This window comes from Bos grunniens, chromosome 19 (genome assembly GCF_055505025.1).
Source record: "Bos grunniens cultivar Pamir isolate PY7600 chromosome 19, Bosgru_T2T1.0, whole genome shotgun sequence".
NCBI classification, from domain to species: domain Eukaryota; kingdom Metazoa; phylum Chordata; class Mammalia; order Artiodactyla; family Bovidae; genus Bos; species Bos grunniens.
The window spans coordinates 19,610,509-19,680,645 of record NC_141183.1 but is presented as its reverse complement, the minus strand read 5'-3'; the positions used below and the strand labels follow the sequence as shown (position 1 = coordinate 19,680,645).

General features: G+C 48.8%; 2 protein-coding genes and 1 long non-coding RNA gene across 44 annotated transcripts; 2 read left to right on the top strand and 1 right to left on the bottom strand.

Moving 5' to 3' along the window:
• Positions 1–7,696: 7,696 nt before the first annotated feature.
• On the top strand, positions 7,697–19,502 carry CD300LG (CD300 molecule like family member g). Of its 39 annotated transcripts, none has more exons than XM_086357490.1 (7): positions 7,697–7,807; positions 8,674–9,000; positions 10,111–10,192; positions 11,039–11,151; positions 13,196–13,248; positions 16,419–16,538; positions 17,019–19,502. In XM_086357490.1, the coding sequence occupies exons 1-6, from the start codon at positions 7,765–7,767 to the stop codon at positions 16,494–16,496; spliced, it is 696 nt and encodes a 231-aa protein (XP_086213616.1). In that variant the 5' UTR covers positions 7,697–7,764; the 3' UTR covers positions 16,497–16,538; positions 17,019–19,502. The 39 variants fall into 39 exon arrangements, 35 of the variants coding, with proteins under 35 accessions (XP_086213616.1, XP_086213608.1, XP_086213612.1 ...); XM_086357482.1 differs by having other exon boundaries at positions 11,017–11,151; XM_086357486.1 differs by having other exon boundaries at positions 10,075–10,192.
• Positions 19,503–21,574: 2,072 nt separating this feature from the next.
• On the top strand, positions 21,575–26,052 carry LOC147351490 (uncharacterized). Its single transcript, XR_015147553.1, has 2 exons — positions 21,575–21,707; positions 22,206–26,052. It is a non-coding gene; the product is annotated as an uncharacterized LOC147351490 (long non-coding RNA).
• Positions 26,053–36,898: 10,846 nt separating this feature from the next.
• MPP2 (MAGUK p55 scaffold protein 2) lies at positions 36,899–68,317 on the bottom strand. Of its 4 annotated transcripts, XM_086357461.1 has the most exons (14): positions 68,283–68,317; positions 66,184–66,285; positions 63,314–63,364; positions 58,525–58,643; positions 44,514–44,666; positions 44,251–44,400; positions 43,706–43,933; positions 42,807–42,938; positions 42,608–42,713; positions 42,458–42,526; positions 42,076–42,237; positions 41,222–41,424; positions 40,749–40,877; positions 36,899–39,428 (listed from the first exon to the last, which is right to left on the bottom strand). In XM_086357461.1, the coding sequence occupies exons 3-14, from the start codon at positions 63,342–63,344 to the stop codon at positions 39,252–39,254; spliced, it is 1,659 nt and encodes a 552-aa protein (XP_086213587.1). In that variant the 5' UTR covers positions 63,345–63,364; positions 66,184–66,285; positions 68,283–68,317; the 3' UTR covers positions 36,899–39,251. The 4 variants fall into 4 exon arrangements, with proteins under 4 accessions (XP_086213587.1, XP_086213586.1, XP_086213585.1 ...); XM_086357460.1 differs by lacking the exon at positions 68,283–68,317 and having other exon boundaries at positions 66,184–66,780; XM_086357459.1 differs by lacking the exons at positions 66,184–66,285; positions 68,283–68,317 and adding an exon at positions 65,821–66,138.
• Between the last annotated feature and the right edge of the window lie 1,820 nt (positions 68,318–70,137).

Here is a 70,137-nt window from a genome sequence, read left to right as displayed (position 1 = left end):
GATGATGCTGTTAAAGTGCTGCACTCAATATGTCAGCAAATTTGGAAAACTCAGCAGTGGCCACAGGACTGGAAAAGATCTGTTTTCATTTCAATCCCAAAGAAGGGAAATGTCAAAGAATGTTCTAACTACCATACAGTTGAGCTCATTTCGCATGCTAGCAAGATTATGCTCAAAATCCTTCAAGCTAGTCTTCTGCAGAACCTGAACCGGGACCTTCTATATATACAAGTTCAGTTTAGAAAAGGCAGAGAAAGCAGAGATAAAATAGCCAACATTCGTCGGATCATAGAAAAAGCAAGGGAATTCCAGAAAAACATCTACTTCTCCTTCATTGACTACACTAAAGCTTTTGACTGCGTGGATCACAACAAACTATGGAAAATTTTTAAAGAGATGGGAATACCAGTCCACCTTACCTGTCTCCTGAGAAACCTGTATGCAGGTCAAGAAGCAACAGTTAGAACAGGACATGGAACAACAGACTGGTTCAAAATTGGGAAAGAAATACATCAAGGCTGTATACAGTCACCTTGCTTATTTAACTTATATGTAGAGTACATCATTTGAAATGCTGGGCTGGATGAATCACAAGCTGGAATCAAAATTACCAGCAGAAATAGCAACAACCTTAGATATGCATATACCACTCTAAGGGCAGGAAGTGAAGAGGAACTAAAGAGCATCTTGATGCAAGTGAAAGAGGAGAGTGAAAAAACTGGCTTAAAACTCAACATTCAAAAAACAAAGATCATGTGGTCTCATCACTTCATGGCAAGCAGAAGGGGAAAAAGTGAAAACAGTGACAGATTTTCTTTTCTTGGGCTTCAAAGTCACTGCAGATGGTGACTACAGCTATGAAACTAAAAAACGCTTGCTTCTTGGAAGGAAAGCTATGACAAACCTAGACAGCATATTAAAAAGCAGCGACATCACTTTGCCGACAAAGGTCCATATAGTCAAAGCTATGATTTTTCCAGGAGTCATGTGTGGATGTGAGAGTTGGACCATAAAGAAGGCTGAGTGCTGAAAAATTGATGTTTTCAAATTGTGGTGCTGAAGAAGACTCTTGAGAGTCCTTTGGACAGCAAGGAGATTAAACCAATTAATCCTAAAGGAAATCAACCTTGAATATTCATTGGAAGAACTGAAGCTGAAGCTTCAATACTTTGGCCACCTGATTGGGAAGAGCCAACTCATTGGAAAAGACCCTGATGCTGGGAAAGATTGAAGGCAAGAGAAGGGAGCAGCAGAGGATGAGATGGTTAGATAGCATCACCGACTCAATGGACACGAATTAAGCAAATTCCAGGAGATAGTGAAGGACAGATAAGCCTGGTGTGCTGCAGTCCATGGGGTTGCAAAGAGTTGAACACAACTTAGAGACTGAACAATAACAAATTCTGACTAGTGAGAGGTGGTAGCTCATTATTTTGATTTGCATTTCTCTGATAACTAGTGGGGATTTCCCTGGTGACTCAGCAGTAGAGAATCCGCCTGCCAATGCAAGAGATGTGAGTTAGATCCCTGGGTTGGGAAGATTCCCTGGAGAAGAAAATGGCAACCCACTCCAGTATTCTTGCCTAGGAATTCCCATGAACAAAGGAGCCTAGTGAGCTACAGTCTATGAGATCACAAAAGAGTTGGATAGGACTTAGTGCCTAAAACTACAACAAGAACAATAATTAGTGATGTTGAGCACCTTTTCATGTGCCTACTGGCCATGTATGTCTTCTATGGAGAAATGTCTGTTAAGGTCTTCTGCCCACTTTTTGATTAGGTTATTTGTTTTTTTCATCGTTGAGTTGTAGGAGCTGTTCGCATATTTTGGAGATTAAGCCCTTGTTAGACCAGGACCATTTAAAATTCAAGTTCAAAGCCTGAAGTTTCCTAGGACACCCAAAAGACAGGAAGCTGAGTGAAGTCCATGGTGGCTTGGTTTATTTGCAATTCATCCTTCTCCCAAAGTGCAACTCTTTGAGTGATAGAAATACACACATAACAAATTCCTCACCTTTAAAGGGCCCTACACTCTTAGCTCACTTCTAGATCAGTAAATGCTCCCAGAGACAAAGGCACCTTGCCTGCATAGCTCATCTTTCTGGGTTTTCTACTTGCAGACCTCAGCTTGGTAATCCCTCATGCTCTTGTTAGCTCTTCACTGCCTGCCTTTTTTTTTTTTTTAACAAATAAACTTCACACTGGGGAATGATTTTAGATTTCAAAAACTTTGCAAAGTTAGTACAGATAATCCCTGAATACCAGTCACTCTGTTTCCCTTAATGTGTGTTTCCCTATCTTACATAACCATGTACATTGGTCACATCTAAGAAATTAACATTGATCTATTTCTATTAATTAAATTCCAGACTTTAATAGTATTTCACTAGCTTTTCTAATGTTTCCCTGGTGGCTCAGTGGTAAAGAATCCACCTGCCAATCCAAGAGACGAGGGTTCAATCCCTGGGTTGGGAAGATCCCCTGGAGAAGGAAATGGCAACCCACTCCAGTACTCTTGCTTGGGAAATCCCATGGACAGAGGAGCCTGGCAGGCTACCAACGATGGGGTCTTAAAAGAGTTGGACACAACTCAGCAACTAAACAACAAGCTTTTCTAATATTCTTTCTCTGTTCTGGGATCCAATCCAAGATACCACATTGCAGTTAGCCTTCAGTGTTTTTGAGAATATTTAAAAATATGTCTGTTGCATCCAGCTTCTGAGAGAGGATGGTCCTAATTACTTCCATCTTACATTGCTGCTCTCCCCCATCATTTCACTGGCATTCCTAGAAATGAAAAAGAAAATCCTTTAAACAGTCAACATAAGCAGTTTTCAGATTTGTACAGTGGAGGAAGTTGAACAATTGAGTTTGCCACTGGCTGGGGACAAGGGAGCAGTAAGTGGAATAGAGGATGAAACGTATGTGAGAAAACAAAAAACTTTGTGTTGGCTTAAGCTACACCCCAAAGGCTTCCCTGGTGGCTCAGATGGTGAAGAATCTGCCTGCAATCCAGGAGACTAGGATTCAATCCCTGGGTTTGGGAAGAACCCCTAGAGAAGGGAATGGCTACTCACTCCAGTATTCTTGCCTGGAGAATTCAGCGGACATGGGAGTCTTTCGGGCTACAGTCCATGGGGTCACAAAGAGTTGGACACGACTGAACCACTAACACTTTGACACTTCACACACTCTAGAAACAAACAAACTACAACTTCTTTAACCATGTAATGTGTGGCTAAACACATTAAAGTCTATCTTTTGCTCACACCAAGTCTGCTGCTGGCTTGGAAGAGCATCAGCTCTCTTCCAAGTGGTGACTCAGGGATCCAGGCTCTCTCTAGCCTCTGGCTTAGTCATCTTTGTTGGGTATAACACCTTCGATCTCTCTCCACACCTTCACTTATTTGACTGGTGAATTGGAAGGAGGAACAAGGCATGTGTCAGCCAGCCCTCTTTCCTTTACTTTTTCCTTAGAGCTGGCTTGCCTGCAGAGAGTGTGTTCTGGGCTGCCTGTGACTCTTGTTTAGTCCCTTTTCGTGTCCAACTCTTGCGACCCCATAGACTGTAGGCCTGACAGCCTCTGTCCATGGGACTTCCCAAGCAAGAATACTGGAGTGGGTTGCCATTTCCATCTCTTTCTTCTGCCTGTGACTACAGTCTTCTAACTCTGAGGTTCAGGATTAGAAAGCTCACTCTCCTACATCTAAAACCTGGTTACTGCACCTGTGTAAACACACTTCAGCTCTTTTTTTTTTTTCTCAAAGATTCATGCATCATCTAAGACAGTGGTTCTCAACCCAGAGTAATTTTGCCTCCCAGAGAGACATTTGAGAATGTCTAGAGAGTTTTTGATTGCCTATACTTGGGGGACAGGGAGGAGACTGACAGCATCTAGTGAGTAGTGGCCAGAGATGCTGCTACACGCAGGTTACCGACCCCCCACAACAAAGAATTATCTGCCCCCAAGTGCCAATCGCGCTGATCTTGAAAGCCCTGATCCAAGGGGAACAAATGACCAACAGAAGTGACTTAGTCCAAAGAGAGTCCAAACCAGAGGGAATGGATGGAGGTGACAAAGTGGCACGTGTCAAGCCAGGCCCTTCTGGGGCCAGATTTTGCCTGCCCTGCCAACAGGCTTTTTCTAAATCCTGCCCGGCAACTGGGACTTCCATTTCAGTCTGGGTTTTCTCAGATGACTCAGGGTAAATTCAGTCTCTTTATTGTTTTCTCTGCTCCTTCCTTCCCCTTGTGTGTGTGTGTGTGCTGAGTTGATTCAGTCACGTCAGACTCTTTGCAACGCTAAGGACTGCAGCCCGCCAGGCTCCTCTGTCCATGGGATTCTTCAGACAAGAATACTGGAGTGTTTTGCCATGCCCTCCTCCAGGGGATCTTCCCAATCCAGGGATCAAACCTGGGTCTGTTACTCTCTACCACATTGGCCAGTGGATTCTTTACCACTAGCACCACCTGGGAAGGGACTCTAAACCTGGAGGTCTTTACTTACCATCAGGGCCTAGAGCACTAGAAGACAGCCTTCCTCACTGTCTGCCCAGTGCTAGCATCCACTGGGCTCCCCAGTTTCTGATGGGCTGCACTGCGGCTGTTTCCTCCTCCCCATGGCAGCTGCCCCATCCCCTCACCCCAGCCATGGCACCAGCAGGCATGACCAAACCATCTTTGGGCTTATGGATGTCGTGAGGAGGTACTGAGGCTGCCACAGGCCATTGGTCCAGGAACCCTTTTGCCCCCTGCTCTCCTATCCTGGGACAGGAGGGCACCTCCAAGTGCTCCAGGAAGGAAAGCAGGACACAAGTATCCTCTCCTCTCAGATCTCCAAACCTATTGTGTATGGGGGGTTCGTATCTGTTGTCCACCCCCATACTCCATGGGGCAGGATCAGGTGTAGGACCCAGACCAGTGCCTCACTCCAGCGTCTTCTCCCTAGGATCTTTTTCTTTTTTGAAAGTAATTTATTTCTTTATTTTTGGCTGCACTGGGTCTTCGTTGCTTCGTGCAGGCTTTCTCTAGTTACAGCAGTGGGGGCTGCTCTCTAGTTGCCGTGCTCAGGCTTCTCATGGTGGTGGCTTCTCTTGTTGAAGAGCACGGGCTCTAGGGTGTACGGGATTCAGTGGTTGCAGCAGGCAGGCTCAGTTCTTGCACCCTGCAGGCTCTAGACCCCGGGCTCAGTAGTTGTGGTACACGGGCTTAGTTGCTCCATGGCATGTGGAATCTCCCCAGACCATGGATCGAACCCACGTGCCCTGCATTGGCAGGCAGATTCTTAACCACTGGGCCACCAGGGAAGTCCTGCAGGATCTATTTCTAACGGAGTTGTCAGACCTCCCTCTCTCCTGGCTAAGTGTGGAGATGGTGGGGTGGAGGGGAAGGACATCATAATACACATGAAGGGAATAAGGGGGCGCACAGTAGACGCCATTCCCTTTCCCTAAAATAAAAATTTTGCCACACTGTCTTTACTCTCCCAAAATATCATAAATAACATGCTTTCTCACACACCTAATTTTAAAAAATGACAGTATAATGCCTGGGCTGCAGTAGAAGTGGGAAAAAAAATCAAAGGAAAACAATTTGTAACCAAGTAACACATATTTCAAAGTGCTGAGTTCCCTGGTGGCTCCGATGGTAAAGCGTCTGTCTATAATGCAGGAGACCTGGGTTCAATCCCTGGGTCAGGAAGATCTCCTGGAGAATGAAATGGCAACCTACTCCAGTATTCTTGCCTGGAAAATCCATTGGACAGAGGACTTTGGTAGGCTACAATCCAAGGGGTCGCAAAGAGATGGACATGAATGAATGACTTCACTTCACCTTTTTCAAAGTGTTGATGCTGAGGCCCCATGACACTGGAATAACACAGTCAAGTGTCAGATGCTTGCCCCTGCTTATAACAAATAAGTTAGGATTTAAGGAAAACAAGATCAGAAATTATTCTGTATAAGGACCACCCCCCAAAAAGAGCTGATACACTATTAACCACTAGAATTAAAATTATTTTGATCTGTGTTTTTAAAACTGTGATTACCTTTCGTAGTCTGAGACCATAACAGAATTCTTACCCTTTTGAACTCCTGTCCCTGCCCATTAAATGCCAGCAGCTCCCCCCACAATGCTGTGAAATTAAAACATATCTCCTATTTGACACAACGCTGTTATTCAACTATTTTGTTGTTGCTTAGTCGATAAGTTGTGGTCCAACTCTTTTGAGAGCCCATTGACTATAGCCCACCAGGTTCCTCTGTCCATAGGATTTCCCAGGCAAGGGTACTGGAATGAGTTGCCATTTCCTTATTCAGGGGATCTTCCCAAACCCAAGAACCCATTGGCAGGCAGATTCTTTACCACTGAGCCACCAGGGAAGACCCCAAATCAACTATACTTCAATGAAAAATAAAAGAAAATAAAATGTAACTCCCACATCACCAGAATCACACACACACACAATCTCCCTTCCCAGAACCACTGAGTTAATTGATGCTTCAAATATTAGCCCAGCAAGTGGGTAAAAGTTCCACCTGTACATATGGAAATACATATGCCAAAACATTAACAGTGGTTTTCTAAGAAAAGAGGGGAATAACAAACACTCCCATTCTTCTCTCTCTTTCTTTTTAAACATTTCTGCATTATGTAAAATTTTGCTTACAACATGTATGACTTTGGAGTCAGAAAAAACAACCGACAGAGCTATTTTGGGAAAACGATATGCCAGGACTCCCTCCAGCGTGCATGTTTGTTTTGTTCCCTTTCAAGGATTTGGTTCCACCGTGGGAAACCTCTAGCTCACTTTTTAAAAGGCCAAGAGAACTCAGAGCGCCTGGGGAGCCCAGCCTTTCTGCGTGGCCTGCAGGTGGCTCCAAGTACCCGGCTCAGCCCAGCCGGACAGCTTCCCTCACCTCCGTCTGCACCGCCGCCTAGTGGCCCTAGGGCGATACTGCGCCCTTCGGGAAGCGATGGGGACAAGGGGCAGTTGGCACTGCCTCTGAGCCCCCTACCCTCTGTACCATGGACCATTGTTGAAGCTTATGCACCACGTCTGAGAATAATGGTCTTTTAAACGTATAAAACAAAATATACGTTTAGAAGAAAACCAATAATATTGAAGAGGTTATTAAAATATTTATAATTATGTAACGCTATAATAAATGTGCTTTTTCATTAGCACTTTAAATAACTTACTGTCGTGGCAGATCTAATACCTAAGTGGGGGGTGCACACACAGTATTTCACGCTATCGGTGACAAGTTGAAGTGCTAGTGTCATGATTTTTAATTGGTGACAGTCACAGAATCCCCGTGGACAGAGGAGCCTGGCGGGCTAGAGTCCATGGGGTCACAAAGAGTTGGACACGATTGAGTGACTAAGCACAGCACAGCACGGCAAACACGACTCCTAAGGAAAAGATAAATGTTACTTCAAGTTTAGTGAAAGTAAAGATGCACCATTTTCCCACCCGGATTCACGGTCTCCCTGAATTCTACACACAGGTCCTCTGGAGTTAAGATCTCCTGCGGGAGTTTGGGAGAAGCGCTCCGTGGGCTTTCAGGGGTGGGGTCGGCGCGTGCTGAGGGGCAGTAGAGGGAACAGCGGAGGCGCCTCCTGCGTCCCCAGGACCCGCACGGCTCCTCCCCTCCCTTCCTGGTCTCCATCTGCCTCTAGAGGAAGTTAAAGCCCCGTGTAGCCAAGAGAGGAGCTCCCAGTTGCCCAGCCGTGCGTGCGCTCCCGAGCGGCCCGGCGCTCACCATGCGGCCCCTCCTCATGCTATGGGGCTGCCTCGTGCTCCCAGGTGAGATGGGGGCGAGGGTGGAGGGATGCGGGGCTCATCCACAAGCTCGCCCCCTGGGTCTGCTAGAGGGACCTCCTTCGCTGTGGCTGTGACGCAGCCCCGCCGCCTGATCCTTCCAGGCTTCGCCCCACCCTACTCCTCGTCCTCCACCCTCAGAGGGGCCACTTGCTGTTCCTGGAACCCAGAGCCCGGTCTTCGCCCAGACCTGAGGGTCCTGGACCCCTCATGGCTGAGTGGCTGTGAGCGTAGCTTTGCCTCTTTTGTCTTGATTTCCTGACTCGGTGCCAACCAGGGAGCTGAGAAGACACCCATTATACTAAACTCAGTAAATATTTCTTGAACTTCTGCTGTAGCGCTCACAACAACCCTGAGAGATGAAGAATTATTCCATTTCATCAATTCACAAGCCTGCTTTTCTTTTTCTTTTTTTAAATTTTTTAACATAAAATTTAGGATGTATCTTATAACTGATGTCAGTTCCACTGACTTTTTTTTAATGTTATATGAAATCATGGTAGCTCTTACGTATGAAAACATCTTAATTCAGTGACATAGGACATATTTTCTATAGGTGAGAAAACTTAGAGAGGTCAAGCAGTTTTCCCGGAATCACACAGCTACTAAGCAGCTGTGCTGGGATTCAAACTCTTGGCTGTCTGAATCTAGAGTTTCCCCATCACCAGCCTTCAATACATCAGGTTTAAGGAAACAGTAACGGCCCTGCCCCAAGGTCCCTCAGTGGTAGAGTGGAGTACCAGCTCTTACCAGGGTTGCCCCAAGAAGGGAGTAACCGTGGAAAACCTTCTGGTCTTGACCTTGGGACTTAAATCAGGAAATTCCAGCCTTCACATGTGCTGTGGTTTCAGGTTACGGATCGGTGGTGAACCCGAAGGAGATCAGTGGCTTCGAAGGTGACACCGTGTCCCTGCAATGCACCTACGAGGAGGAGCTAAAGAAGCACCAGAAGTACTGGTGCCGAGAGGCCGGGCTCTTCATCTCCCGCTGCACCGGGACTGTCTTCTCTGGAGAATACGGCCAGGAAGGAAGGGTGTCGGTCCACGACAACCCGTGGGAGAACAGGTTCACGGTCATCCTGAGGAACCTCACCCTGAAGGACAGGGGGAAGTACTTGTGTGGGGTCAAAAGACTGGGCTTCGATAAGACTATGTCAGTCTCTCTGCTTGTCTTTCCAGGTAACAGACATCCCTCCTTCCCTGGGAGGGATTCAGGGTCATGGAGGTGGGGGCAGGGGAATTGCACCTCCCCACGATAGAGGACAGACTGCAACACAAAAGTGGGGTGTTCCTGAGGTGTGACCTGCTTGTTCAATACAGTTTCTTTCTTTCTTTTTTTTTTTTTGGCTGTGCTGGGTCTTTAGTGACATGCCCAGGCTTTCTCTAGTTGCAGTGAGCAAGGGCTACATTTTGTTGCAGTGCACGGGCTTCTGACTACACTTATTGCGGTGGTTTCCCTTGCTGTGGAGCACAGGCGTGTGGGCCCAGTAGTTGTGGCTCAAGGGCTTAGCTGCTCCGAGGCATGTGAGATCTTTCCAGACCAGGGATCGAACCCATGTTCCCTGCACTGACAGGCAGATTCTTAACCACTGGACCACCAGGGAAGTCCTCAAAACAATTTCATTGAGACCTCTGTTTGGGGTGCCCTGTAGCTGGGGAGGTTCTGAGAAATTAGTCCTAGGGAGACTAGGGCTCAGGGGTCAAGGGTCAGAGGTCTGAGGATGCTGGGACTCAAGGATCAGGGAAGGTGCCGAGGCACTGCTTTTGGACTTGTACCTTCTCCTGGTCTCCTCCTGACAGTCACCACAGCCAAGCTGGGGAAGACAGAGGCTGAGGCCTCTCCGTTCACAGGGACCTCCCTGTCCAAGCACACAGCAGCCTCTCCGTACGCAGGGACCTCTCTTCACCCAGCAACCTCTCCATTTGCAAGGATCTCTCCTCACCCAGCAACCTCTCCGTATGCAGGGACCTCTCTCCACTCAGCAGCTTCTCCACTTGCAAGGATCTCTCCTCACCCAGCAACCTCTCCGTATGCAGGGACCTCTCTCCACCCAGCAGTTTCTCCATTTGCAAGGATCTCTCCTCACCCAGCAACCTCTCCGTATGCAGGGACCTCTCTCCACTCAGCAACCTCTCCATTTGCAAGGATCTCTCCTCACCCAGCAACCTCTCCGTATGCAGGGACCTCTCTCCACCCAGCAGTTTCTCCATTTGCAAGGATCTCTCCTCACCCAGCAACCTCTCCGTACGCAGGGACCTCTCTTCACCCAGCAACCTCTCCTCCTGCAGGGATCTCCCAGCCAGCCACACAATTGGACTCCACCTCAACAGAGGACACCAGTTTTGTCCCCAGCAGCAGCTCCAAGTCCAGGTGAGCCCTAGGTGACCAAAGCCAGCTTTCAGGTCAGCACTAAACTATAAGGTGCCTCTGATCCAATAAGAACCCAGTACTCCTTCCTCTGGGTTACAGCTGCTCACGAAGGGCAGATTCTGCACCATCCCACCCCCTACCCAGCACTACAGGGGCCAGCAGCCCTGTTGCCTTGGACATGCAGGCCCCCATAGCCGCCAGTCCCCACCTCACTCCCTGCCCAGTTTTAGGGAAAGCCACCCTAGTCCAGCAGCTTTTGCCTGAACACTTTGCACTGGGCCCTATGCCAAGCATGAAAACATGGAACCAAACAAAATGACTTTTTCTTACCCAGCTGGATTCCCAGGTGGAAGGACTGGCTCTTGGGGGGTTGTATACAAACTACGCTTCTCAAGTGGCGTTAGTGGTAAAGAACCTGCCTGCCAATGCAGGAGACATAAGAGATGTGGGTTCAATCCCTGGGTCGGGAAGTTCCCCTGGAGGAGGGCATGGCAACCCACTCCAGTGTTCTTGCCTGGAGAATCCCATGGACAGAGGATCCTCACAGGCTACAGTCCATGGGGTCACAGAGAGTTGGACACAACTGAGTGACTGATCACGCATGCATACTCCATTACTGGTAGCCAGGCAACTGCTCACGGGTTCAGATCTTGCTGAAAGTGTCTCCTGGGGTTGGCGATGGGGTCTGAGGCCCCTTCCATTGGGACTAACCGGATGTTCGGGTCCCTAGTGCTCTCTGATCTCCTTGGGAGAGATGAGGGATGTGACCAGAACTCAGAATAAGAATGCCCAGTGTTTCACTGACATCTGGTGACAGCCACCAGGCTCCTTCCATCTCACCCACAGGGTGTCCATCCCACTGATCCGGATCTTGGCCCCAGTCCTGGTGCTGCTAGCCCTTCTGCTGGCCACAGGCCTGGCCGCCCTCGGCAACTACATGTTTCAACGGAGAGAAAAAGGTGAGCCATGTGGACGGGAGGGGTGAAGGGCTCTCAGCCAGGGGTCTCCCTGAGACCCACAATCCCCCCATGACCCCAGAGAGACCTTGTGGGGCTCAGTGTGTGCATCTCAGACATGGGTGTCAGGAGTCCTGCTCCTCTTTTCTGAGGGACCCATGGGGCAGTCCACAAGCAATTCAAATGGGGAAGCAAGACACTGGGGGGCTCTCATCTTGCTTTGATCTGTCCGGTCAAGCTCATCAGCCACGTCGCTCCCTGTTGATCCCATGAACCCATCCGTATCCAGTCTCTGCAGGTTCTGACCTTGTGTGAGGACTGACTACAGGGTGGAGTGCGGGCCGGAGCACTTGAACAGGATGTACCTTGAGGCCCTATACCTGCTGCTGCATTTCTAGAGATGCTCAGCCTCTTTCAAGGCTTGGTTTCAAATTCCCAGCTCTGCCATTTTTTAGCTGTGTGGCCTTGGGCAAGTCACCTAACTTCCTTGAGCCTCAGCTTCCCCAGATATATGGCCTACAGAAATAGAATACAAGCCACATGTATGATTTAAAATTCCCTGACTGAGTAGCATGGAAACATATACACTACCATATGTAAAATAGATAGGCAGTGGGAATTCACTGTATGACTTGGGGAATTCAAACCAGGGCTCTGTGACAACCTAGAGGAGTGGGATGGAGTGGGAGGTGGGAGCAAGGTTCAAGAGGGAGGGGACATATGTGTACCTGATTCATGATGATGTATGGCAGAAACCAACACAATATTGTATAGCAATTATCCTACAATTAGAAATAAATAAATTGTTTAAAGATTTCCCTAATAGTCACACACAATAAAGAAGAAACTAGTGACGTTAATTCTAATAATAAACTTTATTTAACATGATACATCTAAAACTTTATCATTTCAACATGGAATCAATATAAAATACTAATTATATATATTCTACATTCAGTTTTTCATATAGAGTCTTTGAAACCCAGTATAATTCAAAGTAATCACATTTCCAGTGCTCAGTGGCCATGTGTAGCTCCTGAGGTGGATGGGACAGATAAAGAAGGTTTAACTAAAATAACAGTACTGGGAGACGCCTTGTGCCAGGCACTGTGGTGTGGCTTATGTTGTTTTTAATCTCCTTTAATTTCAATACTGTGGAGTTCGGAACTACTTATTGCAAAACCTGGGCTTCCCTGGTGGCTCAGCGGTAAAGAATCCACTTGCAAGGCAGGACTGCAGAAGACAAGAGTTTGATCCCTGGGTCGAGAATATCGCCTGGAGGAGGGCTTGGCAACCCACTCTAATATTCTTGCCTGTAGAATCCCATGGACAGAGGAGCCCGGTAGGCTACAGTCCATAGGGTAGCAAAGAGTCAAGATATGACTGAAGCAACTTAGCATGCACGCATGCATTACAATACCTACAAATACCCCATTTTATAGGGCAAGAAACTGAGGCACAGAGTGGTTAAGCAGTTTGCCCTTGGTATAGCTGGGAAGCAGTACAGCCAGGAAGCCAAATTTGCCAACTGGCAATGTTGTGCCAGTGCAAGTGGCCGTGGTGGGAAACGATGGGCCTGCCACCCACCTCCTCTTTGTGTGGCCCCCAGGCAGAAATGTCAACTCTGCCCATGTCCCTAGATCCCCTCAGAGGAGTTGGGAGGATCCCACGGGGTGAAAACATTCCAATCACAACCTGAGAGCCTCATAGCCCCTTGCCTCTCAAATTGCAGTCCCCACCTGGCAGCAGCAACATCCCTGGGTAGCCTGTTAGAAATTCAGACTGTAGGGCCCCAACCTCAACCTACTGAATTAGAATCTGCATTTTAATAGTTTCCTATACACACATTGAGGTTTAAGAAACAATGACCTGAGCACACAGAATCACTTCCCTAGCTAGTTTCTGGCGCACACACTGGGATTTCCATGTAATGATTTCAAAAGTCAGGGTCACTGCCAAGGGGTTGGGCTTCTCTGCCAAATCTTCTTAGCCTGCTCTCTGTGGGAGCAGCTCCCAGCTTCAAGGTGTTCCTTCCTGTCTCTTTCAGCTCAACTGGCCTCGGAGACACAGAAGAAGGACAAGGTCCATCTCTCCCACTTGGTAAGGAAGGAGGCAGGCCCAAGCTCAGATGCCCCTGAGGCCAGAAGTCAAGACTCACCCTGACTTCCCATCAGGTGCCAGCAGGTCTCTGCTTCTGGCCTAGGGCCCCATTCTCATTCCTGTCCTTGTAGCATCAGAGAACATTGGAGCTGGATCCACAGCGGGTCTTTGCGATCATCTAACCCAGCCTTTCTCTAAGTTTGGTACAAACTCCCTTTCAAAACACCTGGGGGTGGGGGCCTATTAGAAACATTCTCTTCTACACCAGTCCCAACCAAACCCTCTAGGGGTGGGGCTGCTGCTGCTAAGTTGCTTCAGTCGTGTCCGACTCTGTGCGACTCCATAGACGGCAGCCCACCAGGCTCCCCCGTCCCTGGGATTCTCCAGGCAAGAACACTGGAGTGGGTTGCCATTTCCTTCTCCAATTCATGAAAGTGAAAAGTGAAAGTGAAGTCACTCAGTCATGTCCAACTCTTCGAGACCCCATGGACTGCAGCCTACCAGGGTCCTCCGTTCATGGGATTTTCCAGGCAAGAGTACTGGAGTGGGGTGCCATTGCCTTCTCCGAGGGGTGGGGCTAGGAACCTGAATTTTAAACAAAGCCTTGGGGGATTCCGACAGCACGCTGGAATATGACTACCAATAGATGCTAATCTGCTTTTGCAGAAGAGAGCACTGAGGCCCAGAGAGGGAAAACGTCTTGCAGGCAGTGGGTGGCTCTAGAGGTCTTGACCTCCATTTCTCCTCTTTCCAGAGCACCCTTCTCTGAGCTTTCCTTGGTTCTGAGACCAAGGCGGTATGCTACCCTGACGTTCAGACTGAGGGGGCAGGGGGCAGGAAGAATGGGGGGTGGTGGTCCCTGTGCCCATTTTCCTGGAGAGAGGCTACCTGCTGCCAGGCCCCTCTCTCACCCCTGCAAGGAGAGACCCCCGTTTCCATATCAGGACCCTACAGAGAAGGCCACCCCTTAGAAGATAGCAGCCCCACGTGCCTCCCCCCACCCACCCCACCTGATCTTTCCTTCCTCAGCTGTTTACTGAGATGCCTCCACTCTGATTCCCTTAAACACTAGAGCAGGAAAGGGGGACTGCCATTGCCTTCTTTCCTGGCGCCAGCAAGGACAAAAGACTCAGGCCGGATCCCCCCAGGGAGAGCCTGCGGTGGGATGGGGTACTGGGCCGTCCTTCGCTTAGGAAGCAGCTGTTGTTGTCTCAGGAAGCTCAACGAGACCAACGGGGTGGATGGGAGTGAGGGAGAGGTCATGGAGACAGATGCAGGGGCTGACATGGCCACCGCCAGGACCCTCCTCCTGGCTCTACATCCTGGGGCTCGCCCTCCGCAACTCAGAAAGAGAGGCTGGGCTGGAGGGAGAATCTCCATGCTGCCTCACTACCTGTTTTTCTAGAAGCTTCCCAAGTGGCGCTAGTGGGAAAGAATCTGCCTGCCAATATAGGAGACATAAGAGATGTGAGTTCAATCCCTGGATCAGGAAGATCCCCTGGAGGAGGACACAGCAACCCACTCCAGTATTCTTGCCTGGAGAATTCCATGGACAGAGGAGACTGACAGGCTATAATCCATAGGGTTGCATAGAGTTGGACACAACTGAAGCGACTTAGCACACATGCAGAAATAGAGGCTCATATAGATCTTGTATAATACAATCCAGAAAATGCCTCCACGCTTGCTGGAGCAGCCCAGGGTCCACCGCGTGGGCAGAGGGACGATTGAGAGATGCAGATGCTCCTGGGGCAGAGGGCAGTGGTCCTGGCCACAGCCCAAATATGTGGTTTGGTCTCTGACCCCCTGAAGCTGTTTCCTCAAATTCAGTCACCCCTGAGTAGGTGACATTTCTGCAGCTGTTGATGGCCAGTGGTCAGCAGTGGCTGGGTTTTGACCAAATCCCAAAGCTGTTGGTATGGGATTCATGGGAAATGGAAGTGAGCTCGGGAGCTCTCTGGTCCAGCCCAGCCCTGCCATGTCCTTGCCGCAGGCAGGGCTGGGGTGGACAATGGCCACGAGTGGCAGCATTTGTGACATCTCTCCCCTCCCCCACGCCTTCAGGCCCTCATCCCCCAGTCACATCTCACCTGAGAAACTCTGTTCTGACTCTTACCTTGTCCCCATCAGCCTGCAGGTGTCACTAGAGGTGGCTCACACGTCCACCCCTCCCCACCCCCCACAGCTAGGGTATTGCTCAAAGCCGGGGCCAGTTAGTAGACAAGAGACACTGTCACTAAGAGAAGTGTGCATGAGGCCCTGCCAGGACGGCAGCATAGCATAGGCAAGAGCTTGGATCTGAGGTCAGATAGTCACAGGTTCAAGGCCCGGCTCAGCCACTCGCCTGCTGTGTGACGTCTGGCAAGTGACATCACCTCTCTGAGCCTCGGTTTTCCCATCTCTCGGGACTGTGGTTAGAACAAGTGAGATGAGCCATCTCGTAGTTATCCAGGAAGTGGGAGCTTCTTTCCTTGGCTTCAGTGCCCATCAGACTGTGGGATCTGCTGGGCAGCTGTACCCTTAGGATAAGTGGCTGGGGGCCTCTGCCAGCTCCAGCCTCTGCTCTGCCCAGCTGCTGGGCAAGAGAGTGAGAGGTAGAGGGGCCCAGCACTCAGACCTGAGGACCCATGGGAGCAGCTGAGTGTCAGGAGATGGGCTGCCTCACTTGTTCTAGACTACCTATCTTTCCTCCCTGGGCCTCGGTTTTCTCATCTGATCAAGGACGGGTTGCTCAGATGGACGATTCCTAAGGAATCTTTCCTGTGCTGTTTGTTATTCGGTGAGTCTTTGACGTGTCCAACTTTGTTGTCTCCGGCCTATGACAAAAAGCCTGCAGCCTGCACAGTCTTCCTGCTTCAAGGAGATAAATAACAATCATGGAAACAAATTAATCACTCCAGGAGTTCCCAGTTGCTGAGTGTGATAAAACATTATCAGAAATGTTTATTATTTTCCTAAGGGGAATATTTCACTCCCCGTTTTACAGCTTGGGAAATTGGGCCCCAGAGAAGTTAGGTGGCTCACCCAAGGTCACACTGAGACGTAGTAAATTGACCGTAAGGATTCTGACTCCACAGCCCACCCGCTGCCTGTCCCTCCTGCTTCTCCGGCTTGCAGCCCATCCCTGTGGCCGCCGAGAACAGGCTGTTCTGACTGAATCTGTGTTTCAGGCGCTGGGGAACAGCTGGGTCCCGGAGTCCACTGTGATCAAGCTTGCAGAGCCCACTGGGCCTCCTGCCAGCCCCTAGCCCTCCGCCAGCTCCAACACGGAGATCTGGTGCCTGAGCCAGGTGTGGACAGAGGGCTCTGGGGGCCTGGAGCTGCCTAGCTTGGCTCCACTCTAACAATGCAGGGAAGTGGGGGACGGCCCTGCTCTCAGCGTCCACCAACCGCCCCCACCATAACCAGAGTCTTGGCCATTTCACTTGGGAAGCCAGGGCTCCTGACTTCACATCCTCTTTTTTTCCTGACCCAGAAAAATTCTTGAGTAGCATGGTGGGAGTGACAACTTAAGAGTTCTGGGCTGGCAGGATTCCCATGTCTGCAGTCAGAACTGGGCCTGAGGCCATAAGGATGCTCCCCCAGGGAATGGGGAAATGGGGGTTGTGAAACAAAGCCTCGGGGGTCCTGGAGAGAAGGAGTGGTTAGTCCTACGTCTCTTAGATGGACAGAGGCCCAGAGCTTGTGAGAAAGGCCAGAGTGGACCCGGTAGCTGCCTGGAGATTCCCCAGCTGGGCTCTGATTTTTACCCCATACTGTTGTCTTTACAGACTTCAGAGGATGACGAAGCCTCTTGGCAGGACCCTAAGGGAGACATGACCCCAGCCTCTACCCTCCCCATGTCGGGGGACGAGCCGGGCTTTTCAAAGTTCAGCTCAGTCTAGCCACCACACGCCCTCCTTGAATCTCTGGAAGGGCTGAACTTGCACTAACTTGGACAAGCTTTCTGCTATGACTTCGAATCCTCCTGCCAGAGTCCAGGTCTCTCCCCGACCCTTCCCAAGCTTTCCTCCTGCCCATCTCAGCTGACCCTGAAGGCTTCGTCAGCCCTGGAGCCTGATGCGGTGGCCTCACAGTTCCAGCTGGAAACTGGGACCTCTACAAGATGGTCACATCCTTGGGCAAAGCATACAGCCGCTGGACCTTCGAGGGGTCAGGCAGGGCTCAGAGGGTCTGGTCGAAATTTGTATCTGCTATGGGGGGGTCCCCTGGGCCTGGGTGCCCAGTCACAGGTCCCTCCTAATTTCCCTTCCAGACGCCACTTTCTCCTCCCTTCCTTCCATCCTCAGACTCAGGGCTAAGTTCTCCCGCATAAGCTGGTGAGGAGGAGGGAGCCTGTGGGGTTAGCCTGGATCCTGATTTCTCAAAGCCAATTGTGAACCACCTGCATCCCAGTCCTTCAGGAAGCTGGTTAAAAAGATGATTCTGGGGCCCCATCAAGAGCTGCCCAAACCAGGATTTCACTGGTGGTCAAGTAATTAGGACTCCATGCTTCTACTGCAAGGGGCACTGACATAGTACTGCTGAAAAAAAGAAGAAAATAAACTACCAAAACCATCTCTGAGGCTGGGCCTGGGACTATGCATTTCTTCCAAGTGCACCAGTGGCTCTAACGCTGGTGTTTGAGCACCAGTGGGCTGGTTGAGCTCTCAGGTCCCTCCAGCTTAGAGAGTCGACATTTGGTGTGTGGAGTCTCCCCCTTCCCCCTATAGGGCCTGCTCTGCCCACCACACCATGGCCCAGCTGGAGGCTTTCCTGGACCTGCCTGAGTCCAGGCTCAGGTCCAGTGCACATCGGAAAGGCCAAGCCCAAGACTGGCTAGGAGTGGTTGTCTATCCGATCTTGAGGTAGGAGAAAGATGGGCTCCAGGCTAGGCATTTACAACTGGCTTCTTCCTATTTGGATTTCTTGGGGACGAGAAAAAGATGGGCTTCAGGCTGGATACTTTCAACTAGCTTCCTGTTTGCATTTCCTGAGACAGGCGAGAGGTGAGCTCCAGGTTAGGCATTTATAGTCAGACTCCTGTTTGCGCTCTGAAATGGAAGTAACAACAGAAACAGGGTAAATAGCCAGGATTTGTCTCATGTGGACACTTTAAGATAGCAGTCTTGGCAAGAACAAAGAGGGACTAAACCTTGGAGCAAAAAATCAAGCGATCCCATATTCCCCCTCCTTTAACCTCAGATACGCAGATAACACCACCCTTATGACAGAAAGCTAAGAACTAAAGAGCCTCTTGATGAAAGTGAAAGAGGAGAGTGAAAAAGTTGGCTTAAAACTCAACATTCAGAAAATGAAGATCATGGCATCTGGTCCCATCACTTCATGGAAAAGAGATGGGAAACAATGGAAACAGTGACAGACTTTATTTTGGGGGGCTCCAAAATCACTGCAGATGGTATCTGCAGCCATGAAATTAAAAGACGCTTACTCCTTGGAATAAAAGCTATGACCAACCTAGACAGCATATTAAAAAGCAGAGACATTACTTTGCCAACAAAGGTCTGTCTAGTCAAAGCTATCATTTTTCCAACAGTCACGTATGGATGTGAGAGTTGGACTATAAAGAAAGCTGAGCACCGAAGAATTGATGTTTTTGAACTGTGGTGTTGGAGAAGACTCTTGAGAGTCCCTTGGACTGCAAGGAAATCCAACCAGTCCATCCTAAAGGAAATCAGTCCTGAATATTCATTGGAAGGACTGATGCTGAAGCTGAAACTCCAATACTTTGGCCACCTGATGCAAAGAACTAACGCATTGGAAAAGACCCTGATTCTGGGCAAGATTGAAGGCAGGAGGAGAAGGGGACAGACAGAGGATGAGATGGTTGGATGGCGTCACCGACTTGATGGACATGAGTTTGAGCAAGCTCTGGGAGTTGGTGATGGACAGGGAAGCCTGGCGTGCTATGATCCATGGGGTCTCGAAGAGTCGCTCACAACTGAGCGACTGAACTGAATCTGAATCTGAATGGGGCAAGGGAGGCAAAAGGAAGGGAGGTCACTCCATAGGCCTCTGGGCTGGAATCCATCTTGGCTGAGGGGTGTGTGCTCACCTAGGGGAGGGTCCTGAGACAAATTAGCCAGGGGGACAAACAAGACAGTTGGCCAGAGGGAAGAAAAAGACCTGGATAACTGCCTCTTTATAAAGGATTTAAACTTCCCAAAGGCACAGCTCTTAAGACTCTCGGAGTTCGCCCATGCTTCCTTCTGCATGTACTCTGCTTTTCCAATAAACGTTTACTTTTCTCTTTACCTTCTGCCTCCTCTTCAGATTTCTTTCTTGTCAAGGCAGGCAAGGACTGGGGATTTAGGGCCAGTAGTCTAGCAGTTAGGACTCCTGGTCAGGGAACTAAGCCAGCTGCTGCTGGCTGCTGCTTACTGCAAGCTACTGTTCACTGTTGCATGAGTCCAGAATCAGTCTTCCTACTCAGCGTGCATTCCAGGCTTTGGAAGGAGGATGGAAAAAATCTTGACTCCTTCCTTGTCAAGAAAGGATTGATTGCCTGTGGGTTCTGGCAGCTGGGAAGTGGGTAGGAAGACACAGATGGAGGTGGATATCTAACAGGGAGGAGGGGGACTTCCCTGGTGGCCCAGTGACTAAGGGTCTGTGCTCCCAATGCTCGGGGCCCGGGTTCGATCCCCAGTCAGGGAACTAGATACCAAATGTCCCAACTAAGATCCAGCGCAGCCTAATTAATTAATTAAAATATCTAAAATAAATAAGTAAATAAAAGCAAGGGAGGGGATAGGACAGGACCCTAAGGGGAACATGAAAGTGACCCTGAATTTGGTCCCCTGGAATGAGGGAAGGGGAGGTAAAGTAACAGAGCTACTATTTTTTTTTCCTTTTTCTATTTTCTCTGAAAAATGAACCAGGAGCTGCTCAGTATACAAAACCTAGAAATATGGAGGGATAAAAAGGAAAAAACATATCACTCATTGTCTCATGGCTACCCAGAGACCATCGTTACTGCATTTTGTTGTTTCTTTCCAGTTTTTTTTCTCCACATCACTTGCCGATGTGTTTTTACAAATTATTTTGTCATACAATTTTATATCCTATTTTTCACACTTAATTATTATATCATTAAGCATTCATGTTTTGCATAAGGTTTTTACAAACATTTTCTAAATTAAAGTTTATCAGCTGCATAATATTTCATGTCAATTTATTTTAATTCTCTCTCACTAGATACTTGTTTCTATTTTTGCTATTATACATAACATCGTGGTGAATCTTTGCACACTGCTTTGTCTGCATTTGGAGATTTCTTTCAGAAGGATTTGCTTATATAGACGTGCCAGGTCAGAGGGCATAAATATTTTTTAAATTACTGATACTCATCGCTGAACAGCTTTCAGAAATAGTAGAACCCGTTTCAATCCCACCAGGGCCTGTCAGTCAGCATTTCTCAAAGTCCTCAACAGCCTCCACCCCTGCCCCTGTGGCTGTAGGAGGAAAAACCACTTATAATGCCCCAGAAGTGAGGGCCTAGGGGGCTGGGCAAGGTGGAGCCGATCTTATGATGCTCAGAAAACTCACCAGAAAGTGGCAGCTAGTGCAGGGTGGGAGTGGTGGGTGTCACATGGGGAGCACATCTTACCTTTTCCAAGTGGAAAGGGACCCCCAGGTCTGAGTTCTGGGGACTCTGCCCAGGATCCTGGCACAGTGTGTGCCCAAATACTGGGGGAGATAGGAAGCAGTAAGTTACAGATGGTCTCAGAGAGACCTCAAAATTTCCTCCAAAGCAGGCTCCCCCCATGATCAATCAGCTAGTGGCTGGTGAGAACGGGGGCTTCTCAGGAGGGAAAGAACCTTCCTGTCCTCTCAACCTGTCACGTACAGCAGCCAGAGCTTTGGTGGGGACTCAGCCAAGTCATCCCAGGCCCACCCCTTGCCCATTTTCAGGCAATGTTTCCCCTAAAGAGATTTTATGTCTTTTAAAAAATATATTTATTTATTTATTTGGCTGCACTGGGTTTTAGTTGTGGCAGCAAACTCTCAGTTGAGGCATGTGGGATCTAGTTCCCCGACCAAGAATCAAACCTGGGCTTCCCGCATTAGGAGCTCAGAGTCTTAGCCACTGGACTGCCAGGGAAGTCCCAGACTTTATGTCTTTCAGAGGTAAAACTCTCTCCAAGGTAGCCTAGGATTGACATCCTCAAGATGCCAAGTTTCTATGGATTTATTAGAAACTTGAGCATCCTTCACAGACCCCGCCACACTGACCTAGCTCCCAGCACTGGCACAGAGCCAGCCTGGGCAGGGGAGGAAGTCCAGCTCCTCGCCAGCTGTCACTCTGCAGTCCCTCATCTTGATATACCTTGGTTTTATATTTGTACACCCAAATCTTCAGCTCTGTGAGCTACAAGAGGCCCTTGAACAAAAGAATTGCAACCAGCCACTGTTCACCCATCCTGAGAGGAAGAGTTTCCAGCCTGGGAACCTGCTGAGAGGTAAAAATTAGGGGAACATCAACATGGCTCATGTTCTGTTTTGTCAAATCGGGACATTAACTATAATAATAAACTATCCTTTATCATCTCATTTGATCCTTTCAGAGAAATATTTTAATACCAAAAAGAGTATTGATGGTGAAAATAAATGATTTAAGATTTAGGTCCTTCCCTAAACTACCCTCTACAAAGATTTAGATGCTGTGATCCTAATCCATTGAAGCCTACTGAAGAGATTTTCTATAATCTTTCTGTTACAAAAGGGGAAGAATGAGGAGAGATAAATTAGGAATTTGGGATTAACAGATACACACTACTATATAGAAAAGAGATAACAGGGAACTATGCAGCATTCAATATCTTGTAATAATCTAGAATGGAAAAGAATCTGAAAAGAACACATATAATATATATGCTTTTCATAGAGGCCCTTTATTGGATTGAAAAAATTCCCTTCTAGCCCTAGCTTACTGAGGTTTTTTCTTTTTTTTTAATCAGAAATTGATGTTATGCAGGAAATCCAAACACTTTCTTCCAACAACATAAGAGAAGACTCTACACACAGACATCACCAGATGGTTGACACCGAAATCAGACTGATTATATTCTTTAATACAGTCAGCAAAAACAAGGCCAGGAGCTGACTGTGGCTTGGATCATGACCTCCTTATTGCCAAATTCAGACTGAAACTGAAGAAAGTGGAGAAAACCACTAGACCATTCAGGTATGACCTAAATCAAATCCCTTATGACTGCACAGTGGAAGTGAGAAATAGATTTAAGGGACTAGATTTGGTAGACAGAGTGCCTGATGAATTATGATTGGAGGTTCATGACATTGTACAGGAGACAGGAATCAAGACCATCCCCAAGAAAAACAAATGCAAAAAGCAAAATGGCTGTCTGAGGAGGCCTTACAAATAGCTGTGAAAAGAAGAGATGTGAAAAGCAAAGGAGAAAAGGAAAGATATACCCATTTGAATGCAGAGTTCCAAAGAATAGCAAGAAGAGATAAAGCCTTCCTCAGCAATCAATGCAAAGAAATAGAGGAAAACAACAGAATGGGAAAGACTAGAGATCTCTTCAAGAAAATTAGAGATACCAAGGGAACATTTCATGCAAAGATGGGCTCGATAAAGGACAGAAATGGTATGGACCTAACAGAAACAGCAGATATTAAGGAGAGGTGGCAAGAATACACAGAAGAACTGTACAAAAAAGATCTTCAAGACCAAGATAATCACGATGGTGTGATCACTCACCTAGAGCCAGACATCTTGGCATGTGAAGTCAAGTGGGCCTTAGAAAGCTTCACTATGAACAAAGCTAGTGGAGGTGATGGAATTTCAGTTGAGCTATTTCAAATCCTGAAAGATGATGCTGTGAAAGTGCTGCACTCAATATGCCAGCAAATTTGGAAAACTCAGCAGTGGCCACAGGACTGGAAAAGGTCAGTTTTCATTCCAATCCCAAAGAAAGGCAATGCCAAAGAATGCTCAAACTACCGCACAATTGCACTCATCTCACACACTAGTAAAGTAAAGCTTAAAATTCTCCAAGCCAGGCTTCAGCAATACGTGACCCATGAATTTCCAGATGTTCAAGCTGGTTTTAGAAAAGGCAGAGGAACCAGAGATCAAATTGCCAATATCCGCTGGGTCATCGAAAAAGCAAGAGAGTTCCAGAAAAACATCTATTTCTGCTTTATTGACTATGCCAAAGCCTTTGACTGTGTGGATCACAATAAACTGTGGAAAATTCTGAAAGAGATGGGAATACCAGACCACCTGACCTGCCTCTCGAGAAACCTGTATGCAGGTCAGGAAGCAACAGTTAGAACTGGACATGGAACAACAGACTGGTTCCAAATAGGAAAAGGTGTACGTCAAGGCTGTATATTGTCACCCTGCTTATTTAACTTATATGCAGAGTACATAATGAGAAATGCTGGGCTGGAAGAAGCACAAGCTGGAATCAAGATTTCCGGGAGAAATATCAATAACCTCAGATATGCAGATGACACCACCCTTATGGCAGAAAGTGAAGAAGAACTAAAGAGCCTCTTAATGAAAATTAAAGAGGAGAGTAAAAAAGTTGGCTTAAAGCTCAGTATTCGGAAAACTAAGATCATGGCATCCAGTCCCATCACTTCATGGCAAATAGATGGGGAAATAGTGGAAACAATGGCTGACTTGATTTTTCTGGGCTCCAAAATCACTACAGATGGTGATTGCAGCCATGAAATTAAAAGACGCTTACTCCTTGGAAGGAAAGTTATCACCAACCTAGATAGCGTATTAAAAAGCAGAGACATTACTTTGCCAACAAAGGTTCGTCTAGTCAAGGCTATGGTTTTTCCAGTGGTCATGTACGGATGGCAGAGTTGGACTATAAAGAAGGCTGAGCGCCAAAGAATTGATGCTTTTGAACTGTGGTGTTGGAGAAGACTCTTGAGAGTCCCTTGGACTGCAAGGAGATCCAACCAGTCCATCCTAAAGGAAATCAGTCCTCGATGTTCATTGGTAGGGCTGATGTTGAAGCTGAAACCCCAGTACTTTGGCTACCTGATGCGAAGAGCTGACTCATTTGAAAAGACCCTGATGCTGTGAAAGATTGAGGGCAGGAGGAGAAGGGGACAGACAGAGGATGAGATGGTTGGATGGCATCACTGACTCGATGGACATGGGTTTGGGTGGGCTCTGGGAGTTGGTGATGGACAGGGAGGCCTGGCATGGTGCAGTTCACGGGGTCACAAAGAGTCAGACACAACTGAGTGATTGAACTGAACTGATGCTGAGAAGTGGTCCCTCATCTTCAATTTTCTGGAAGAGTTTATGTATAATTGGTAAATGTTTTATATGTTTGGCAGAAATCAGCCATGAAGACATCTGGGCCTAGAATTTTCTTTGTGGGAAGGTACAGACTAGACATTACTGCTCAGTGCTATTTTACACAGACAACATTAACTTGGATTCTTACATATTAGCTTTTCTCTTTAAAACATCATGTAAATGGTAAAGTCTGTCAGTTTTTATCTGAAAAACTCTACTTTATGAAAATTGTTGGAAGGATTTTGTTGGGTGTACAATCCTAGGTTTACAGCCATTTTCTCTCGGCATTCTGGAAATACTATTGTTCTGTTTTCTAGCTGTAAGTGTTGCTGGTGTCAGACTGAGTAATGTGATGTTTTTTTTTCTCAGATTGCTTTTCTATTTCTTTTGGTGTCCTGATGTTTTACTCCTGGCTGCAAACTTCAAATTTTAAAAATATGTATATTTACGTATTTATTTGGCTGAGCTGGGTCTTAGTTGCAGCACCTGGGATCTTTCTTGTGGTATGCGGGATCTTTTTAGTTGTGGCATGTGGGATCTAGTTCCCTGACCAGGGATTGAACCCAGGCCCCCTGCATTGGGAGCTCAGAGCCTTAGCCAGGGACCTCCAGGGAAGTCCCCAAATTTTTCTTGTTTGGTACAAATCCTTATATCTGTGGGTTCATATATTTCATCTGTTCTGGAAAAATATTTATCTTCAAATTTTTTTGTACTTCATTCTTTTTAAAAATGTCTCCATTGATCAGGATAAAAAATATTTAGACCTTACCTTTATACCTGCTTTTACCTTCTCATATTTCCCTTCTTACCTCTCTGTTATTCATTCTGTCTTATTTTTTCAGCTCTATCTTCTAGTTTAGTACTTCGTAAACTTGAAAATGCCTATTAATTACCAAGGAATCTTGTTAAACTACAAAATCCTTAAAAAATATATATTTGTTTGGCTACACCGGGTCTCAGCTGCAGCACTCAGGACCTTCGACCTTCATTGGGGCACACAGAATTTTAAGTTGCAGCATGTGAACTCTTACCTGTGGCACGTGGAATCTGGTTCCCTGACCAGGGATCGAATCCGGGACCCCTGCATTGAGAGTGTGGAGTCTTAGCTACTGGACCACTAGGGAAGACCCTAAAATTCAAATTTGACTCGGTAGTTCTGGATAGGGCCTGAGAGTCTGCATTTCTAACAAGTTCCCAGGGTGATGCTGCTGCTAATCCAAGGACCATACTTAAGGGAGCAGCTTTTTTACTCATTCATCTCTCTTCAGTTGTGTTTGATTTGCTGTTAGCTCCCTCCAATTAGCTTTTGTTTTAATCATTGTATTTTCTTTTATTTCTATAAGTTCTGGATGGTTCTCCTTCAAAACTGACCATTCTAGGGTCTTGTTGCTTGTTAATTTTTATAATGCCATCTTTTATTTCATTAAACATTTACACACATGTGGTTAGTTTACATTTTGTGGCTAATATCAGAAGTCCTTGGACCTATAAATATATTGTTTATGTTGACTGTTGCTCGTGGTGGTCTGTTTCTCTGTGTTTTGTGATCTCACGTTGTGAGCTTGTGTTTGGATGAATCTATGGAAAATCTGGAGGCTGAAATTGAGGATACTTTCTTCCAGAAACAATTTGCATTTGCTTCTGTCCAGAGGGGTCCAGAATAGGATAGCAACTTGGGACCAGGTCCCTAATATACCAGAATCTTAGGTTGCCTTACCTTGACCCTGGGTTAATATCTAACTTACCAAATGTGATGCTAATATTGGCATTTGCCTTTAGCACAACTCCACCTTTCCTGTCCATTTGCCATGCCTAAGAGGACTGTGTTGTTTTGTGGCCTCTTTGAGATTTCCCTTCCCACAAATCCCAGCAATGCAATAAAAATTGTTTCATATTGGATCTCATTGTTTAAAAGTACAAGGTTCCCCTGAGTTTTGATGTCATAGTGATTTAGTGCATAGAAGCTTAATTCATATTTTGAATCAGATCCCTAAAACCTTGTCTGCATTTTCAAAACAACTGAGGATTTGTAGATATGAAGATACATGCATGAGTGTACATGATCAGTCGTGTCTGACTCTTTGTGACCCCTTGGACTGTAGCCTGCCAGGCTCTTCTGTCAATGGGATTTCCCAGGCAAGAATACTGGAATGAGTTGCCATTTCTTCCTCCAGGGGATCTTCCCAACCCAGAAGTCAAACCTGCCTCTTCTGCATTGCCGGCAGGTTCTTGACCACTGAGCCACTGGGAAAGCCTGTGAAGATACATAGGGACCAGTCTGTAGCAGCAAGTACAAAGGGAAAGAAGAGCAGCTGGAGAGTGAGAGAAGGTTGTTTTTTGTTTGCTGTGCTGGGTCTTCACTGTAGCATGTGGGCTTAGTTGCCCCTAGGCATGTGGGATCTTAGTTCTTAGTTCCCGTACCGGGGATTGAACCCATGTCCAGTGCATTAAAAGGGGGGATTCTGGACCACTGGACCACCAGGGAAGTCCCAGGGGAATTCGTTTTGCACATAACATCTAACAGATGCTTGTGAACATGCCTTAGCCATGTCCTGTAAGTGTCAAAATAAAGAGCATTCTAAAATTTAAAAAATTAAATAAATAAATAAAAGCCCTAGGTACCTTGTTCACTCCACCTGAACTAAAACCCTGACTCTCATTTTCTGGGCACCACGTAAGGTCCTTTAATTTTTGTGCAACTCTAGGAAAGTGAAGAAACTCTCCAAAATAGGGTTGAGATCTCATTTCTTTCCACTCTGATGAGCAGGGGTTCAGGGAAAGATTTTATTCAGGTTAGAAAAATAATGAGGTGTTTCTTAACATCAGTGTGTGATGAAATAAAATTCATAATCACCACATCACAGTAAAGGATTGTCGGGAGCCGCGTTAGGCATTACTGACAAAATGGTGGCATGGCCCTAAACCCCCTCCCTTTGTTCCAGAATGAAGGAGTTAGGCTTTGTAATTCTGACTTGTTTTTTCCTTTCCTCGGCTGAGTTGACTGAAAAGAATATTAAGGTGCTTGTTGTTTTTGAGAGGAGCATGAGAAGGCACAAAGCCTTCTGCAGCTGTGCTCAGAGAATAATTCATAAAGTTAATCACTGACATTTGTTCAAGGACTTTTGCAAAAGACTGTTCCAGGGTGAGCACGCAGGCTGCAGCTTGAGGCCATGGGAGGGATTGCTATCTGAAGCCCATTTGTGAGAAAAGTGTTTATGGCAAAGGAGTTTGCTGAATTTAGGGCTTAGGAATAATTAAAATAGTTAGAAGCTAAAGATTTAAGGATTGCTGTAATGTTAGCATATTCTACTGTAGCTTATAGAAATTAGGGACTTTAGAGATATTATTAGCTAGAAGCCCTTTCTAAGAAATAGTGAGCTTAGGATACTAGGGGCAAACAGGACTTAGAAAGATAAGAATTAAACTGAGGAATGTGGTATGCAGCCCAGACATTAGCATGAGTTACAGTGTATTCACAAGGACACATGAGAAAAAGTAGATAAGAGAATCGCTGACGAAGGAACTCCTTTTGAGGAGCAACAATGATTTCTGGAGAAAAAAAAATCTGGGTCAATGGGAACTAAAAATGTCAAACCTCTGCCCTAATGCTTTTGTAAAAGTATAAAAGAGAATCATAAGCTTGAAATAAACAGGCAGTCCAAGAAAACTGAGAGGCTGCCTCAGTTTCTCACCAACATCGCTCACCCCTTCGGGTTGAATCCCTGGCTGCTGGAGCTGGACTCTGGCAAAGGATAATCCTTAAAAGTAGATATATTCAGCTTAGTGATAAACTTTCTTTTTGTTCTTAATTTTCTCATCTTGCTGCCAGTGAAATGGTCCACAGACCAACACTTGAGTACTAACACTACACAGCATGAGGGCAGGTTTATGGGAAACAGCAGAGAGAAAGGAAGATCTCTTTCTGGAAGGGAAACCAAGCCCTGATAAAAATAAAAAGGGGTGGGAGCAGGCTGAAACACTCAGATTATTTGTGAAATTGTCAGGCACTGTGCCAAGACTTGCACGCATGAAATAACAGAGGAGACAAATATAAACACCCAGACACTGCCTACTCCTTGGTTGGGGACGGCGGTCAGAGGTGTACACTCATGCCTCACATCTGGCATATTTGGTTCCCACAGTGCACTGCGGCTCCAGGATGGCATTTTTCGAGGACATTCCGCTGCTCCCGCGAGTGGACTCCTGCCAACTGAAAGATGTCCTTGGTTAAGTGGGTTCAATGAACCCTCTTAATCATCAGCTCCATCTTTAGGCAACTGTCCATACACTTTCCCTCAGGGCTCACATCCTGATAGCTTTTCTGCTTGATTCCTTAGCCTAGAATAATTTTTCTAGTTTACTCATGGCTGAAGTCCTGAAAATGGCTATTGTTATTCATAACTATTACAGTCATTATTGAAATGAACAAGTAGATTGAAACATCTGTCTAGTGGACTGGACCCCTCCCAGGTGTGGGGATGTAGCTGGGAGTGTTTCTATGTGCCTTTAAAGTTTACCTGATTGGGGCCAAATTTACCTTTATCCTTTTGTGTTGTCCCAGAAAGGTCATACTTCAAGGTGTTTCTAAGTCCTTCTTCATGAATTTATGCTGAAGTTTTATTAAGTTATATGGTAATAAAAAGAATGAAGCCTCTGTTCCTAAGAAGTTTCAGAATTCAGAACTTACACACCCCAGGTCTACTTCCTCCCTGTAAAAGAGAGACATCGCACTGCATGTTATGAAACCCTTTCCTGTTCAAAAGGACAGAGATCATTGCCCAACTCATGAATATTTAAGGGAAGAAAATGTTTACAGATGTCAGCCGATTGTTTTTATTTGTTCAAAGAAGTAGTTTTCGCTTGATTATAATTGTATATACTAAGGCTTTGTGCCAAAGGACAAGAAAGCTTGGCCTCTGCCCTCTAGGAACTCTTAGTTATGGGGAGGCCAGGAACCGTATAAACAATGACCACAGAGTCCAGATGGAGTTGATAGGGTTCTTGGAGGGTCACAGAGAAAGTGAACCTCAGGCACTTGAAACTGTGGCTTTGGGTTTTGGAAATTTTCTAAGGGACTTAGCAATTCTAAAGTTCTTCTAGGGACTTTCCTAGAGGTCCGGTGGTCAAGACTCCACACTCTCAATGCAGGGGGCATGAGTACAATCCCTGATCGGGGAAGTAAGATCCCACATGCCACGCGACACAGCTGACAAAAAAAAAAAGAAGTTCATGTACATGGAGATATGTCTCATGAGCAGTTGCAGATAGGGTTTGGGAGTCTTAAAGTATAACTGAAGAACGCAAGCTAACTGAGGCTGTGGATCCACTGGCCCAGGAGCCAGTACAGCAGAAAAGAAAAGAGAGCTGAAGGCAGTGTAACATTTCAGAGGTTGGCTTATGGGTAGTCTCATTTCTTCCCACTGTGTCTCTCTTAGAAGAACAAAGCTTTATCTTCTGCATTAAGTAAGTATATGGAGACACACCTTAACCCCAACAGGCAGTAAGAGGGGCAGTATCTTAATCCAGGAAGTCTGGGTGTCTTAAGTCTGGCCCCAAACCAGGGCGGGCTGACAAACTGAGGGGAGGGACACTCCCTAACAGGGACATTTGTGACTGCAAGGTAGAGGGGAATCAGTGACCTGTGCCTTAAGCAAAAACTCCATGACCACCACCCTCCCCTCACATATGTGCATACACACTCGGAGCCAGGATTCTGGAGTAGAAGAAATTCAATATCAATACCAAAATACTTATCCTTTTCCAGGATACAACAAGCATTCATTCATTCATTCACTTAGTAAACATCCCCATATGTTTAAGAGTTCACTCCAGCATCAGCACCTCTTGGGAATGCTTTCTGATGCCCCCATGGGTTAATTGAGTAGCCATTTCTGGGTACTCCCATAACAGCTTCTCATTACAGAGTGCTAATCAGGACCTTCTTCCTATCTATTGCCTTGGACTCTGGGCCTCTGGATGTAGGGACCCTGCCTTGATCAATGGTGCTCAGTAGATGGTTGCTGAATGAGTACATCCACCCCAACCTTATCCATGGTTTTGATCACCTGTGGTTAACCGTGGTCCAAAAATATTAAATGGGAAGCTCCAGAAATAAACAATCTTCAAGTTTTCAATTGCATGCCATTTTGAGAAGAGTGATGATGCCTGTCCCAGAGTATCTTAGCTGATAGTTACTAAGTAGCCTTCTAAATTAGATTGACTGCCTTGCTACCACATTGCTTGTGTTTATTTTTCTCAAAATCACGCCAAAACACCAAGAAGTGATGCTGGTTATTCAGGCTTGCCACAGAGAAGCTGTAAAACATTAATACTTCCTTTAAGTGAAAAGGTGAATGTGCTCAACTTTAAAAGGAAAGAAAAAAATCAAACACTGTGGTTGCTAAGACCTACAGTAAGAATGAACCTTCTATCCCAGAGATGGTGAAGATGGAAAAAGAAATTTGTTCCAGCTTTGCTCTCGCGCCTCAAAGTGCAAAAGTTATGGCCACACTGCGTGATAAGTGCTCAGTTAAGATGGAAAAGGCATTAAATTCATACAATAAGATATTTTGTGTATATGAGAGATCACATTCACATAACTTTTATTACAGTTGTTATTGTTTAGTCACTAAGTTGTATCCGACTCTTTTGCAACTCCATGGACTATAGCCCTCTGTCCATGGGATTTCCCAGGCAAGAATACTGGAGTGGGCTGCCATTTCCTTCTCTGGGGGCTCCTCCCAAACCAGGAATCAAATCTGTGTCTCTGGCATTGGCAGGCAGGTTCTTTACCGCTGAGCCAACTGGGAGGCCCATTAGGATGAGTACTTAAAACCACCTCCAAAGTGGTTTTTAACATGCAACTGAGTTTGAGCCCTCTGCTTTGAACACTTGCTAATTCACATGTGTTCCATGAAGAACAGCACACGGGCATGACCAGGAACTGTTTAGATATGCAAAATCTCTGGTCCCACCCAAGATCTACAGAATCAGAATGGACATTTATTATAGTACACTGTTAAAATCATTTTACTTTATTATTGTTGTTGTTGATCTCTTACTGTGCCTAATTTATAACTTGAACTTTACCATGGGTAAGTATATATAGGAAAAAACAGTATATATAGGGTTCAATACTATCATAGTTGCAGGCATCCACTGGGGGTCTTGGAACGTATCCCCCACAGATAATGGGTGACCACTGGACTTAAAGTTCATGCTATAATTTTTAAGGAAATGGATAATTTATTAGAAGATATGATGGGGGGGGGAGGAAATCTTGCACAATAGCAACTCCAGCGCAAAATACTCAACAAAACGCAGGACACCTATATAACTAAACCTAGAAAGGGATCCAATCCAAACTTTGAGATTTCACAGATCAGCAAAACTTCCAAAATATACGTTCTCAACTTAAGCATTCAGAAATAAGAAAATAATTCTAGGGACTTTCCTGGTGGACGAACTTCTAAAAAAAAATTCTAATGTCAGAGCCCTTTTATAAAAGGAAGACCATTTTAATCCCAAAGAGTAGGGAAAGGAGAGAGAATCTTGGGACAAAGGATAGTTGTTGTTGTTTCTTTGGACACACAGTGAGGCTGGTAGGATCTTAATTCTCCCACCAGTGGTTGAGCTCAGACCCTTGGCAGTGAGTCCACCGAGTCCTAATCACTCGACAACCAGTGAAGTGTTACTCGCTCAGTCATGCTCGACTCTTTGCGACCCCACGAACTGCAGCCCACCAGGCTCCTCTGTCCATGGGATTTTCCAGGCAAAGATACTAGGATGGGTTGCCATTTCCTTCTCCAGGGGATCTTCGCAACCCAGGGATTGAACCTGGGTCTCCTGCACTGCCGGCAGATTCTCCGGACAACCAGAGAATTCCCAAAATGGCAGTTCTTTGAGAGGAATGAATTTTCTTTAATGAGAAAGTCACTGTGTTGTCCTTTTTATCACATTGCCACTGCCTGGAAATATGCCAATCTAAACAGCATTGCCTAGCAGACAGGCCGCTGGGGACCCTGGGCTAGAGGGGGGCCTGAATATGTGGAGAGGCAGAACACAGTCCTGGATGGCAAGACTAAAGAGCCCTAATTCCTCCTAGATTGTTGCTCAGTCACTAAATTATGTCTGGCTCTTTGAGACCCTGTGGGCTGCAGCACGCCAGGTCCCTCTGTCCTCTACCATCTCCTGGAGTTTGCTCAAATTCATGTCCATTGAGTCAGTGATGCTATCTAACCATCTCTTCCTTTGCCACCCCCTTCTTTTGCCTTCCATCTTTCCCAGCACCAAGGTCTTTTCCAATGAATCGGCTCTTCACATCAGGTGGCCAAAGTATTGAAGCTTCAGCTTCAGCACCAGTCCTTCCAATGAGTATTCAGAGTTGATTTCTTTAGGATTGATGGGTTTGATCTCCTTGTTGTCCAAGGGACCCTCAAGAGTCTTCTCCAGCACCACAATTTGAAAGCATCAATTCTTTGGCACTCAGCCTTCTTTATGGTCCACCTCTCACATCCGTACATGACTATTGGAAAAACCATAGCTTTGACTATACGGGCTTTTGTCAGTAAAGTCACATCTCTGGCTTTTTAATACGCTATCTAGATTTGTCATTGTGGATTGTTTTAATGCAATTCCAGTTAAGATCCCACTTGGAAGAGGGAATACTCTGACAAAATGAACCTGGAGCTCCTCCTTCTAGAATAAACAAACAAGACTAAGAAAAAAAAAATAAGAGAGTAACTTGAAACGTTCCTTACTATTGCTACTGCTGCTAAGTCACTTCAGTCGTGTCCGACTCTGTGCGACCCCACAGACGGCAGCCCACCAGGCTCCCCCGTCCCTGGGATTCTCCAGGCAAGAACACTGGAGTGGGTTGCCACTTCCTTCTCCAATGCATGAAAGTGAAAAGTGAAAGTGAAGTTGCTCAGTCGTGTCCGACTCTTAGCGACCCCATGGACTGCAGCCCACCAGGCTCCTCCGTCTATGGGATTTTCCAGGCAAGAGTACTGGAGTGGGGTGCCATTGCCTTCTCCAACTTTAGGTTGGTGCAAAAATAATTGTGGATTTGCATTGCTGAACTTTGCTGTTTGATATTGAAATGCATTCTTGAATAAATGTGGTTATGTTATACATCATTTTAATGTGCATTTCTCATTTTATGGGTCTTTTTTTTTTTTTGCTAATGACATTACTTGCTATTTATTTTACATTTGTTTTAGGCTAGGGGAATGATGTTAGACAAAAAACAAATTCAGGAAATTTTCTTATTTGAGGTCAAACTGGGTCATAAAGCCTCAGAGACAACATGCAACATCAACAAAGCACTTGAGCCAGGAACTGCTAATGGATGTACAGTGCAGTGATGGTTCAAGAAGTTTAGCAAAGGAGACAAGAGCCTTGAAGATGAAAATCACAGTGCCCAGTCATCAGAAGTTGACAACAACCAATTGAGAAGATCATCGAAGCTGATCCTCTTACAACTACACGAGAAGTTGTCAAAGAATTCAATGTCGACTGTTCTATGGTCGTTTGGCATTTGAAGCAAATTGAAAAGGTGAAAAAGCTCCATAAGTGGATGCCTCATGAGGTGACTAAAAATCAAAAAAAGGGTCATTTTGAAGCGTCGTCTTCTCTTATTCTTTGCAACAAACCATTTCTCAATTGGATTGTGACGTGTAATGAAAAGTGGATTTTATATGATAACTAATGACGACCAGCTCAGTGGCTGGACTGAGAAGAAGCTCCAAAGCACTTCCCAAAGCCAAACTTGCACCAAAAAAAGTCATGGGCACCGTTTCGTGGTCTGCTGCCTATCTGATCCACTACAGCTTCTGAATCTCGGTGAAACCATTACATTTGGGAAGTATGCTCAGCAAATCAATGAGATGCACTGAAAACTTCAACGCCTGCAGCTGGCCTTGGTCAACAGAATGGGCCCAATTCTCCACACCTCCACCTGACCACACATTGCATAACCAACACTTCAAGAGTTGAACTAACTGGGCTACGAAGTTTTGTCTCATTCGCCATACTCACCTGACTTCTCGCCAACCAACTACCACTTCTTCAAGCATTTTGACAACTTTCTGCAGGGAAAACATTTCCACAACGAGCAGAAGGCAGAAAATACTTTCCAAGAGTTCACTGAATCCTGAAGCAGGGAGTTTTATGCAACAGGAATAAATACACTTATTTCTCATTGGCAAAAATGTGTTGGATGTAATGGTTCCTATTTTGATTAATGAAGATGTGTTTGAGCCTAGTTATAATGATTATGAATTTCCCAGGTGGTGCTGGTGGTAAAGAATCCACCTGCCAATGCAGGAGACACAAGAGATACCGGTTCAATCCCTGGGTCAGGAAGATCCCCTGTAGTAGGCAATGGCAACCCACTCCAGTATCTTTGCCTGGAAAACCCCATGGAGAGAGGAGCCTGGAAGGTTACAGTCTGTGGGGTTGCAAAGAGTTGAACACCTGAACAACTGAGCATAGCACATGATATGATAAGAATCCTTTCTGCCCGTCAAAGCACAGGCTACTGTGCCAAGAGGGGAAAAGGATTTAAAAAACAAAACAAAACAAAACTGCAGCAGAATTCCCTTTAGAAATTCAATTGTCAGGCTTCCCTTGTGGTTCAGCTGGTAAAGAATCCGCCTGCAGTGTGGGAGACCTGGGTTCGATCTCTGGGTTGGGAAGTTCCCCTGGAGAAGGAAAAGGCTGCCCACTCCAGTATTCTGGCCTAGAGAATTCCATGGACTATACAGTCCATGGGGTTGCAAAGAGTCGACATGACTGAGCAACTTAAAAAAAAGAAAGAAAGAAATTCAACTGTCTTTATTAGGAAAATACTTAGGTGCCAATTTGGAGCTAAAAGGAAATTCCCTCCACCTGAAGGGTATGGGCAAAATAGACGGGCAGTGGCTGGCAGATTTGGCTACACATTAGAATCACTATATGGCAACCCACTCTAGTATTCTTGCCTGGAAAATCCCATGGACAGAGAGGAGCCTGATGGACTACAATCCATGGGGTTGCAAAGAGTTGGACACATCTGGGCAGCTAACACTTTCACTTAGAATCACTTGGGGCACTTTAAAACATACTGCATCCCAGGTTCCACTCTCAGCCTCAGAGAGGCTGGTTAGACCCTGTTTCCTCTTCCGGAGCACTGAGAAAGACTACATTTCCCAGCTTCCCTTGTAATAACCCAGGAGAGTAGATCCCTGAATCATCGTTAGGAGTGCCACCCCATCTCCATCAGATGTGATGTGAACAAGAAATGAATAATAAAGTTGTTAAACTATTAAGCTGTGATGTTCTGATTGTTAGTTACAGCTGATAGACTTTCTTGAATTTCTGATTTAATTGCTCTGAACTGGCATCCAAACAATTGTTGTTTGTTTATTTAATTCTCCAGGCAATTTTAATGGGTAGCCAGTGTTGAGAACCACTGAGGTGGACAGAAATACAAGTGCAGAGTTGCTGGTATAGTAAAGAAAGACTGAGTCTCCAGGGGTGCCCCCAGGAGATGGGAAGAAGTTTGTCCACAATGAGAGAAAGAAGCAGGAGAGGGACCAGTGACATGAAGGGAGGACCCAAGGAGGAAAAGTTGGCTAAGAAAACACTCCCTGAGCTGGGAATGGTCAAGGGACATTTTGGAATTGGAGTGTTTACTATTCAGTTCTCAATTCTTGTCAGAGCTCTTAGGCAGGTGAAATGAGGCCCCATGGCTGCCTCCAAATCACCAGTCAAGCTGTCCCCACACTAGTCCCTGTGTGAGTGGATGCTTTGGAGAAATCAAAGGAAGGGAGCCAGTTCAACATTTGGTTGTCATAGAAGGGAACAGCCAAAGCCCTTCTTGAGAATGTTCAGTGAGCATCCTGGGATCCCCTGAGGAACTCAGGTGGGAAGGAAGCTGACCCCTCAACCACACACCCATGGAGACATCGGGGTGATATTTCAACCACTCTCTATGGCCCCTGCTGCTGAGCACCTAGAACCAATCCTAGCATTACCCCGGGAGAAGCCATGACACCTTACAGAGGATGAACCTGAGGTCCAGAGAAGGAGAAGAACCTGCCTAAGACCACACAGCAAGTTCTGGGTAAAGTTGAGTGGATTAGCTATGGGTTCCCTGAGTTCCCTGGCCCTCATGGATGCTCATAGACTCCTGGATACAAGCCTTTAACAAGAGCATCTTCTGGGTCTGGGGAGTGTGGAACAGTGGGACATCACAGAACACAAGACATGTCACTCCAGCTTCCATTCCAGAATCATCTATGCTGTGCTGCCCCCACTCTAAACCTTTCCCGAAGCCATCCACTCGATCCCAACAAAAGACAAACGGAGCCTAGAACCTTTGCTTTCACATTTAATCAAAGGAAAGAAAACCAGTCAGAGAGAAAGCTTGGGGATTAGATGGCTGAGGGATGGGACGGGGGAAAGACAGCTGGGCTGGGACTGGGTGTGGACAGGGTCCTCATTATCCCGAGGTTCCTCAATACAAGCGTCCACAGTGGGAGGGGGGGAGGATGAGCACACACACCTGTTCCAACCCAGCCCTGGTCCCTTGAGCAGGGCTGAGGTAGGGGAGGAAGGAAGCTGTTCAGAGAGGGAGGGAGACAGGAAAGAAGGGGCCCAGCCCTGACCCTCAGGCATCACCAGAAGTGAAGATGGAGATTCACCCTGAAGAACCAGGTACCAACTCCTCAGCATGATGTCCAGCGCCCATTCCCATCCAAGAGGATGGTCTTCTAATCAGGGCGCTCTGGAGCATTACCAAAAGGAAGGGGGTGGCTGCCTCTATTCCCAAGTCTTCTGGGTGAGGTGGGGATGGATGGACAAAGGGCGCCATGGCCCCGGGCCAGCAGGAGAACACCCATTTTCCTCCCACTCCCAGTCTCCTTGGGCTAAGGGTGAGGGGGAAGCAAGGGAGAGCTGAATGAAGGGTAAATTAAAAGAACGCTGACTAAAGGGAAAAGAGGAAAGCAGAGGTGCATAGTGGATGCAGAGCTATGCAAATGAGATGGGAGCAGGCTTGACCGTCACATCTCACTTGTATACCTAGGCAAATGCAAATGAGATCCCTAATATAATAAATATATTTCTAACTTTGTAATAAATATTCTGTTTCTTCTCCCTCCCCTTCCCTAAGAAATGGGCACACAGTGGTTCAGGGGCCAGCTTGGGCTGACACTGCAGCGAAGACGGACTAGACACTCGGAAGAACCGGGGAGCACAAAGGCTGGGGCTAGGGGTAGAGGGGGAGGTCCCCTACAAGGACAGGCTCACCCCCAGGAAAGGTCACAGAGAAGGATGAGGGATGAGATGCGGGGGGAAGTCGAGGACAGCATTCTTTTCTTAAAAGGGATTCTCGTATTTTACACAGTCGCCCTCCCTGAGGACTGGAGGGCAGGCATTTAGGATCAGGAGACAATAGGAGAGTTGGAGGAAGATATCTGGGGAGGGCCAAGCCTCTGGAATCTGGGATAAGGGTCTCCTAAGAAATGGGAGCTGATGGTGAGCCCCAAAAAGGGGGGCCCCCAGAGAGTAACCTCCAAAGCAAAACTACCTTTTGCTTCTCCCTCTCCCAAAACGAAGCCTGACACACACATCAGTGGCAGAAACAGACCAGGCACCGCTGCAAGGCGAAACAGAAACTGAGCCGACTACAAGGTGAATGGCGCCCCCTGGAGTCATGCAGGGAGCCTGCTGGGGCACAAATGTGCTCCGAGCCCACACCTCATGGCCCGGCCCTCACCCTGCCTCAGCCCTCAGGCAGCCCTCATGCCACCTGGACCCGCCAGAGACACCAAAATGGACAACAACTACAGAGAGGGAGCTCAGACATACCCCCGCCACGGGCCACGGAGGGCTGGGAGTTCTCCCGTCAGAAGTTGCAGGCTCCTCTCCTCACGGGGTTTGGCCTCCAACCCACCCCAGCCTGGGCTGAGCCCACGGCCCCTGCCAGCCTTGCCCTGCAGGGAGCAAGATCTGCCCTGTCAGGGTCACCTTGGAGAAGTCCATGGAGAGACTTCGGCAGTGAAAAGCTGTGGATGAGGGAAGGACAGGGACCCAGCCCCGTTCCAAAGGGGCTGAGAGCTGCACGGGTCCCTGGCTGTGGCAACTAGCTGGTGCTTTGGCTCCTCCAACCTTTGGGATGGCACCAGGCTGAAACCCCCACCCGGGCCTGCCTGGTTGCCAGGGAGTCATGTACCCACCTTGGTCACAGGGAACCAGCCTAAGGCCGGCTCCTAGGCTGCAGGGGTGAGAAGTAGGAGGAGCCTAGGAATGGCGAGGCGGTGGGGCCAGTCCAGAGGAGGAAAAGTGATTGGAGAGGGGACTGGTGGGAGGGGGCCGGGCAGTGTACCTATGACCACGTGGTCCCAAAGCAGCTTTTCTCTCCTCTGGACTGAGCATTACAGAGGTGACTCTGACACCCTCCTGGGCACGGTCTGGCCCCCAGAGAGGGACATCTGGTGGCCAATGGATGTAGGGAGTGGGCAGCACCTGGGCACAGGAGTACCCCACTAACACCCACCTCCCTGGCAGTACACGCCTCTGCGTTAAAGCCAGATGAAGGGCCGAGACCCAGGAAGAGCCAGAGCGCCAGGGATGGGAGCTGAGGATGGGGGCTGGGGGTCATGGGTGGGAAGGGGACAGATTCAGGGTTTGGTTATGACCCAGAGAGCCGAGGTCCAGGTGAACAGGCTCAGTACACCCAGCTGACAGGCACCCACTGGGGCTCCGTGCGCAGCTTCTCCATGGCGGCCTGGAGCTCACGGAAGGTCCTCTCCAGGTTGCTGTTGACCAGGCAGAGGTCGAAGTAGTGCCCGTAGCCCCTCTGGATGCGGCTGCTCTCCTCCACTGTCCGCCTCAGGTCCGCCTCCTGCCGGCACAAGGGGGCCTACCACCCCTCAGTGTCTCCCAGACACCCACCCCCCGCCCCCCACGTAGGGGACCCAGAGCCTGCATCATCTAGGCCCTTCCCTAGAGCCCAAAGTACCAACCATGGCGGCTCAGAGCCCCTGGCTTGGGAGGCAGCAGCCCCTCCCTGCATGCCCCATGGCTGTTCTCCTGTAACCATGGACAGGCAGGTGGGTAGAAAGAAGGAAATAACCTTTAGGAAGTGACAAGCGCAACACTGAACACTTCACTACAGCTCTGTAGTAATCTTCAATACAGCTCTGCGAGTAGGACTAATTGTTCCCATTTACAACAGAGAAAACTCAGACACACAGAGGCCACACAGCCAGCCAGTGGCTGCATAGGGTCTGCCTGACTCCAAAACCAGTCCTCCCTTCGGTCTGACTAGGCCCCCTTATCTAGGCAGCCTGAGGGGCACATCCCTTGTGTGGCCCAGGACAAACCTGGTCCCAGACCCAATCCAAGTTGGCAGGGCAGAGGTGGGAGGAGAACTTGAATATTGACTTAAATAACCCCAGGCAGGAGCTCAAGGACTGGCCCAGCTGTGTCTGAGGGGCTCCAGTAGGCCCTGCTTGTGTCCGGGGACGGGAGTGGGGGAGTGGGAGGGGCTGTAGCCGGGGTTGGGGGCGGGGAGGGGCTGTAGCCGGGCGGGGGCTTGGTGCTGCAGCCCTGGGGAGCCCAGCCCAGACCTTGTTCCTGGGCCTGCACAGTGCTCCAAACTGAGCCCGGGAGCTGCAGTACCAGGTGTGGCCAGCAGAGGGACCCCTGGGTTCAACTCTCTGCAAACCCTGCACCTGCAGAGGAAGACTGTTCCCAGGGGTCCCTGGGAGCTAAGGGGTGCCCTGGAGTCGTGCAACACCTGACTTGAAGCCTCTCCTCCACGCACTGCCTCCTCCCTGATGCTACCTGGTCCCTCCAGCCAGCCTTCCAGTCTCTAGCTTCCTCCCTCCCTTCAGCCTTTTCCCCAGCCGTCAACAGCCCACCTCTGCCCTCCAGCCCTCTGGGCTCCCTAGAGTCAGCCCTCTGTTCCCACAGAGTGGACTGGGCAGGGCCTAGCAGAAGCTCCCGTGCCCCGGACTAGCTGTGTCCCTTCATTTCCTTGCTCAGACCTCCATGTCCACACCTATAAAGTGAGAATTGTTAGTCCTACCTCACTGGGTGGGTGCCTTGGGTGGGCGCCTCTCCCCTTGCGGACACCATCTCCTTCTCTTTCTCAGCTCTGCCTGGCCCCTACCCCCAGGCAGCTGCTAGGCCCCTCCCACCATACCTCAGAGGCCCTCACCGTGAGCTGCTTGGTGGACACCCCGCTCTCCAGCGCCGCCCGGTTCATGGCCCGCAGGGTCTCAAAGTCAGGGGCCTCGATGAACACCACATAAGGGACAAACTCAGCTGTTCTCAGCACCTTCACTGCCTGCAGAAGAGGAGGGCCGGGGGTTTATCCCCATGTACATCTGGGGTGATGGGGTGAGGACAGGTACCTAGGAACAGAGGAGAATGAGGTACCTGGGCTTCTAGAACATGAAACCTGGGAGTGAATGGCAGAACAGCTGGCTGGTGGCTGGGATGGGGTGAACTGGAGGAAGCTAGAAGAGTAGGAGTGCAAGAGGCTGTGAAAGGGGTTCTGGGTGGGCTGTGGCCGTAGCAGTAATTGAGGGGTTATACTCGGATGTGTGGAAATATATGGGGAAATACTGGGGGCAAGCAGAGTACCCAGAGAGGTACTGAGCAGGCTGGGAAGGAGCGGGCCAGCAGTACCTGGGGGTTGACATCCAGCACGCACACCCGGCCAGCAGCCACCACGCCCCGGATGGAGTCGATACGTGTGCCGTACAGGTTGCCCTCGTATTCACCATGTTCCAGGTATCGCCCAGCACGGATGTCGGCCTCCATCTCCGCACGGGACACAAAGCTGTAACCCTGGCCTTCCCGTTCTGAGTCCTTGGGCCTCCGGGACGTGTCTAGGGGGAAGGAGGGGCCGATGGGCACAGATAGGATGCATCACCTCAGACATTAAGGGCTCGTGTTCTCTGAGAGCCAAGAAGCCCTGTGCCCTCCTGCACACCTGCCCCTCACCCTCAGCAATGGCACCCACAGACTCAAGATGTCCATATTGAGAGGACCTGCAGAGATCACTGCTCTAACCCAGTGTTTATAGAAGCAGGGCTGAAGCCCAGAGAGGGCAATATGCAGCCCAAAGCCACACAGCAAGGCCAAGCACACCTGGGGTCAGCACTCAGGTTCCTGCCTCTAGGAACCAGGAGCTTTCATACCCCAGCTGCCTCTGTCACCAAGAAGCCCTGTCTTATACAAGCCCACGCGCAGCTCATAGCTCTGTTTCACTATGGGCTTTCAGCAAGTGAAACGTGAGGGAAGAAGAGGCAGGGCCAGCACCGCCCACCTGGCCAATGGGTCCTGAGACAGCTCTCTGCGCCCTCCCAGCCTACAGTTCCCAGGCTCACCCATAGAGGGCGCACACCCTACACCTCTCACCCAAAGGTATCACTTCACCAGGGGCAGATGCCCGTTTAGAGGACCCGCCCTGGCCCCCAGGGCTGCCCCGGCTCCCTCGCCCCCAACACCCCACCCAGCAGGACCCGATTCCCACTCACAGGGCACTGTGGTGCCGTAGCGATCTGGATCCCACATGATGAGTTTGTTCTTCAGACTGCGGCGGCCCACGCCCTGAGCCCCAATCAGCACCAGGGTTTTCCGGCGGAAGGGGGGCATGCGGGCCACCTCCTCATAAATGAGCAGCTCATGGCGGTCAAACTCTGGACACAGGGAGATGGCATTGCTCATCAGGTGGAGGGAGTGCGGTTGGGCTCTCAGGGAGGCCGAGAGTAAGAGGGCTGGGGCCAAGGGCAGCAGGGAGAAACCAAGCAGGGCTTAGAGACAGGACTGGCAGCCTCAGAACCAAGAGATGCACCAGTTATTGGTGGGGAAAAGGGGGCATTAGAGGAGGACAGGGGGAAAGGGGCACCCAACACCCACCTGCATTCTTGGTGGTCAAATACATCATTCGCTTCTTTTTCTTTCCTGAAAGGCTGCCACACAGGGTCCCTGGCCATAAGGAGATGGACCAGTGAGGCCAGGCAGGGCCACGTCAGATCTCAGATTTGGGGTCTTGGGGAAAGACTATACCTGAGGTGGGTGTCAGTTCCAGGTCCCGCTTGACAAAGGCTTTCCGCTTCTCCTCCAGCAGCTGGCTGGGGATGAGCCCTGCACTGCCCCCTTCCACATGGCATGCCTAAAATGACCATAGACAGAGATCTGCCTAAGTGAGCCCTCACCTCCCTGACACGCTATGCCTGGGGAAACTACATGGGCGACCAGTACTCACCTGCCACCAGTTGGCATCGTCCTGGTTTACAATCTGAAGCAGGTCCCCAGCGCTGAAGCGCAGGCCTGCCTCCTTGCAGGGGATCAGACTGTCTCGGGTTGGGTCATAGTCAAAATGGCATTTCACAAATACCTGGCCAGGGATTTGCCGAGAAGAGTTAAGGGCAGAAGCAGGGGAAAGCTAGAGGGGTTGGAGCCCTGTCCCGTTGCCATCCCCTATGCCCAGAGTGGGAGCTGGGAGTATCACACAGTCCCCCTCTTTTCACAAAGATGAGAGCCTGGCACTGCCCATCTAAAGGCATGATGCCTGAAGGCCTGCCCAGCCCACCTCCCTAGTACCTCCCTTTGCATCCAGAACAAAAGGACTCAGAAGCACAGGGGATCTGCTCAGGCCTGGGGTATGCGTGACCCTAATGCAGGATCCCTCTGTCCCCCCTACACCCTCTCCTCCCCAAGAGGAGAGGGCTTTGACAAAAAGCCAGACAACCAGTAGAAGAGATGGGCAGAGCAGCGAGACCTCCACAATCTACCAGCCAGGAGGCAGCTGTATGGGACACTAGACCACCCGACGCTGAGCACCCTTGCATACACATAGGCCAATAGTGGGCTGCAGGCAATGCAGGAATTCACTTGTACACTTGGGTACCCCAGGCTTTAGATGTGCGCATTTCCCTTGCACATGCGCATGAGTGCTCAAGACTAGGACAAGTATGCAAGCGTGTTCACAAGGTGCACAGGCCTGTAGGTGGCTGGATCTGCCAGGTCCCGCCCCCCTCTTGCTCTGAGCACACTGATTGGAGAGGAGCCGCTCCCACCCTGAGGCCAGTGACCCTGGCAGCTGGGATGCTCAGCCACCCCCTGGGCCTTGTGCTGGGGGTAGAGCCTGGTGCAGGGGCCCACCTGGCGGGGCAGATGGGGCTCCTGGTAGCTGGGCAAGATCTTGAGGATGACGCTGCCGCTGGCGCTGCGCAGGAGCTCCTGCAGCGCACGAGGGTCGCTGCCTACCGGCTGCCCGTTCACCTCCTTGATGATGTCGCCCACGTGTAGGAGTCCTTGTTGGGCCACCATGCCCCCATGCAGAATGCGCGCGATCACCAACTCGCCACCCTCCACGCGGAATGTCACGCCCTGGGAGACGGAGGGCAGGTATGTGAAGCCCCAACTGCTCCAGGTCAGAATCTTCAAATGCGTGTCCTAAGAGCCCCTCCATTCTACCCTTCCACCCCAACACTTACAGCCACTTTCTCTGCCACACTCTCCCCAACTCTTCACCTCCAGGAGCACTAAAGGACCAAAACTGGGCAGAACAGAGATGTGTGCGCCCGACCCTGGACAAAGCTGACCTTGTCTTCAGGCCTTCTCTGACCCGACTTGATCCCGCTGCTTACTCTCAACACCCTCCCCCCCCCCAAGATTCCCCCTCTGGCGCGGTGGGGCATCCTCACCAGATGCTCTCCAGCTGTCTTGCGGATGCCCACCATGCGCACGGCGTCAGGAGGCACAGGCTGGTTGCTGAATGTGGGGTCCAGGCCAGGGCTAGGGGGTGGTGTCTCATAGGTCTTTGAGGCCACAGAGTCGTGCGTCTCCAGGAGGGACTGGAGAGGTGGGAGGAAGGGGAGGAACCATGGGGAAGTGCCCTGAGGTCTCTTCCCATCCCAGTCCTAACTTCCTGCCGGCCCCGCTCCAGGAACCTGGGGGAGGACCAAACCTGGAAGTGGGGCTCCTGGAGGATGCGGGCCAGCTCGGCCGCGGTGCTGCTCTGCTCCGCCAGCTGCGCCAGGTCCCGCAGGATTTCCTGCACCAGCTCCAGGTTGTTGTCCCGCACTGCCTCCAGCTTCGTCTCCTCCAGCCGCTCATGGGCCTGACGGTAGGGGTGGAACAGGTGAGGTCTGATGCCTCCCCAAGGGCCCCAGGGTACCAAACCATGCCCCGTCTTCCATTCTCAGGCATCTTCCCACCCCTGGATCCGGACTTTAGACCCTACCCACAGCACTGCTTGTGGTATTAGCCTCACTCACTGAGATATAAGTACACTCACAAATATGCACATGTGCCCTGCTATCTCCTTTCTCCCCCAAGAGCGATTGGGACCCAGTTTAGGGAAGAGAGAATCCAAAAGATAACACCTCATTTCCATCTCTTGCCACAGAGAGCCATTAAAGTCATCAAACTGTCCCCAGCCACCAGAACCCCATAAGTATGTGAGTTCAAGGACAGCTTCTCCCACCCAACATCATGGTAGGGTGGGGTCTTGGACACCCCATGGTCTAGGATAAGGAAGCCAGGGAAGTGAAATAGCTTGTCCAAGGTCACAGGGACTCATACGTGGGTCTCCAAGCCCTGAGCTCAGTGTTCCCAGTGAGGAAGGGGACAAGATGTCAGGACATGGCACCAGGAGAGGGCTCTGAACCTACTTGTTGCTCTACTGACTCTGGGCTCCATGAGAAAAGGGAAAAGGAAGTCTCTGCCAGTGACCAGCCCAGCAGGGAGAGTTATGTCAAGTATGAAGAAAAGAGTCCCTTTCAAGGATATATATGGAGACTTTCTTTGCCCTCTCAATCATTTGGAAGATAGTTGCAGAGACAAAGTGCTTCACCCCAAAGTACTTCAGCACGCACCTCCTAAGAACAGGAGATCTGGTATGTAAACTACAATACCATTATCACAGGCGAGAAGCTCAACACTGCACACCAATATAATATTATCTAATAGATAGTCCATGTTCATGTCACTATTGCCTTAAAAATATTCTATAGGGCTTTATTTTTCTGATCCACAGTCTAATCAAGATCAGATGTTAACTTTGGTTGTCACATCCTCTTAATTTCCTTTAACCTAGAACAGACCCTTTAGAACATTTTTAAAGAGTCCAGGTCAGTAGTTTGTGGAGTGCCCCACAGCTGGATTTATCTGTTGTTTCTACATGTTTAGACTCAAGTTAATCTTTGTGGCAAGAGTTCTGTATAAGTGATCTTAAGGTTTCCCCACACTTTGAGACCATGTGACTATTCGGTTCCCCATTAATCATTCACTAATGGATTTAGTCTCCATTTATGGCTTTTGCCTGAATCAATTGTTATTATGTTGGGGTTGCAAAATAGTCATTATCTAACCCCATTATTCCTTCCACATGCATTAGCTGGCACTCTATTATAAGAAAGAGCTTTTCCTTTCCCCTCCCACTCCTCCTCCTTCTCTCTCGTTCTGCATCACTATGAACTTTTTTATTCAGTGTGTTCTAATCCATCATCATTGTATCTTCATTGTCTCAGTTTACCCCAAATTTGTCCAGGGGAGCCCGCAGCGTGCCTTTTGACTTGTTCCCATTATGAGCGCCTTCTTCCTTCCATCACCAGCTCACCTTGTACTTTCCCTACTCCAGATGTGGAATCAGCGATTTCCCCAAGGAAACCTGATTCCTTTTGCTGGGGAATGGTATTCAGAAACCAAGATCTGGGCACTCAGGGCTCACTGATTCTGGGTGTCATTACTTCAGTAGACATTAGCTAATACTGACTGTTCTAATTAAAATCAAACTCTACACGATTTTCCTTGCCTTCTCCCATTCCATATTTGTATCTCCTTTCTCCTTTGGTGAGAATTTTCTCCCAAGAACTTTAATATATTTACTTATTTATTCTGTCCTTCAATGTTCAGAAAGTTTCAGAATTGCTAAACTATTACTGCTACCTATCACCTTAGTTATCACCTTCTGTATATTTTATCCAAGTAAAAAATCAAGACTTATCTGCATTCTTTTTGTCCCCAGAATAGTTTTTAAAAACTTACAATGTTAATGTAAATATTCTATATCTGGGCTGTCTATTGTGGTAGCAACTAGCCACACGTGGCTGTTGAGAAATACGACTAGTACAACTGAGAAACTGAATTTTTAATTTTATATCAGCATTTAGCTTAAGTATTTTAATTTAAGTAAAGTATTTAAATAAGTACCCACATGGGGCTGGCTAGTGGCTACTAATATTAAATATTACAGGCTTAGTAAATATCCCACTTAAGGCATATAGTCAGAATTTTGTGAAGTTACTTAATTCCTTTTTCTGTTCTGCTAACAATTTGATATATGAATAGATTCACTTATCTGCACTTAATTTCAGGGTTAGATTTTTTTCATTCTTTTGAAATTTAATCTTATTTTTAATATGTACAACATTCACATGGCTGCTATCTTAAATCTATATAAAAAGTAAACTCGAAAAGTCTTATTTCCATCTTCATCCCTTCTACCCCATTCATACCAACACTCTAAAAGACATCATTTTCATTAGTTTCTAGTTTATTCAGTCTGTGTTTTTTCTACAAAAATAAATAAATATTTCCCTTTCTCTCTTATATAAAAGGTATGTGTACTCTTTGATACTTTGGGGTTTTTGTCCATTTAAGTGGTTTGGTTTGCTGTTTGGGTTTCTTTTTGTTGTTTGTTCTTGTTTTTTGGCTGCACCACACAGCATGCAGGATCTCAGCTCCTCAACCAGGGATCAAACCCATGCAATGGAAACAAGGTTTCTTAACCACTAGACCACCAGGGAAGTCCCTGTTTTCTTATTTAACAATATGCTCTGGAATCACTCTGTGCTGCTCCATGGAGATCTTCCTTTATTATTGTTATCTTTTAATCACTGCATTTGTGTGATTTCATGACTGGAGTACCATAATTTGTTCAACTACTCTCCATAGGTATGGAGGTTGTTTCTAATATCTTACTATTGCAAATAAAACTGCAGTGAATAGCCTTGGCATAGCCATTCTATATTCGCGGAGTAGATCGTTCATGTAAATTCCTAGAAGTCTTGCTGGGTCAAGCAGTAAATAAATATGCGGTTTTGTTAGATACTGACAAACTGCCCTCCATGGGGCTGGTGCCACTTTGTCTTCCCAGCAGCATTAGAAGAGAAACTTTCCTGAAGCCTTGCCACCAGAGCGTGTGATCAAACCCTTGAATGTCTGCCAACCACATCGATGAGAAGCCATCTCACAGTGGGGCTTAATTTGCATTTTGCTTATTATGAGTGAAGCTGAGCATCTCTTCGTATGTTTAAAGGCCATCTGTATATCTTTTTCTGTGATCTGTCTGTTCACGTCTCCTGCCAATTTTTCCATCAGATCTTGTTTTTTCTTTTTCTCACTTCTTAAAACATTCTCTATATTAGGAAGATATGCCCTTTATCTGTAATACCTCTTGCAAATATTTTCCCCCAGTTTGTCATTTATCTTTTGACTCAGCTTATGTTTTTTTGTCACTGCAAAAACTATGTATTTAATTTAGTTTAATTTATTAATATTTTATGCATCCAAATTTCAAGGCATAGTTTTAAAAAAAGGCTTTCCTTTACACACAGATCCGTGTTTTCTTCTAGGATGTATATAGTTCCTTTTTTCGATCTCTGACCTGCTTGGAAGTTTATTCTGATGAATGGTGTGAAGTATGGATCTGCTTTGATATCTTTCCAAATGACTGTCCAGGTATTACAACACCATTTAATAAAAATCTGTAAGAAAATTATTGCTTAATTTTCTACATGTAATAATGGTAGTGCAAATATTTTTTAAGAACTTTTAACTACAAATATTGAAATACAGATAAAATTATGTCTGAAACTTGCTTCAAAATAATTCAGGAGAGAGAGAAGGAGGTGGAGGTATGGATGAAACAAGATTGTTCTTGAGTTGTTCAATGTTGAAGTAGGGCAATGGATGATGGGGGTTCTGGAAACAGTTTTGAAAATTTCCATAACAAAGTTTTTCAAGCCCATGAGATGAGGAAATTTTAACAACATCTCATAAGGATACTCTGAGGATTTGATGAGATGGGTACAGTGCCTGGCACACAGCAGTTGCTCAATAAAGGCTAGCTCCTTTTCTGTCTTCTCTACCCCAAACAGGCCAGGGAAACAGCTTCCCATTTAGGGGGGCCCCCTAAATCATCCTCCCCTGGGAGGGCAGCCTTTCAGAGTGACTCCCACAGCCCGGCTGGACAGAGCGTTCCTGCTGGGGAAACAGACAACTGAAGGGGCAAAGAAGTAGTACTCGGAGACCGTTATGCCTTGATGATCCTCAGAAGCCAGAGGGCAGAGAAATGCCCCAGAAGTTCCTACCAAACGCTGTGTGATCTTCAGTCATTAACTCAGCACAACCCACGGAGGCCCTGGCTCTGTTACCAGTGTCTAGACAATGCTAAGAGCCCAGGGCCCCAGGAACCGTGTTTCAGGAATAAACGAAGGCACTCAGACCTGCAGCCCCTTCACCATGGCGACTCCAGCCAGGCTCCTTCCAGTTAATGGGGGCTAGCTCTGGCCCAGGTGACATGAGCAGCCTAGAGATTGTCCATTTTAGCTTTAGCATCTTCTGCTCTATGGATGCGGGCATCAGGTTTCCCGAGGAGCCCTCACCTAACCAAGCAGGAAGACAGTGTATCTTCCAAGTCATTACCTCCCATCTTTTACTTAATGACCCCTCTCCCTAGGCTGATCCATTCCCACCCCTGTGGCTGGCCCTGGAGATCTTCCCCACAGACAGAACACAACTCTCCAAGCTCAACCTTCATGGGCCAGAGGAAACTTGAAACATTTAATCATTCCTATACAAAAGAAACACTACCAGCAGGCTGATTGACCAATACTGAGAACACCCAACATATATCACAATTTGCAACACTCTTTTCTGGGACTTTCAGAACTCAGAATTGGATTAATCATATCCTTTGCTCATATGTTCTCATCCTTGGTTCCTGCATGACTTCTTTTTAGTTAGCTGCTATTAAACTGGGTTCCAGAAAAACATCTATTTCTGCTTTATTGACTATGCCAAAGCCTTTGACTGTGTGGATCACAATAAACTGTGGAAAATTCTGAAAGAGATGGGAATGCCAGACCACCTGACCTGCCTCTTGAGAAACCTGTATGCAGGTCAGGAAGCAACAGTTAGAACTGGACATGGAACAACAGACTGGTTCCAAATAGGAAAAGGAGTACGTCAAGGCTGTATATTGTCACCCTGCTTATTTAACTTATATGCAGAGTACATCATGAGAAACGCTGGGCTGGAAGAAGCACAAGCTGGAATCAAGATTGCCGGGAGAAATACCAATAACCTGAGATATGCAGATGATACCACCCTTATGGCAGAAAGTGAAGAGGAACTCAAAAGCCTCTTGATGAAAGTGAAAGAGGAGAGTGAAAAAGTTGGCTTAAAGCTCAACATTCAGAAAACAAAGATCACGGCATCTGGTCCCATCAGATCAGATCAGATCAGTTGCTCAGTCGTGTCCGACTCTTTGCGACCCCATGAATCGCAGCACGCTAGGCCTCCCTGTCCATCACCAACTCCCAGAGTTCACTGAGACTCACGTCTATCGAGTCAGTGATGCCATCCAGCCATCTCATCCTCTGTTGTCCCCTTCTCCTCTTGCCCCCAATCCCTCCCAGCATCAGAGTCTTTTCCAATGAGTCAACTCTTCGCATGAGGTGGCCAAAGTACTGGAGTTTCAGCTTTAGCATCATTCCTTCCAAAGAAATCCCAGGGCTGATCTCCTTCAGAATGGACTGGTTGGATCTCCGACTGGTCCCATCACTTCATGGGAAATAGATGGGGAAATAGTGGAAACAGTGTCAGACTTTATTTTTGGGGGCTCCAAAATCACTACAGATGGTGATTGCAGCCATGAAATTAAAAGATGCTTACTCGTTGGAAGGAAAGTTATGACCAACCTAGATAGCATATTCAAAAGCAGAGACATTACTTTGCCAACAAAGGTCCATCTAGTCAAGGCTATGGTTTTTCCAGTAGTCACGTATGGATGTGAGAGTTGGACTGTGAGAAAGGCTGAGTGCCAAAGAATTGATGCTTTTGAACTGTGGTGTTGGAGAAGACTCGTCCCTTGGACTGCAAGGAGATCCAACCAGTCCATTCTAAAGAAGATCAGTCCTGGGTGTTTTTTGGAGGGAATGATGCTAAAGCTGAAACTCCAGTACTTTGGCCACCTCATGAGAAGAGTTGACTCATTGGAAAAGACTCTGATGTTGGAAGGGATTGGGGGCAAGAGGAGAAGGGGACAACAGAGGATGAGATGGCTGGATGGCATCACTGACTCGATGGACGTGAGTTTGAGTGAACTCCAGGAGCTGGTGATGGACAGGGAGGCCTGGCGTGCTGCGATTCATGGGGTCGAAAAGAGTCGGACATGACTGAGCGACTGAACTGAACTGAACTGAAACTGGGTACTTTTGTAATAATGTAACAAGGATGCAAGAACCCACCACTTAAACCATAAATAAGGATCTTGACACTATCCTACGTCTAAGCACATGTCCCCCACACCCATCCACCCACTTCCCCCACTCAGAAACCACATCTTGATTCCCTGTGTTCATCATGCCCTGGCTTCTCATTTTATATAGCTTTATTGTATCTATACATATTCAATATATTCCTAAAATAAGTACTGTTTTTGGTTATTTTTACCTTTAAAAAAAGGGAATTGTGCTATATATAATTCCCAAATGCCTGATTTTTTTAACTTAAGTAAAAAATTATTTCACTTACTATTTTTTGCAAAGATTTGTTCTTATTTTTCATATTAAGTGAAAACATATTCACTTAATATTATTTTCCCAGAGAAGGCAATGGCAACCCACTCCAGTACTCTAGCCTGGAAAGTCCCATGGACGGAGGAGCCTGGTAGACTGCAGTCCATGGGGTCTTGAAGAATCAGACACGACTGAGCGACTTTACTTTCACTTTTCAGTTTCATGCACTGGAGAAGGAAATGGCAGCCCACTCCAGTGTTCTTGCCTGGAGAATCCCAGGGACGGCGGAGCATGGTGGGCTGCCGTCTGTGGGGTCGCACAGAGTCGGACATGACTAAAGTGACTTACCAGCATATTATTTTTCATTTAATGTTATTTTGCTATGATCCATTCTTTTTTCCCATATCCCAATAGTTTGTTCATTTTAATGGCTATATTATATTCCATCATGTGACTATGCCATATTTGATCCATCTCCTCTCTCTCTGAGAGGCCTCTGGGTCATTTCAGGTTTTTACCATTCCAAATGGCAATGAACAAAACTACTATGAACACTCTGTTCTGTGTCTCCACAAAAACGTGAGAGTTTTTCCCAGAACCAGAATTGCTGAGCCATAGGAAGTACTGAGGGCTCAGTCGTATCTGACTCTTTGCAACCCCATGGACTGTAGCCCACCCAGCTCCTCTGTCCATGGAATTCTCCAGGCAAGAATACTGGAGTGGGTAGCCATTCCCTTCTCCAATGTATGAAAGTGAAAAGTGAAAGTGAAGTCGCTCAGTCGTGTATGACTCTTCGCAACCCCATGGACTGCAGCTTACCAGGCTCCTCCATCTATGGGAGTTTCCAGGCAAGAGTACTGGAGTGGATTGCCACTGCCTTCTCCGCACATGGAATAGTCCCCAAAACAGACAATGTTTGGGATCATAAAACAAATCTCAAATGACTCCATTTCTTAAACATTTAGTCATATCTAATATGTTCTCTGACATATGGAGTTAAATTAGTAACCAGTGTTTACAATAGCCAAGACATGGAAGCAACGTAAGGGTCTATCAACAGATGAATGGATAAACATGTGGTACATATAAACAACAGAATATTACTCAGCCATAAACAAACAAAACAATGCCATTTGCAGCAACATGGATAAATCTAGAGATTATCACACTAAGTGAAGTTAGACAAAGACAAATACTAGATGATGTCACTTATATGTGGAATCTTAAAAAATCCTATAAATGAACTGATTTACAAAACAGAAACAGACTCACAGACACAGAAAACAACCTTATGGTTGCTGGAGGGGAAGGGGAGCAGAGAGAAATTGGGAATTATGGGATTAACAGACACACACTACCATGCAAAAAATAAAGAACAAGGATTTAATGCATAGCAAAGGGAACTATGTTCAATATCTTGTAATGAATAACTATAATGAAAAATAATAAAGAATTAGAGACATATATAGTGAGATAGATAAAACTGAATCACTTTGCTGAAATCTAGAACTAACACAATATTGTAAATCAATTATACTTCAATAGACATCTCATTTAAATGTCAAAATGATGGTAAGATTAACAGTATAAAGGCCATTTTCCCAATAAAGAATCTGAGGCTCTAGCAGGTAAAATGAATTCCTTTTCACAACTCCTGGGTATACAGCAGAGATGCAAGTCAAAGTTTCCTGAGCACCCCCACAGCTGTGGTGCCACTATCTGGGCACCGGTTTTTAGAAAGTGTTCTCTTGCACAGCACACACTACAATATTAGGAGCACGAGGGCCCACAACCAGGAAAGCAGTTTTTAATTTCTCTGGTAACCATTTGCTTAATTCTGCTCTGAAAAATCACCCTCAGCACAGCACACCCTCAAGCTCCTTACAGACCAGAAAGTTGGGCCAGGTTCACACCCGGCTGAAGAGCTGGTTCTTAATCCCAAATCTGCCAGCTCCCCATGCAGAGCCAGATGTGAACTGCAAATGCAGAAACACGCCACAGCCTTTCTTCGGAAAACTTTTCCCTCCACCCTTCCACTCCAACTTCTCTGATCAGGAGACAGAATTCCCACTTGACGCCCAGGCTCATAATTAAGTAATTCAAAATTGAAAGTAATTCAAAATCTGAAAGCATGGTGAGCCAGAAGGTAAAGGGACTCTTCCACCTGAATTTGGCCACGTGATTTGCTTTGGCCAATGAGATGTAAAAGCAGAGGCTTGAAAAGGGTCTAGGACTGGAGGCTGGTCTTTCATTACAGCTGAGACCACCATGTGAAGCAACCTGGGCCACCCTCCTAGAGGATGAGAGACCACACTGTCCCAGACAGTGCAGCCTTCCCGGCTGCGTCACCAGTCACGCGACTGAGGCTGTCCTACCCCATCCCAACTGAGCAAACCCAGACCAGAAAACCACCCAGCCAATCCACAAAATCATGAGACACAAGTCACGCCACTATGCTGTGGGGTAGTTTGTTACACAGCAAAAGCTAACTGAGGCACTGGGCTCCCCACCATGTCCCCTGGTCAGAGTCTCCATCTTGGTGACCCTCCTGGCCCCTCATTCTTTTAAGACCCTGCCTTTCTTTGCCAGCTGTCTCACCTTCCCACCACCACCACAGGACTGGGTCTTCCCTCTGAATTCCAGTCCAAAGGCCAAACACTTCCACATCCATGACCTCCCCCTCTCCTGACCACAACTCTGAGAGGTAAGTATTGTTATCCCCATTTCTCAGAAGTAATGGCTGAAGCTCGGAGAGGCTGTCAGCCCTACTAAGGTCACACAGCCAGTCAATGAATCGGACTTCAAACGCTGTTTATTTTCTTCTTCATCTCATGTGGATTAGTTCACAGGCCTCCCAACTGGCAGCTGTCCCCACTGATAACCGTTTGCCTAAATTTCTGAATGTCATCTGCCTTTGATTCCTCATCGTGGCCCTGCCTGTTGTTGGAACACCTGCTACTGGGTCCACGTCAGCTCCCAGACGTCACCCACCTGCCAGGACTGCCACCTGCTCTCCATAGCCAACCCTCTGGATTTCCGATCTGCCTGCCAGATTTGACTTCCTTCAGCGCCTGTTAACTCTCTGGGCTTGTCCCCTCAGGGCCTGCTCCTCCCTGGTTCCAGATCTACCCAAGGCAGCCCCTCCCGCATTGTCTGGCACCTCCCCGGAGAGGACAGTCAAGTCCGTGTCATCAGGGAAAGGGAAGGAGGTGAATAACTACCACGTCGGTTTTACTTGGGCTCTACTCCTGTGGGTTTCTGGGCTTCTAAGCTTTTGCTGCTATATTTTTGATAAAGTACTTTGTCTAATAGGTTAGAAATTGATCTGTGTATATGTAATCATTATATGTATGAGAAGGAGTAAGATGTAGGTCTGGTAGATCAAAGCAAGTCATGTGGTCAAGCCCAGATTGAAGAGTGGAGAAAGTTTACCTTTTGATGAGAGGACTGGCAAAGTTGTATTGCAAAGGGTCACATATATAGGGGTCAGAGGGATTTTTCCTGAGCTGACTCTTGGCAACCCCATGGACCATAGTCCACCAGGCTCCTCTATCCATTGGGACTCTCCAGGCAAGAATACTGGAGTGGACTGCCATGCCTTCCTCCAGGGGATCTTCCCAAACCAGAGATCAAAACCAAGTCTCCCACATTACAGGCAGATTCTTTACTGTCTGAGCCACCAAGGAAGTTCTTACTGAGCTCAGATGCTCCCTTATGGAGATTCATTTCCTGTTTGTTTCACAGCTAGATGGAGAGAACATTCCTGGAGAAGAAAGTTTACTTATGTAAACTGACAGTACATTGGTAACTTTTCCATCAGGCTGTGGTCCCAGGACTAGGACATTGCTGAGCTCAGTGAGAAATTGACAGACTCTGGGCTCCCTCAGGAGAAGAATAAACTATCTGACGTTTCATTGCCACCGCCCTAGCACTGCGCCTGGCCTTGGTGAGCATGCAAGAGATATCTGTTGAATAGAGGACAGATGACGGAATGACCAAGTGAATGACAGAGCCATCCAGCCACCAATCTCACCTTTGGAGAGCTGTCAGATGGGTTCTAAGAGGCCACTAGAGAGGAATGCTATGGAGGTGGGGATGGGGTAGGGGCGCATCTCCCTCTGGAGGGTTCTGGCTAAAGAACCTTCTAACCCTGAGGTTCTGCATCCCGAGAGAGCCTCCTTATTTCACTGGCTGTCACGCTGTAGAAGCAAATAGCTAGTGTGACTCAGAGATGGTGTGGTTTAATAAATTCAACTGTGAAGTCAGCTTTGGAAGGTTATAGATGTTGAGGTTCAAATGCAGGTCCTCAGCAATTCCACTGCCAAGTGTCCACCCTAGAGAAACTCTAACTCATGTGTGGAAGCAGAGGGATGTAAGGATGTTCACTGCCGCACTGTGCTTAACAGCAACAAGTCAGCAACAGTGTACCTGTCTCTCAGTAGGGGAACCAGAAAACGAATACACTGGGCTCTGTTCACATATTGGAGTATAACACAACAGTCCAAATGAATCTATGTCTCTATGCATGTCAGTAACTATATCACTTATATGAACTAGAAATCTCAAAAACCATCGCTGCTTCCACTATCATTCCATTATGTAAAGTTTAAAAACACATATAACAGGGGCACGTAGTTTACATCTAAATACATATGTAGTCAAGATGGGCAAATATTCAGGGGCATGGTATCATCAACTCCAGCCACGGGTCACCCGTGGCCAGGGACAGCAGTGGAAATGAGGAAAAGGGGAGAGGCATTTACTGGACACACTTTTTATTTCTTAAAAAGAAAGAGCCAGAACTAAAGCAAATGTGATCAGCATTCACATCCTGGAGGTGGGTACTACGTGCTTTTTCTGCACACTTTCTTGTATTCATTCATTCAACAAACATTCAGTGAGGACCTGTTATGTGCCAGGCACCGTTTTAGGCTCTGGGGACACAGTAGTAAACAAAGCCAACATCGCTGTCCTCAAGGAGCTCATATTCTCTCTGTTTGAAACATGCATAACTCCTCGTTTTGATTTTTAATACATAAGTCCAGTCCTTAACCACTGACTAAGAGGCAACCTACCTTTTTCCAATCTCCTCCAATCTGCTTGGTTTTCTCTTCCCCAGAACCTCCCACTAGCATCTGGTCCCCTTCCAAGCCCCATGTCAGAAAAGGCCACAGCTGTCCTGTGACAGAGTCCCCACCTCACCCTGTGGAAGACCCACCACCTAGCTGTACTGCCCCACCCCCCACTATCATCCAACTTCCTGGTCACACCCACCACCATTTACCGGAGACCCTGGGGCTGCCTCCTGTGTCTCCCCACCCTCATGCCTGTGTAGACACCCCATCCCACACCCAACCCATCCATTCCTAGAATTCTTTAACACTGATGGCCTCTTTGCACCCCCATAGCCACATTCAAAATGTTATCCCTAGAACTGTCCTCCTTGGAAACCTTTCACTTCCCACCTCCCTCTCTGACCTTGGCCTTTTCCTCCTCCAGCTGTACACTCTCTCCCCAGACACTTACCCCAGAGAGCCCCCAGGTCTTTGCCTCCACGTTCTCCCCGCCCTTCTGTTTCTTCCTGGCCACTCTCCCCTCCCCTCCCAGCCTCAGCCCCAGAGGTGATGCTCTGAGCCACTCTCACCTCTCCCTGCACCTCAGCCTCCTACAGCCCCCATCCGGCACAAGCCCTGGACCAAAGCCACCCTCAGTGTCTCTGGACTGAATCATCCCCACCCTGGATTGATGATCTGGGGCCCTGTTGATCCTGCTCCCTGACTTTCGGTAGGGTCCCTCTCTCCCCTTTAGTAATTAATTATTAGTTGACCCTTCACTTCCAAATCCCACCCTCCACCCCCACTCCACTCAATCCCTGATCCTTAATTCTCAGCTGAAGACCGCCCACCCCACTGAGAAATCTGAGCAATTAACACGATTCCCTGCAACTCCCAGCCTTGCCTCCAACACAGCTATTGGCATCATTCTCACCTCCTCTCCTCCTCCCCAGCAAAGGGGTCGCCCCCTCCCCTGTTCCATCCTTGCTTGTTGTCACAGTTGAAGGTGGCACCAGCCCTTCCCCAGTACAGAATCTCAGGTGCCTGGCTACCCCCACCCCTGACCGTCCACACCCAAGCATCAAGTACTGCCAATTTATTTCCTAAATATTTCTTTTATCAAGAAATAAATCAAGAACTCTCTCAAGAACTGTTACCACAGATCTAATTCAGGATGATCACCGACTCCGGTCTCTCCAACTCCAGTCATGACCCTCCAACCGTCCTCCCTATGGCTACCAGAGGGATGCTCCCAAAACATCCATGTGCCATCATCACATGCCTGCTTAAAATCCACAAAAGGCTCCAAGTTGCTCACAGGGCATCACAGGACGATGCCTAAGCCCCAGGCACAGCTCCTAGGGCCCTTCATCAGCTGCCAACAGCTGCCAACATCTCCACAGCTCATACTCCCTGTCTCACACCTAAAGCTCCAGCCTCACATCAACACTTACAGCCCCTGTACATTTCTAGCTCTCAACACTTACAGCCCCTGTACGTTTCTAGCTCTCTCACCTCTGTTCCTGTTGAAATTCTTCTTGTGGCCTGGAATGCACTGCCCCTCCTCCTCAATCTTCAAGACTCAACACAAGTGACCTTTCCTCCAGGGTAGCTTCCCTGCCCACCCTGGGTTGGGTCAGGCATCCTTTACCCTCCCCAAACACCTAATGCATCTGCCTCTATCAAAGTCATTACCAAAGTGGTTTGTAACTTTGTCTTTCAGTGAGTCTCTCCCCTGCCTGGTATGTGGCAGGTGACCTTAGAAAGATGTCTGCACAAAGTGTCCAGAGGCAGAAAGATAAGCAGGCTGAACCTCAGAGATTCTACAGCACAGCCATGCTCATTCCCAACCAAGCATACCCTCCATAACCTGGCAGTCACCAAACATCCATCCACATGGGCACGTCTCTGGACTCAACAGTCAGGAATGGAGGTGGGCCCCCACCACCTGCAGTGGTTCAGATTGATCACCCGGGCATGGATGTCCATGCATACCCCCCTCCCAGGGTCTCGAGTGCCACCTGTCCCATTCCCAGGGCTCCCTGTGGCTAACATCCCACCCCCTGCTATGCCTTCCCAGGCACAGCACCCTTGTGTCCACCTCCCTGGAGCACACTACCTTGGCCAGGGATCTCACTATAGGACTTTCCATAATGCCTCGAAGGAAGATCAGGTCCAGTTCGGCTGCTCCCGTGGCATTGGGGAGAGATCCCAGGTTGTCCAGGACTTGCTGCATGGCTGGATGGAAGGAGCAGACAGTGAGACACACAGGCGCCAGCTGAGCACAGGGGACCCAAACACACCATAGAAACCCCACCCCTCTTACCCTCCATCCCACAGAAGACAGCCCCTCCCCGCAGCACATCCTTCCCCGCCTGGCACTCCAAGCCCTAGAATGCCTGTGGCAGAGGCCCTAAGAGGGGAAGGGCAATTTCCTTGGCCTGTTCTCTAGGCCCTAGGTAATACTAGCCTGGGAGGTGGAAGGCTCCCAGCACCAGGAAGTGGACTTTGAGGTGGGGGCAGGGGAGAAATGGAAGCAGATGTCAGGTTCCAGTTTCTGCCCTAAACCAGAGAACCACAGCATTCAATCTCTGGATGGGTTGAAGCCACAGGACTCAGCCACCTGCACGTGGCAGGCTCAGGGGTGAGAGAGATGGCGCTTGGAACACGTCCCTGGAGTGTGAGCCTGGAGTCAGCAGACAGCCAAGCAGGAGGTTAGGGCCTACCCGCCATCCATTACCAGTTGTGCCACTAATTCAGGGTGATTTTGCACAAGTCACTGTCCATCACAGGCCTCAGTCTTTCCTTCCTGTAAAATGGGTGGATTAAACTGGATGGTATCTACAGGCCCTTCAGCTCTGAAAGACAATGACCTGGAAATTAATATAGATCATAGGAAGCCAAGGCTGAGGCCCAGGACACTGGTAGAAGCTGGGGGAAATAGGCACTCTGGGGCTTGGGATGACTGTGGACACCCAGGGGCAGAGGTCAGACCAAATCATCCTAGGGATCAGCAAACCCTCAGCCGGGGATGGGACATCAGCAAGGGGAGAACACCTGAAGCTGGGCCACTGCTGAGGGGCTCAGCCTCAGGTAGGGGCTGTCTTCCCCCACTAGCAGAGGTGGGAGCTACTGGCTGTGGCAGGTTCTGGGGGAAGGGAGGCAGAAGCAGAGTGTGCCCAGCTGGGGGCAGAGATGGGCAGGGGGTATCATTACTCTGCCACCCTGCCACCCACGCCTACATCTGCATAACAGCACCCAAGCTGGGAAGGAGGAGGGTGGGTACAGTCCCTGGCACCTCTCACTGTTCTCAGCCATGCCCCCTCCTCCAGGAAGGGATGGGGGTGGGCTGCAGGAGGCTCTGAGATTGGAAGCTGGTAGCCACTGGTCAGGGACCCTTGGCCTTCCACACTCTTCCCTCTCATTCTCCCCACCTTTTCCACAAATGACATTCATACCTGCCCTCCAGACCACTCCTGCTCATGTCTGGGCTTGGCATCGGTCAGAACCTGCCAGGTCCTTAGTGGACTCAGAAAGAGGCCAGGGCAGGAACCCTTCCCACTCTGCCAGGATATCCTGGGACCCTTCCTCTCCTGTCATCTTCACACACAGATTCCCCAGCCTGCCAGCAATGGGAGGGGATTGAGCCAAGGGAGTTGGTGCCCTCAGTACAGGTCAGCTCTCCTGGGGGACCGCGCCCGGAGACCCTTAGGCTTCGGAGAGCCTGCTTCTAGGGTACCCTCTCCAGATGCCCTAAACCCCTCAAGACCAGACCCCAGCCTCGCCACTCCACGTTTCCCTACCTTCCCTCCGGAGCTCAGCTTCCTCAGAGGAGCCCAGGGATATACCCTCCAAAGAGGCCCCGCTCCCTGGGCTGCCGGCCATGGCTGACTCCCTCCGGGACCTGGGCTGTGGAGTAGCCTCCACGCCACCGCAGCCTTCCCAGCCAGAAGTGGGCAGCGCTGGAGGAGGTGGGACTCAGGGAGCGCCCTCTGCAGGATCAGCCAATTGTAAGGCTCAGCCGCCTGACTGCCTTGTTGATTGGCCAAAGCCCAGACTGGGAGCAGACAGGCGGGAGGGAGCTGTGAAAGAGCTGGGAGGGGGCCGTGGAAGGGTCCTCGTCCCACGGTGGCCAGATTCCCCTGTTTGAATACCTATCACTAAAAGGCAAGGAGGCGGCTGAGGAAAGGTTTCTGGCCGGGGCGTGGGGGTGGGGGTGTTGTTAAGCTTGCCCCCCATCAAGACTGGAGCGGTGCTCAGAGACCCTCCCCTCCCAGAAACCCAAGGTGGATGGGGACTTGGCCCCATCTTATTCCAGTCCCTCTCTTCTAGAAGTCCCTCCTCAATTACACCGCCTGCCACCTCCTCCTCGAGACTTCCGACCTCTCCTCTCGGTCCCCTCACCCAGTTTTCTTTACAGTGACTCCCTCAGGGCCAAAGGAAGCCCCCAAGAACGACTCTCATGAGGAGGCAGTGGCACGGCCCTCAGACCCCACATCTCAGGAGTAGCTTCTCCACCCCATCTCCAAGTGCGCCCCCGCCCCCCACCACTTGCTTCAGGGGGCCATGGCTGTGGACAAGACAGGCATCTTGGGACTTAGGTACTGGGGACTTGGGAAAAGGTGAGGGAGTATTCATTCAGAAGAGACTAGCGTGGGCAGGAAGGGAGGGGTTTTGAAAGTTACCCCAGCCCAGAGCCACCATTCCTTCCTCTGAGACCCTGCACCCTTGAGGCCACCACTAGGCACTGCTCCTGCCACCAGACTGCCATTCCCTGAGGAGTGGCACAGGGTCACAGCACACCCTGGTTGCCATGGCAGCAAGCAGGATTACACACTAGAACATTAACCCAGAGATTTAAAGGGACAGCTCCACCTGAAAGCCCCACATTCCAGCCTTAATTCAAAGAAAGGAGGGAACCCGGTGCAGAGGCAGAGCTTCAGGTCTGGAGACCAGGAGCAAGGACTCTCACCCATGCCAACACCCATGCATCTCCAACCCTCAGGGAAAGAGCTCCTCCACCTTACTAGGAATGGAGTTAGGGTCTCTCTGCAAGAGGAAAACACCCACACCATCTCGCTCCCTTCACGATGATAGTGGCCATATTGATATGTGGATCAGGGTAGAAGGACCCTGCTAGCTTCAATTTCTGCAGAGGCCAAGGGAAGGATCTCTGGGGGAAGGTAAAGGAGAAGGAGGGGGGGGTGGTGAACTTGACCTTAGAGGCAAGGGTACAGCTGTCTATCAGACCCGTGGGAAGTGTAATGACCACCAAATGAGAAGGGGCAGAAGCCACCATTAGAGTTTTGAGGCCAGGAGCCTGCCCAACCCCGGGGCAGGCACAGAGGGCCACCTGAGGGAAAGACAAAGCTTCTGGCCTTTGAGTCGCCCATTGCCTCTTTTCAGAGGAAGAAACGCAGCCTCCAAATTTTGCTTAAGTTGCTTTAAGCAACTTTCTTCCTTTGGATACAGAAAGCCCATGACACAACACCCAGGGGAGCAGGTGCCCCAGGAGTCCTCAGAGGAAGCAGACCCTCATACCTATCTCCTGAACTCCACTCCCTACCCTGTCCCCCACCCCACCAGGGCCCATCAAGTGGCCTGAAGCAGGGAAACCAAAGCGCTGGGCCTTCCCCTCCCTCTACACCCCTGCCAGGCACCATTAATGGGTTTACTGGACAGCCCCAGATTGACAGGCCTTTAATCACAGGCTCAGGGATGGGCTTAATTAACCCCTAAGCAGCTTACAGAGGGGCCCAGGCAGGCTGGAGCAGTGGGGAATGCACTGAACCCTCCAAGGCTGCAGCAGCTAGGGGACATTGGGACAGTCTGGCCACTGCATGGAGAAGAGGCCTTTCCTGGGGGACAAGGGTGTCACAGTTTAGTTCTGGCCCCTCACAGCAGCCTTCACTTTCCTGCTTCAGTTTTTCAGAGGGGAGGGCACAGAGAAGTCAATCTAACTGAACTGGGAGGCCTGGAACATCTTGCAGAAGCAATAGCAGCACCTAGAGAGAAGGAAGGGGCTACAAGGTCAGGAGGCACCCAAGCGGGGATCAATCAGAGAAAAACAAGAACAGTTCACAACTGTCAGGGCCCTCTGAGAGCCTGAGTACAGGGCACTTCACCTGGTGGGTCTCTGCATACACTCAGGGTGCGATCCCTGAACCCCTGGAGTGGAATGCAGACTTCGTGCATAGAAGCCTTTGTCTATGATGAAGGCCCTCGGTTTGCATCAGATTCTCAATAGGATCCAGGACCAATACAAGTTAAAAACACTGATCTTGTCCTATCACCTCATTCTACAGATGGGGAAACCTAGGTCCTCAAAGCGAGGTGACTGATTCAGGGTCACAGGTTAAAGAGGTAACAACAACTCAGCAGCACAGCATAATAACTGTGAATATCCCTAATGGTAACATACTTTCCCTATTATAGCCTTTGAGTTTCACATCACGTCTTGACAGAAGAGACACAGCCTCCAAGAATCTAAGCAGATTGTTCCTGAGGCTTCCTAGCTTGTCTGGGTGGCCCACAACCTTGCCCTAAAACTTCCTACAGGACTAAGCCAAGGCTTCCTGACCTGGCATTCTCCACAGCCCAGCACACACACACTCCCATGTGTTGGTCCACTTTACCCATCTGGGGGGCACTGCACTGTGGACGTCTTCAGAGCATGCATCCCCCTCCATGGAGGTGAGTTGTGCTCTGTCTCCAGCCCCACCCTGGGGCTGGTGCAGCAGGGTGATAGAAGTTGCCCGGAGGAATGGCTGAGCAGCTGGATGGAGCAGCTGCAGCAGGGGTCAGTTTGCTCTTACAGGGAGCTGTGGCAGTGCCTGAATGTGCTCCCCAACCTGCCTGGAATCCCCTGAACCACTGATATAACTGACATCCCTTCTCCCACTTCTTACCAGTCTCGGAGTTGGTGGCTGCAACCGGCATGGTGAAATCAACAAGGGCTCCTGGAGGAAGGGAGAGAGGAGATTGAGAAGGCAGAAGGGCAAAATAATGGGGAAGGAATTAGGAAGGACCTCCCCCTCAGGAGCCAGTGGGGTAGGGGAGAGGGCACTGCCCTGACTCCAAACTATCCTATAGTTCTGGGAGGCAAGAAGGGATGACACACCCATCTCTCCAAGGAGGAGGAGACAGAGGATCAGAGAGGTTAGTTGATTTGTCCAAGGTCACAAAGCTAATAGAGAGCTATGGGGACTTCCCTGGTGGTCCAATGGCTAAGATTTTGGGTTCCCAATGCTAGGGGCCTGGGTTTGATCCCTGGCCAGGGAACTAAAACCCACATGCCAAAACTAAAAATCCCACATGCACAACTAAGATTTGGTGCAGCCAAATAAATGAATAAAAATATTTTTTTTTAAAGAAAAGGAGAGCCACAATGAAACTCCAGGTTTTATGACTCAAAAAGAAAAAAAATTTCTGCCTACCATCTGTCTTTTTTATTTATTTATTTTGAGAGAGAGAGGATGGGGGAAAGTCCAATGTAAGTAAAAAGGTAAAAAGTAAGAAAATGGGTGTTCCCTGACTTTAAGCTCCATGGGTCAAGAATCACATCTGTTTTATTTTGCCTCTGGATCCTAGACCCAGCACAGTGAAGATGCTCTACAAACATCTGTTCATCTGTCTGGCAGAAATGATGTCATACCTCACTAGGGCCTCTCTTGCTTCCTCTTTCTCCCTCTACCCCTTCTTAGCCCAGAGCTGGGACAAGGAGAGCAGGGGGCTCTGGGCAAAACCCATCACGGAATTTACAGACCCAGTTTCCATCCCAGGTCCTCCTGGAATGGCGTTGGATCCTTTATTCTCCAAGGAAGGGTGCAGGTGGGTAACCCACCATCCTTCATCCCTTTGCCTTTCTGGGCTTGTGCCAGTGGAGAAAACCCTAATTCCCGGTTGCCATGACAACAGGAGGCGCGGTGGCTCCCAGCAGGGGTGGGGGAGTGGAAGAAAGCATCTGGCAGTGCCCACTTTAGGTCTGAATGCTACTGGGCCCTGGGGGTGGGGGAGCCACGACTTCACCTCCTCCCCCTAAAAAGGTCCCTAGAGGGACCACTACCTGATTTTAATGAAATCCTCTCTCTTCCTATCACCTTCCCAGGCCTGAGCAGGTCATCTGTGCTCCCTGCTACTTGTAATTTCAAGTAGCAGAAATTACAAAAGTGGAAGGATGACTCCCCTTCCTCCTGGATCTGCCCTGAGGACAAGGAAGAAAGGAGCTTTCGGGGAAAGGAAGGACATCTCCTATCAGGCTAGCACCTAGACTAGGAGCAATGCCCAGGATCCACTGTGCCAGCTAATGCCCTGGGCACAACTCCTGCCACCCCTATTCCTAGAGAGCATCAGAGAGGGATCCCTTTCTCCCCACCCCCCAACCCCACCCCTGGCCCATCCCGGGTCCTGAGGACCAGGAACCTGCAGGTCTCTCCAGCTGGCACTACTCTCCCAAGTCCTCCTTCCCCAGAGGGTGGAGGGTGGGAAGAGGCAGGGAGGATCCGGTCCCCAGAAGTCTTGCCCAGCCTGCCTGGGTTTTCTCCCTGAGGAGTCGTTCCCACGGGCATCGGCTAGCTCTGCCCTACCCCCACCCAAGCCTCTGGGAGGGCGGGGCCGGCTGTGCCCACAGGAGAACAGCAGTGCCAGGCAAGCCAGCCTGGCTCCGAGTCAAGGTCCGGAGCCCAGGCATCTGAGAACTCGCACCTCAGCTTCCAAAACCCTGGGCCCACGTGCCCTCTCACCCCTATCTCCAGGCTATCCACACCACCCAGGGTCGGCAGCCGATGTGGGCCCACCGAGAAAGGGGGAGGTTTCCTCCAAGCTCTGTCAATACGCGTACAAAGAGATATAGAGGAGAAAGGTCTGACAAAGGAGCTTTGAAGATCTACAGGTCGTGGAGAGGGGCAGACAGACTGCAATGGGGTCTAGTGGCCAAGCGGGCCTGCACGCACCGACGAACAGAGTGCCCCCGCCCCAAGAGCCCAGCCCTAAAACGCTGGGCGCTAGGACCTGGGAGGAGGGGGGTGTGTTGCGAGCCATCAAAGAAGTCTCTCTGCGTGCGCGCCCGGCGGAGACTAGGGGATGAGGTCACTGAATGGCTGCACACCGCCCCCCCATCCCACCCCCGCCCGCGTCCTCACGCTCCCCGCTCTGAGTTGACCTAACTTTCTGGCCCTGACTCCTCGCTCCTGTCACCGACCCCTTCCCAGGTCTCCAGATCCTAGTCCTGGCCCCCGACCCAGACCCGCCCCCTCTACAACCTGGGAGGCGAAGCAGCAGCACTCCCCCTTCGCAGGACCCCCTCCCAGGAGAGATTGAGGTGTTGGCCTCCCAAGGTGGCAGGGGAGCCAAGGGGACCCACACAACCTCCGTCTTGCGCCCCCACCCCTGGAAGAGCTAATAACGCGGTTCTTACGTAATGCCCGGCTCCGAAGTCCCCAGAATCCGCACAGTCCCCGGAGAAGCCGCACGGACACTCGGGCCCCCGCACAGCTCACCAGGCTCTGTGCCTGACGTCACTTAGGAGCCCTCACCGCAGGGGCGGGGGGCCAGTGTTCACGGGCCGCGAGGTCTGATCTCTCTCTCTCGGAGCCCCGAGAAAAGGGTAGTGGGGGCGGGAGGATGAGAGGGAGAAAAGGGGCGGGAGGGTGAGAGTGAGGGGAGGGGCCAGAGGGAAGAGGCCAGGGGAGGTGTAACGCAGAGAAAGGGCCCCAGGTGCCGTGCCAGGACCAAGAGGGCCCTCGGGTGGGTGCTGGCCCGGGGGCCGGGGGGCGCCTACCTGCGCCTGGAGAGGCCCTTAGCTCCGGGTGGCTCCCGCGCAGCCCGGCGCTCCGCGTTTATTGCTTGTCAATCGCTACTCCGGCTCTTAAAGCGGCCAGGCCTCCTCCGCGCGAAGGGGCGGAAACCGAGAGAGAAGGGGAGAGGGAGGGGGATAAGGACGCCGCGGGACCACCTGCAGGAAAGTACCCTTTCCGAGCAGCTAGTGGGTAGGCGGGGAGGTGGTGACTTAGGAGACACTACACAGCCCACGATTCCCCCACCCGCAGCTGGCTAGGATCCTACCCAGGGAAGCAAGGACTGGGACCTGTACCCACTAGTCCCTCGGCGCCCAGCGATTCCCTTAAAAGGGCGATGGTAAGAGACCCGCCCCCTTCTCTCAGCTTTAGACCCGCGTTCCAGTTCAAGGCTTGCCTCACCTTTTCTCATTATCCTGCTTCCCAACTGGGTAAGGGAGCAGGAGGAGTTTAGGGAGACCCCTCAAGGAGCAGGAGACCCATCCCCATAGGACCTCAAACTCAGGAGCAGCTTTTAAGGATTCATTGGTGGATACCTAGATCCCAGACTCGCTAGGCGAATTTGCAAAAAAAAAAAAAAAGGGGTGGGGGGCGCTGAGACCCTATTTCAAGCCTGGACCGGAGAGCTGGTCCATACCCCAGTCTACGGAATACAGAACAAGGTGACTCGCCATCCTTCTTCCTAGTTCCATCTCAAAAAGTAAAGACAAACCCAGTTGCCCGCCTTCACCCCAGCTTCTGGCTCCACTGTAGACCTGCACTTAGTTCTAGCCGTGGAATACTGAAAGCTCAGCGGGAAGACTACGCTTCGCCAAGTGCGCGGTGGGTCAGCCGAGGTAGTACTCTGGCCGCGGTATTCCCCACCTTGCACCCTCTCCAACTGCTTTCTAGAATATGCAGGTCTCCTAAGATCAGAAATGCACTGCATTCTGGAAACTTGCTTGGAAAGCTCAGAAATGGGTTTGACTTGGAAATTGATCCTGGAAGCAGGGGGGACTGGTCCCCTTGTTGCAGGAGACTCAGCTTGCCCTGGGCTCCGGCGATCATACGTTTCAGTACTGTTGTTTTGTCACTAAGTCTTGTCCGACTCCTTTGCGAACCCGTGGACTGTAGTCCGACCGGTTCCTCTATCCATGGGATTTCCCAGGGAAGAACACTGGAGTGGGTTGCCATTTCCTTCTTTAGGAAATCTTCCCAACCCAGGGATCAAACCTGCGTCTCCCGCATTGCAGGCGGATTCTTTACCACTGAGCCATCGGGAAAAGCCAGGTTTGAGTATAGGTAAAGAGTTTGCCTGCGGTGCAGGAGATCTCGGTTCGATCCCTGGGTCAGGAAGATCTCCGGAAGGAGGAAATGGCAACCCACTCCAGTATTCTTGCCTGGGAACTCCCATGGACAGAGGAGCCTGGCGGGTTACAATCCATGGGGGTCACAAAGAGTCGGACACGACTGAGCGACTAACAACAAGCACACAAACACAAGCCACAAAACCACTGCCAAGCTCTACAGAAAGTCCTGATGTTTCTCGGTGGTCTCCTCCCTTATTACTGAGCAAGGAAAGGAAAGTTAGTTAGCGACCCCAGATGGCAGAGACTGGAATTACAGGCTTCCGTCTCCAACCAAAGAACTTGCCGGAGCAAAATGCTTTCTGCCCTCTCTTCTGCCTTCAAGCCAAAAGATCTTCCTAATTCAATTTAGGAAGAAGTCCCTGGGAGTTCCCTGGTGGTCGAGTGGCTAGGACTCTGCGTCCCCAATGCAGGGGGCCCGGGGTTCGACCCCTGGTCGGGGAAATGGATCCCACATGCTGCAACAAAGAACAGGAGTAGCCAAATAAATTTTTTTAAAAAGAGAAGTCCCCTTCCCATCATGAAAGCTACTCTCCACTCTAGCCTGTCCACCTGGCTATTTGGTGGTGGGGAAATGGAAGCATCTTGAATCTCTCCATAGTATTAATTACTTCTCAGTCAGGCAACTATTACCCCATAACAACATACAGCAAACTTTTAGTTTCATTCAAGATCCCCAGAACGAGGATCCCTGATTTTGGCCCTCTAGGAGATGGAGCCTAACTCATTACTCTTACCAGCTGCCTCCTCGCAGTCCCTCCCCTCACCCCCATTAGTCAGTCAGCAAGCATCTCTCTTATAAGGGCCTTATAGAATGCCAGCTCCTCACATCTGTTCAAGACCTTACAATTGATAAATTGTTTAATTCTCACAACAGCCCCATGAGGTTACAGAGAGAGGAGAAACATTTCCTGATACAGAGTAGGAGGCTCTTATTCTGGTCCAGATAGGGTGCCAGCCTCACTGATACTGTCAGATACCAGCTACAGGGCCAGCATCAGTGATTCCTGAAGGTGGAGGTCCGGAAGGGGGAATGTCAGACACAGAAATCACTTTCTAGCGGTACAACTGAATGTCGTAATAGACGTGCTGTGTTCTAAGCAGGGCCCCAAAGGAATGAGGGTGTTACTGATGGGATATAGTGTAGCTGGGGTAGGAAGCAGGTTTGAGGGGTCCACAATGCATTCCACGGCAGTTAGAGGCTGCCCCCTCTGCCGGTGGGATGGAGGAACGTGGAGAGTAAGGAGAAATGAGGCGTTGGGGTGGGGAGGAGGCAGGTGGAAAAGTGAGAGGAATGAGTCCTCTTCCTCTGAGGTCTGTCTTCTTCCCTGCCTGCGCCACAACGGTGCCGGCAGTGTTTCTGCTTACCCTCAAATCGAGATATTCCTCTGGTGGATATTCGCTCCAAGGCTTTGGGATTCAACGCACAGAAAGAGAGAAAACTCGGAGCAGCTGTTATAAATTTTCAGCAGAAGTGAAGTGAAATAAGTCCCTTCGTCGTGTCCGACTGTAGTCCATGGAATTCTCCAGGCCAGAATACTGGAGAGGGTAGCCTTTCCTGTCTCCAGGGGATCTTCCCAATCCAGGGATCGAAGCCAGGTCTCCCACATTGCAGGCGGATTCTTTACCGGCTGAGCTATCAGGGAAGCCCTAAAAGAGCCCGTTCTGTAATTGAGTGATGTTGCACTTCCGGTGATGACCAGCAGGGGCCGCCAACAGTTACCCTGCGTCTCTGTTTCTACACCCACCAGCTCCGATCCCTTAGCCCACTACCTCAGCAATTCACCAGTCTTATTCTAGAAGCCTTTTCTACTGTCTGTATCTCTCAGTAAAAACAAAAAAGTTTGGAACCATCACTGTAAGTATACTTATATTTATATATTATTATATGAAGTGAAGTGAAGTCACTCAGTCATGTCTGACTCTTTGCGACCCCATGGACTCTAGCCTACCAGGCTCCTTCCTCCATGGGATTTCCCAGGCAAGAGTGCTGGAGTAGGTTGCCATTTCCTTCTCCAGGGGATCTTTCCAACCCAGGGATCGAACCCGGGTCTCCTGCATCGCAGGTAGACGCTTTACCGTCTGAGCCACCAGGGAAGCCATATTACTATATGTATGCTACTAAATAATCATTAGAATTTTTGAATGTGATTTTTAATATACATAGTTACTATTAAAAATCACATTCAAAAATTCTAATGATTATTTTTAAACTATAAATAGAAGTTCCAGTATTTTCTTACCATACCCTAAAGGATCATCTGATGCACCCCTAGGTGCATTCCCCACTTCGAAAACCAAATTTCTAAAGAAAACCAAATTTCTATGAGAAAGGATGCTCTTATTCTGTTCCAGATAGGGTGCCAGCTTCACTGGTACTGAGTCAGATACCAGCTTCAGCGCTAGCATAACCCAAACCTCAACAGGGCATCTGGACAGCTAGCTGTACCCCGCCCCCACCCGTCCAGGATCAAACCAAATTTTCCCTGGAGAACCAAGTGTTCTGGGCCCTGACTCCCATCACAACCTCAGACAGCCTGAAACCCCCTCCACCATCATCATCACCCGCCAGCCACACACCAACCGGCCCTG

What these genes read in the sequence shown, in the direction of transcription:
- CD300LG (XM_086357463.1), top strand. Translation starts at nt 7,765, where the DNA reads ATGCGGCCCCTCCTCATGCTATGGGGCTGCCTCGTGCTCCCAG. An exon ending in CTCTCTGCTTGTCTTTCCAG is followed by an intron (nt 9,001 to 9,621) that starts GTAACAGACATC and finishes TCCTCCTGACAG; the next exon opens with TCACCACAGCCAAGCTGGGG. An exon ending in GTTTCAACGGAGAGAAAAAG is followed by an intron (nt 11,152 to 13,195) that starts GTGAGCCATGTG and finishes TGTCTCTTTCAG; the next exon opens with CTCAACTGGCCTCGGAGACA.
- MPP2 (XM_086357462.1), bottom strand. Translation starts at nt 60,290, where the DNA reads ATGGCCGGCAGCCCAGGGAGCGGGGCCTCTTTGGAGGGTATATCCCTG. An exon ending in ACGATGCCAACTGGTGGCAG is followed by an intron (nt 42,714 to 42,806) that starts GTGAGTACTGGT and finishes TGGTCATTTTAG; the next exon opens with GCATGCCATGTGGAAGGGGG. An exon ending in GGAACTGACACCCACCTCAG is followed by an intron (nt 42,527 to 42,607) that starts GTATAGTCTTTC and finishes CCTTATGGCCAG; the next exon opens with GGACCCTGTGTGGCAGCCTT.